The sequence below is a fragment of the Corythoichthys intestinalis genome, chromosome 1 (assembly GCF_030265065.1).
Source record: "Corythoichthys intestinalis isolate RoL2023-P3 chromosome 1, ASM3026506v1, whole genome shotgun sequence".
NCBI classification, from domain to species: Eukaryota; Metazoa; Chordata; class Actinopteri; order Syngnathiformes; family Syngnathidae; genus Corythoichthys; species Corythoichthys intestinalis.
Window position 1 is genome coordinate 84290669 of NC_080395.1, and position 72089 is coordinate 84362757.

The window sequence follows — 72089 nt, forward strand, 5'->3', positions numbered from 1 at the left end:
CCAAATGTCCTAGAACTAAATTTCCAAATGTAACTACTAGATTGTGATAAAATACACTATTGGGTGAAGTTTGGTTGACTTCTGCGCAGCGGTTTGGGAGTTAACATCAAAATTACATTTCTCGGCCATATCGCATAGATCTCACTGTGAAAAGGCTTAAATGACTTTTTTTAATTAAGTTTGAAGATTGCGCTCAAACCAAATGTCCTAGAACTAAATTTCCAAATGTAACTACTAGATTATGATAAAATACACTATTGGGTGAAGTTTGGTTGACTTCTGCGCAGCGGTTTGGGAGTTAAAATCAAAATTACATTTCTCGGCCATATCGCATAGATCTCACTGTGAAAAGGCTTAAATGGCTTTTTTGACCTAAGTTTGAGGATTTCGCTCAAATCAAATGTCCTAGACCCAAATTTCCACATGTAACTACTAGATTGTGATACAATACACTAATGGGTGAAGTTTGGTTGACTTCTCCGCAGCGGTTTGGGAGTGAACATCAAAATTACATTTCTCGGCCATATAGCATAGATCTCACTGTGAAAAGGCTTAAATGGCTTTTTTGACCTAAGTTTGAGGATTGCGCTCAAATCAAATGTCCTAGACCCAAATTTCCACATGTAACTACTAGATTGTGATACAATGCACTAATGGGTGAAGTTTGGTTGACTTCTCCGCAGCGGTTTGGGAGTGAACATCAAAATTACATTTCTCGGCCATATCGCATAGATCTCACTGTGAAAAGGCTTAAATGACTTTTTTTAATTAAGTTTGAAGAATGCGCTCAAACCAAATGTCCTAAAACTAAATTACCAAATGTAACTACTAGATTGTGATAAAATACACTATTGGGTGAAGTTTGGTTGACTTCTGCGCAGCGGTTTGGGAGTTAACATCAAAATTACATTTCTCGGCCATATCGCATAGATCTCACTGTGAAAAGGCTTAAATGGCTTTTTTGACCTAAGTTTGAGGATTGCGCTCAAATCAAATGTCCTAAAACCAAATTTCCACATGTAACTACTAGATTGTGATACAATACACTAATGGGTGAAGTTTGGTTGACTTCTGCGCAGCGGTTTGGGAGTGAACATCAAAATTACATTTCTCGGCCATATCGCATAGATCTCACTGTGAAAAGGCTTAAATGACTTTTTTTAATTAAGTTTGAAAATTGCGCTCAAACCAAATGTCCTAAAACTAAATTTCCAAATGTAACTACTAGATTGTGATAAAATACACTATTGGGTGAAGTTTGGTTGACTTCTGCGCAGCGGTTTGGGAGTTAACATCAAAATTACATTTCTCAGCCATATCGCATAGATCTCACTGTGAAAAGGCTTAAATGGCTTTTTTGACCTAAGTTTGAGAATTGCGCTCAAATCAAATGTCCTAGAACCAAATTTCCACATGTAACTACTAGATTGTGATACAATACACTATTGGGTGAAGTTTGGTTGACTTCTGCGCAGCGGTTTGGGAGTTAACATCAAAATTACATTTCTCGGCCATATCGCATAGATCTCACTGTGAAAAGGCTTAAATGACTTTTTTTAATTAAGTTTGATGATTGCGCTCAAACCAAATGTCCTAGAACTAAATTTCCAAATGTAACTACTAGATTGTGATAAAATACACTATTGGCTGAAGTTTGGTTGACTTCTGCGCAGCGGTTTGGGAGTTAACATCAAAATTACATTTCTCGGCCATATCGCATAGATCTCACTGTGAAAAGGCTTAAATGGCTTTTTTGACCTAAGTTTGATGATTGCGCTCAAACCAAATGTCCTAGAACTAAATTTCCAAATGTAACTACTAGATTGTGATAAAATACACTATTGGGTGAAGTTTGGTTGACTTCTGCGCAGCGGTTTGGGAGTTAACATCAAAATTACATTTCTCGGCCATATCGCATAGATCTCACTGTGAAAAGGCTTAAATGACTTTTTTTAATTAAGTTTGAAAATTGCGCTCAAACCAAATGTCCTAAAACTAAATTTCCAAATGTAACTACTAGATTGTGATAAAATACACTATTGGGTGAAGTTTGGTTGACTTCTGCGCAGCGGTTTGGGAGTTAACATCAAAATTACATTTCTCGGCCATATCGCATAGATCTCACTGTGAAAAGGCTTAAATGGCTTTTTCGACCTAAGTTTGAGAATTGCGCTCAAATCAAATGTCCTAGAACCAAATTTCCACATGTAACTACTAAATTGTGATACAATACACTATTGGGTGAAGTTTGGTTGACTTCTGCGCAGCGGTTTGGGAGTTAACATCAAAATTACATTTCTCGGCCATATCGCATAGATCTCACTGTGAAAAGGCTTAAATGGCTTTTTTGACCTAAGTTTGAGGATTTCGCTCAAATCAAATGTCCTAGACCCAAATTTCCACATGTAACTACTAGATTGTGATACAATACACTAATGGGTGAAGTTTGGTTGACTTCTCCGCAGCGGTTTGGGAGTGAACATCAAAATTACATTTCTCGGCCATATAGCATAGATCTCACTGTGAAAAGGCTTAAATGGCTTTTTTGACCTAAGTTTGAGGATTGCGCTCAAATCAAATGTCCTAGACCCAAATTTCCACATGTAACTACTAGATTGTGATACAATGCACTAATGGGTGAAGTTTGGTTGACTTCTCCGCAGCGGTTTGGGAGTGAACATCAAAATTACATTTCTCGGCCATATCGCATAGATCTCACTGTGAAAAGGCTTAAATGACTTTTTTTAATTAAGTTTGAAGAATGCGCTCAAACCAAATGTCCTAAAACTAAATTACCAAATGTAACTACTAGATTGTGATAAAATACACTATTGGGTGAAGTTTGGTTGACTTCTGCGCAGCGGTTTGGGAGTTAACATCAAAATTACATTTCTCGGCCATATCGCATAGATCTCACTGTGAAAAGGCTTAAATGGCTTTTTTGACCTAAGTTTGAGGATTGCGCTCAAATCAAATGTCCTAAAACCAAATTTCCACATGTAACTACTAGATTGTGATACAATACACTAATGGGTGAAGTTTGGTTGACTTCTGCGCAGCGGTTTGGGAGTGAACATCAAAATTACATTTCTCGGCCATATCGCATAGATCTCACTGTGAAAAGGCTTAAATGACTTTTTTTAATTAAGTTTGAAAATTGCGCTCAAACCAAATGTCCTAAAACTAAATTTCCAAATGTAACTACTAGATTGTGATAAAATACACTATTGGGTGAAGTTTGGTTGACTTCTGCGCAGCGGTTTGGGAGTTAACATCAAAATTACATTTCTCAGCCATATCGCATAGATCTCACTGTGAAAAGGCTTAAATGGCTTTTTTGACCTAAGTTTGAGAATTGCGCTCAAATCAAATGTCCTAGAACCAAATTTCCACATGTAACTACTAGATTGTGATACAATACACTATTGGGTGAAGTTTGGTTGACTTCTGCGCAGCGGTTTGGGAGTTAACATCAAAATTACATTTCTCGGCCATATCGCATAGATCTCACTGTGAAAAGGCTTAAATGACTTTTTTTAATTAAGTTTGATGATTGCGCTCAAACCAAATGTCCTAGAACTAAATTTCCAAATGTAACTACTAGATTGTGATAAAATACACTATTGGCTGAAGTTTGGTTGACTTCTGCGCAGCGGTTTGGGAGTTAACATCAAAATTACATTTCTCGGCCATATCGCATAGATCTCACTGTGAAAAGGCTTAAATGGCTTTTTTGACCTAAGTTTGATGATTGCGCTCAAACCAAATGTCCTAGAACTAAATTTCCAAATGTAACTACTAGATTGTGATAAAATACACTATTGGGTGAAGTTTGGTTGACTTCTGCGCAGCGGTTTGGGAGTTAACATCAAAATTACATTTCTCGGCCATATCGCATAGATCTCACTGTGAAAAGGCTTAAATGACTTTTTTTAATTAAGTTTGAAAATTGCGCTCAAACCAAATGTCCTAAAACTAAATTTCCAAATGTAACTACTAGATTGTGATAAAATACACTATTGGGTGAAGTTTGGTTGACTTCTGCGCAGCGGTTTGGGAGTTAACATCAAAATTACATTTCTCGGCCATATCGCATAGATCTCACTGTGAAAAGGCTTAAATGGCTTTTTCGACCTAAGTTTGAGAATTGCGCTCAAATCAAATGTCCTAGAACCAAATTTCCACATGTAACTACTAAATTGTGATACAATACACTATTGGGTGAAGTTTGGTTGACTTCTGCGCAGCGGTTTGGGAGTTAACATCAAAATTACATTTCTCGGCCATATCGCATAGATCTCACTGTGAAAAGGCTTAAATGGCTTTTTTGACCTAAGTTTGATGATTGCGCTCAAACCAAATGTCCTAGAACTAAATTTCCAAATGTAACTACTAGATTGTGATAAAATACACTATTGGGTGAAGTTTGGTTGACTTCTGCGCAGCGGTTTGGGAGTTAACATCAAAATTACATTTCTCGGCCATATCGCATAGATCTCACTGTGAAAAGGCTTAAATGGCTTTTTTGACCTAAGTTTGAGGATTGCGCTCAAATCAAATGTCCTAGAACCAAATTTCCACATGTAACTACTAGATTGTGATACAATACACTAATGGGTGAAGTTTGGTTGACTTCTGCGCAGCGGTTTGGGAGTGAACATCAAAATTACATTTCTCGGCCATATCGCATAGATCTCACTGTGAAAAGGCTTAAATGACTTTTTTTAATTAAGTTTGAAAATTGCGCTCAAACCAAATGTCCTAAAACTAAATTTCCAAATGTAACTACTAGATTGTGATAAAATACACTATTGGGTGAAGTTTGGTTGACTTCTGCGCAGCGGTTTGGGAGTTAACATCAAAATTACATTTCTAGGCCATATCGCATAGATCTCACTGTGAAAAGGCTTAAATTGCTTTTTTGACCTAAATTTGAGAATTGCGCTCAAATCAAATGTCCTAGAACCAAATTTTCACATGTAACTACTAGATTGTGATACAATACACTATTGGGTGAAGTTTGGTTGACTTCTGCGCAGCGGTTTGGGAGTTAACATCAAAATTACATTTCTCGGCCATATCGCATAGATCTCACTGTGAAAAGGCTTAAATGGCTTTTTTGACCTAAGTTTGATGATTGCGCTCAAACCAAATGTCCTAGAACTAAATTTCCAAATGTAACTACTAGATTGTGATAAAATACACTATTGGGTGAAGTTTGGTTGACTTCTGCGCAGCGGTTTGGGAGTTAACATCAAAATTACATTTCTCGGCCATATCGCATAGATCTCACTGTGAAAAGGCTTAAATGACTTTTTTTAATTAAGTTTGAAGATTGCGCTCAAACCAAATGTCCTAGAACTAAATTTCCAAATGTAACTACTAGATTATGATAAAATACACTATTGGGTGAAGTTTGGTTGACTTCTGCGCAGCGGTTTGGGAGTTAAAATCAAAATTACATTTCTCGGCCATATCGCATAGATCTCACTGTGAAAAGGCTTAAATGGCTTTTTTGACCTAAGTTTGAGGATTTCGCTCAAATCAAATGTCCTAGACCCAAATTTCCACATGTAACTACTAGATTGTGATACAATACACTAACGGGTGAAGTTTGGTTGACTTCTCCGCAGCGGTTTGGGAGTGAACATCAAAATTACATTTCTCGGCCATATCGAATAGATCTCACTGTGAAAAGGCTTAAATGACTTTTTTTAATTAAGTTTGAAGAATGCGCTCAAACCAAATGTCCTAAAACTAAATTTCCAAATGTAACTACTAGATTGTGATAAAATACACTATTGGGTGAAGTTTGGTTGACTTCTGCGCAGCGGTTTGGGAGTTAACATCAAAATTACATTTCTCGGCCATATCGCATAGATCTCACTGTGAAAAGGCTTAAATGGCTTTTTTGACCTAAGTTTGAGGATTGCGCTCAAATCAAATGTCCTAGAACCAAATTTCCACATGTAACTACTAGATTGTGATACAATACACTATTGGGTGAAGTTTGGTTGACTTCTGCGCAGCGGTTTGGGAGTGAACATCAAAATTACATTTCTCGGCCATATCGCATAGATCTCACTGTGAAAAGGCTTAAATGGCTTTTTTGACCTAAGTTTGATGATTGCGCTCAAACCAAATGTCCTAGAACTAAATTTCCAAATGTAACTACTAGATTGTGATAAAATACACTATTGGGTGAAGTTTGGTTGACTTCTGCGCAGCGGTTTGGGAGTTAACATCAAAATTACATTTCTCGGCCATATCGCATAGATCTCACTGTGAAAAGGCTTAAATGGCTTTTTTGACCTAAGTTTGAGGATTGCGCTCAAATCAAATGTCCTAGAACCAAATTTCCACATGTAACTACTAGATTGTGATACAATACACTAATGGGTGAAGTTTGGTTGACTTCTGCGCAGCGGTTTGGGAGTGAACATCAAAATTACATTTCTCGGCCATATCGCATAGATCTCACTGTGAAAAGGCTTAAATGACTTTTTTTAATTAAGTTTGAAAATTGCGCTCAAACCAAATGTCCTAAAACTAAATTTCCAAATGTAACTACTAGACTGTGATAAAATACACTATTGGGTGAAGTTTGGTTGACTTCTGCGCAGCGGTTTGGGAGTTAACATCAAAATTACATTTCTCGGCCATATCGCATAGATCTCACTGTGAAAAGGCTTAAATGGCTTTTTTGACCTAAATTTGAGAATTGCGCTCAAATCAAATGTCCTAGAACCAAATTTTCACATGTAACTACTAGATTGTGATACAATACACTATTGGGTGAAGTTTGGTTGACTTCTGCGCAGCGGTTTGGGAGTTAACATCAAAATTACATTTCTCGGCCATATCGCATAGATCTCACTGTGAAAAGGCTTAAATGGCTTTTTTGACCTAAGTTTGATGATTGCGCTCAAACCAAATGTCCTAGAACTAAATTTCCAAATGTAACTACTAGATTGTGATAAAATACACTATTGGGTGAAGTTTGGTTGACTTCTGCGCAGCGGTTTGGGAGTTAACATCAAAATTACATTTCTCGGCCATATCGCATAGATCTCACTGTGAAAAGGCTTAAATGACTTTTTTTAATTAAGTTTGAAGATTGCGCTCAAACCAAATGTCCTAGAACTAAATTTCCAAATGTAACTACTAGATTATGATAAAATACACTATTGGGTGAAGTTTGGTTGACTTCTGCGCAGCGGTTTGGGAGTTAACATCAAAATTACATTTCTCGGCCATATCGCATAGATCTCACTGTGAAAAGGCTTAAATGACTTTTTTTAATTAAGTTTGAAGATTGCGCTCAAACCAAATGTCCTAGAACTAAATTTCCAAATGTAACTACTAGATTATGATAAAATACACTATTGGGTGAAGTTTGGTTGACTTCTGCGCAGCGGTTTGGGAGTTAAAATCAAAATTACATTTCTCGGCCATATCGCATAGATCTCACTGTGAAAAGGCTTAAATGGCTTTTTTGACCTAAGTTTGAGGATTTCGCTCAAATCAAATGTCCTAGACCCAAATTTCCACATGTAACTACTAGATTGTGATACAATACACTAATGGGTGAAGTTTGGTTGACTTCTCCGCAGCGGTTTGGGAGTGAACATCAAAATTACATTTCTCGGCCATATCGCATAGATCTCACTGTGAAAAGGCTTAATTGACTTTTTTTAATTAAGTTTGAAGAATGCGCTCAAACCAAATGTCCTAAAACTAAATTTCCAAATGTAACTACTAGATTGTGATAAAATACACTATTCGGTGAAGTTTGGTTGACCTCTGCGCAGCGGTTTGGGAGTTAACATCAAAATTACATTTCTCGGCCATATCGCATAGATCTCACTGTGAAAAGGCTTAAATGGCTTTTTTGACCTAAGTTTGAGAATTGCGCTCAAATCAAATGTCCTAGAACCAAATTTCCACATGTAACTACTAGATTGTGATACAATACACTAATGGGTGAAGTTTGGTTGACTTCTGCGCAGCGGTTTGGGAGTTAACATCAAAATTACATTTCTCGGCCATATCGCATAGATCTCACTGTGAAAAGGCTTAAATGACTTTTTTTAATTAAGTTTGAAGATTGCGCTCAAACCAAATGTCCTAGAACTAAATTTCCAAATGTAACTACTAGATTATGATAAAATACACTATTGGGTGAAGTTTGGTTGACTTTTGCGCAGCGGTTTGGGAGTTAAAATCAAAATTACATTTCTCGGCCATATAGCATAGATCTCACTGTGAAAAGGCTTAAATGGCTTTTTTGACCTAAGTTTGAGGATTGCGCTCAAATCAAATGTCCTAGACCCAAATTTCCACATGTAACTACTAGATTGTGATACAATGCACTAATGGGTGAAGTTTGGTTGACTTCTCCGCAGCGGTTTGGGAGTGAACATCAAAATTACATTTCTCGGCCATATCGCATAGATCTCACTGTGAAAAGGCTTAAATGACTTTTTTTAATTAAGTTTGAAGAATGCGCTCAAACCAAATGTCCTAAAACTAAATTACCAAATGTAACTACTAGATTGTGATAAAATACACTATTGGGTGAAGTTTGGTTGACTTCTGCGCAGCGGTTTGGGAGTTAACATCAAAATTACATTTCTCGGCCATATCGCATAGATCTCACTGTGAAAAGGCTTAAATGGCTTTTTTGACCTAAGTTTGAGGATTGCGCTCAAATCAAATGTCCTAAAACCAAATTTCCACATGTAACTACTAGATTGTGATACAATACACTAATGGGTGAAGTTTGGTTGACTTCTGCGCAGCGGTTTGGGAGTGAACATCAAAATTACATTTCTCGGCCATATCGCATAGATCTCACTGTGAAAAGGCTTAAATGACTTTTTTTAATTAAGTTTGAAAATTGCGCTCAAACCAAATGTCCTAAAACTAAATTTCCAAATGTAACTACTAGATTGTGATAAAATACACTATTGGGTGAAGTTTGGTTGACTTCTGCGCAGCGGTTTGGGAGTTAACATCAAAATTACATTTCTCAGCCATATCGCATAGATCTCACTGTGAAAAGGCTTAAATGGCTTTTTTGACCTAAGTTTGAGAATTGCGCTCAAATCAAATGTCCTAGAACCAAATTTCCACATGTAACTACTAGATTGTGATACAATACACTATTGGGTGAAGTTTGGTTGACTTCTGCGCAGCGGTTTGGGAGTTAACATCAAAATTACATTTCTCGGCCATATCGCATAGATCTCACTGTGAAAAGGCTTAAATGACTTTTTTTAATTAAGTTTGATGATTGCGCTCAAACCAAATGTCCTAGAACTAAATTTCCAAATGTAACTACTAGATTGTGATAAAATACACTATTGGGTGAAGTTTGGTTGACTTCTGCGCAGCGGTTTGGGAGTTAACATCAAAATTACATTTCTCGGCCATATCGCATAGATCTCACTGTGAAAAGGCTTAAATGGCTTTTTTGACCTAAGTTTGATGATTGCGCTCAAACCAAATGTCCTAGAACTAAATTTCCAAATGTAACTACTAGATTGTGATAAAATACACTATTGGGTGAAGTTTGGTTGACTTCTGCGCAGCGGTTTGGGAGTTAACATCAAAATTACATTTCTCGGCCATATCGCATAGATCTCACTGTGAAAAGGCTTAAATGGCTTTTTTGACCTAAGTTTGAGGATTGCGCTCAAATCAAATGTCCTAGAACTAAATTTCCAAATGTAACTACTAGATAATGATAAAATACACTATTGGGTGAAGTTTGGTTGACTTCTGCGCAGCGGTTTGGGAGTTAAAATCAAAATTACATTTCTCGGCCATATCGCATAGATCTCACTGTGAAAAGGCTTAAATGGCTTTTTTGACCTAAGTTTGAGGATTTCGCTCAAATCAAATGTCCTAGACCCAAATTTCCACATGTAACTACTAGATTGTGATACAATACACTAACGGGTGAAGTTTGGTTGACTTCTCCGCAGCGGTTTGGGAGTGAACATCAAAATTACATTTCTCGGCCATATCGCATAGATCTCACTGTGAAAAGGCTTAAATGACTTTTTTTAATTAAGTTTGAAGAATGCGCTCAAACCAAATGTCCTAAAACTAAATTTCCAAATGTAACTACTAGATTGTGATAAAATACACTATTGGGTGAAGTTTGGTTGACTTCTGCGCAGCGGTTTGGGAGTTAACATCAAAATTACATTTCTCGGCCATATCGCATAGATCTCACTGTGAAAAGGCTTAAATGGCTTTTTTGACCTAAGTTTGAGGATTGCGCTCAAATCAAATGTCCTAGAACCAAATTTCCACATGTAACTACTAGATTGTGATACAATACACTATTGGGTGAAGTTTGGTTGACTTCTGCGCAGCGGTTTGGGAGTGAACATCAAAATTACATTTCTCGGCCATATCGCATAGATCTCACTGTGAAAAGGCTTAAATGGCTTTTTTGACCTAAGTTTGATGATTGCGCTCAAACCAAATGTCCTAGAACTAAATTTCCAAATGTAACTACTAGATTGTGATAAAATACACTATTGGGTGAAGTTTGGTTGACTTCTGCGCAGCGGTTTGGGAGTTAACATCAAAATTACATTTCTCGGCCATATCGCATAGATCTCACTGTGAAAAGGCTTAAATGGCTTTTTTGACCTAAGTTTGAGGATTGCGCTCAAATCAAATGTCCTAGAACCAAATTTCCACATGTAACTACTAGATTGTGATACAATACACTAATGGGTGAAGTTTGGTTGACTTCTGCGCAGCGGTTTGGGAGTGAACATCAAAATTACATTTCTCGGCCATATCGCATAGATCTCACTGTGAAAAGGCTTAAATGACTTTTTTTAATTAAGTTTGAAAATTGCGCTCAAACCAAATGTCCTAAAACTAAATTTCCAAATGTAACTACTAGATTGTGATAAAATACACTATTGGGTGAAGTTTGGTTGACTTCTGCGCAGCGGTTTGGGAGTTAACATCAAAATTACATTTCTCGGCCATATCGCATAGATCTCACTGTGAAAAGGCTTAAATGGCTTTTTTGACCTAAATTTGAGAATTGCGCTCAAATCAAATGTCCTAGAACCAAATTTTCACATGTAACTACTAGATTGTGATACAATACACTATTGGGTGAAGTTTGGTTGACTTCTGCGCAGCGGTTTGGGAGTTAACATCAAAATTACATTTCTCGGCCATATCGCATAGATCTCACTGTGAAAAGGCTTAAATGGCTTTTTTGACCTAAGTTTGATGATTGCGCTCAAACCAAATGTCCTAGAACTAAATTTCCAAATGTAACTACTAGATTGTGATAAAATACACTATTGGGTGAAGTTTGGTTGACTTCTGCGCAGCGGTTTGGGAGTTAACATCAAAATTACATTTCTCGGCCATATCGCATAGATCTCACTGTGAAAAGGCTTAAATGACTTTTTTTAATTAAGTTTGAAGATTGCGCTCAAACCAAATGTCCTAGAACTAAATTTCCAAATGTAACTACTAGATTATGATAAAATACACTATTGGGTGAAGTTTGGTTGACTTCTGCGCAGCGGTTTGGGAGTTAAAATCAAAATTACATTTCTCGGCCATATCGCATAGATCTCACTGTGAAAAGGCTTAAATGGCTTTTTTGACCTAAGTTTGAGGATTTCGCTCAAATCAAATGTCCTAGACCCAAATTTCCACATGTAACTACTAGATTGTGATACAATACACTAATGGGTGAAGTTTGGTTGACTTCTCCGCAGCGGTTTGGGAGTGAACATCAAAATTACATTTCTCGGCCATATCGCATAGATCTCACTGTGAAAAGGCTTAATTGACTTTTTTTAATTAAGTTTGAAGAATGCGCTCAAACCAAATGTCCTAAAACTAAATTTCCAAATGTAACTACTAGATTGTGATAAAATACACTATTGGGTGAAGTTTGGTTGACTTCTGCGCAGCGGTTTGGGAGTTAACATCAAAATTACATTTCTCGGCCATATCGCATAGATCTCACTGTGAAAAGGCTTAAATGGCTTTTTTGACCTAAGTTTGAGGATTGCGCTCAAATCAAATGTCCTAGAACCAAATTTCCACATGTAACTACTAGATTGTGATACAATACACTATTGGGTGAAGTTTGGTTGACTTCTGCGCAGCGGTTTGGGAGTTAACATCAAAATTACATTTCTCGGCCATATCGCATAGATCTCACTGTGAAAAGGCTTAAATGACTTTTTTTAATTAAGTTTGATGATTGCGCTCAAACCAAATGTCCTAGAACTAAATTTCCACATGTAACTACTAGATTGTGATAAAATACACTATTGGGTGAAGTTTGGTTGACTTCTGCGCAGCGGTTTGGGAGTTAACATCAAAATTACATTTCTCGGCCATATCGCATAGATCTCACTGTGAAAAGGCTTAAATGGCTTTTTTGACCTAAGTTTGATGATTGCGCTCAAACCAAATGTCCTAGAACTAAATTTCCAAATGTAACTACTAGATTGTGATAAAATACACTATTGGGTGAAGTTTGGTTGACTTCTGCGCAGCGGTTTGGGAGTTAAAATCAAAATTACATTTCTCGGCCATATCGCATAGATCTCACTGTGAAAAGGCTTAAATGGCTTTTTTGACCTAAGTTTGAGGATTTCGCTCAAATCAAATGTCCTAGACCCAAATTTCCACATGTAACTACTAGATTGTGATACAATACACTAACGGGTGAAGTTTGGTTGACTTCTCCGCAGCGGTTTGGGAGTGAACATCAAAATTACATTTCTCGGCCATATCGCATAGATCTCACTGTGAAAAGGCTTAAATGACTTTTTTTAATTAAGTTTGAAGAATGCGCTCAAACCAAATGTCCTAAAACTAAATTTCCAAATGTAACTACTAGATTGTGATAAAATACACTATTGGGTGAAGTTTGGTTGACTTCTGCGCAGCGGTTTGGGAGTTAACATCAAAATTACATTTCTCGGCCATATCGCATAGATCTCACTGTGAAAAGGCTTAAATGGCTTTTTTGACCTAAGTTTGAGGATTGCGCTCAAATCAAATGTCCTAGAACCAAATTTCCACATGTAACTACTAGATTGTGATACAATACACTATTGGGTGAAGTTTGGTTGACTTCTGCGCAGCGGTTTGGGAGTGAACATCAAAATTACATTTCTCGGCCATATCGCATAGATCTCACTGTGAAAAGGCTTAAATGGCTTTTTTGACCTAAGTTTGATGATTGCGCTCAAACCAAATGTCCTAGAACTAAATTTCCAAATGTAACTACTAGATTGTGATAAAATACACTATTGGGTGAAGTTTGGTTGACTTCTGCGCAGCGGTTTGGGAGTTAACATCAAAATTACATTTCTCGGCCATATCGCATAGATCTCACTGTGAAAAGGCTTAAATGGCTTTTTTGACCTAAGTTTGAGGATTGCGCTCAAATCAAATGTCCTAGAACCAAATTTCCACATGTAACTACTAGATTGTGATACAATACACTAATGGGTGAAGTTTGGTTGACTTCTGCGCAGCGGTTTGGGAGTGAACATCAAAATTACATTTCTCGGCCATATCGCATAGATCTCACTGTGAAAAGGCTTAAATGACTTTTTTTAATTAAGTTTGAAAATTGCGCTCAAACCAAATGTCCTAAAACTAAATTTCCAAATGTAACTACTAGATTGTGATAAAATACACTATTGGGTGAAGTTTGGTTGACTTCTGCGCAGCGGTTTGGGAGTTAACATCAAAATTACATTTCTCGGCCATATCGCATAGATCTCACTGTGAAAAGGCTTAAATGGCTTTTTTGACCTAAATTTGAGAATTGCGCTCAAATCAAATGTCCTAGAACCAAATTTTCACATGTAACTACTAGATTGTGATACAATACACTATTGGGTGAAGTTTGGTTGACTTCTGCGCAGCGGTTTGGGAGTTAACATCAAAATTACATTTCTCGGCCATATCGCATAGATCTCACTGTGAAAAGGCTTAAATGGCTTTTTTGACCTAAGTTTGATGATTGCGCTCAAACCAAATGTCCTAGAACTAAATTTCCAAATGTAACTACTAGATTGTGATAAAATACACTATTGGGTGAAGTTTGGTTGACTTCTGCGCAGCGGTTTGGGAGTTAACATCAAAATTACATTTCTCGGCCATATCGCATAGATCTCACTGTGAAAAGGCTTAAATGACTTTTTTTAATTAAGTTTGAAGATTGCGCTCAAACCAAATGTCCTAGAACTAAATTTCCAAATGTAACTACTAGATTATGATAAAATACACTATTGGGTGAAGTTTGGTTGACTTCTGCGCAGCGGTTTGGGAGTTAAAATCAAAATTACATTTCTCGGCCATATCGCATAGATCTCACTGTGAAAAGGCTTAAATGGCTTTTTTGACCTAAGTTTGAGGATTTCGCTCAAATCAAATGTCCTAGACCCAAATTTCCACATGTAACTACTAGATTGTGATACAATACACTAATGGGTGAAGTTTGGTTGACTTCTCCGCAGCGGTTTGGGAGTGAACATCAAAATTACATTTCTCGGCCATATCGCATAGATCTCACTGTGAAAAGGCTTAATTGACTTTTTTTAATTAAGTTTGAAGAATGCGCTCAAACCAAATGTCCTAAAACTAAATTTCCAAATGTAACTACTAGATTGTGATAAAATACACTATTGGGTGAAGTTTGGTTGACTTCTGCGCAGCGGTTTGGGAGTTAACATCAAAATTACATTTCTCGGCCATATCGCATAGATCTCACTGTGAAAAGGCTTAAATGGCTTTTTTGACCTAAGTTTGAGGATTGCGCTCAAATCAAATGTCCTAGAACCAAATTTCCACATGTAACTACTAGATTGTGATACAATACACTATTGGGTGAAGTTTGGTTGACTTCTGCGCAGCGGTTTGGGAGTTAACATCAAAATTACATTTCTCGGCCATATCGCATAGATCTCACTGTGAAAAGGCTTAAATGGCTTTTTTGACCTAAGTTTGAGGATTGCGCTCAAATCAAATGTCCTAGAACCAAATTTCCACATGTAACTACTAGATTGTGATACAATACACTATTGGATGAAGTTTGGTTTACTTCTGCGCAGCGGTTTGGGAGTTAACATCAAAATTACATTTCTCGGCCATATCGCATAGATCTCACTGTGAAAAGGCTTAAATGGCTTTTTTGACCTAAGTTTGATGATTGCGCTCAAACCAAATGTCCTAGAACTAAATTTCCAAATGTAACTACTAGATTGTGATAAAATACACTATTGGGTGAAGTTTGGTTGACTTCTGCGCAGCGGTTTGGGAGTTAACATCAAAATTACATTTCTCGGCCATATCGCATAGATCTCACTGTGAAAAGGCTTAAATGACTTTTTTTAATTAAGTTTGAAGATTGCGCTCAAACCAAATGTCCTAGAACTAAATTTCCAAATGTAACTACTAGATTATGATAAAATACACTATTGGGTGAAGTTTGGTTGACTTCTGCGCAGCGGTTTGGGAGTTAAAATCAAAATTACATTTCTCGGCCATATCGCATAGATCTCACTGTGAAAAGGCTTAAATGGCTTTTTTGACCTAAGTTTGAGGATTTCGCTCAAATCAAATGTCCTAGACCCAAATTTCCACATGTAACTACTAGATTGTGATACAATACACTAATGGGTGAAGTTTGGTTGACTTCTCCGCAGCGGTTTGGGAGTGAACATCAAAATTACATTTCTCGGCCATATCGCATAGATCTCACTGTGAAAAGGCTTAATTGACTTTTTTTAATTAAGTTTGAAGAATGCGCTCAAACCAAATGTCCTAAAACTAAATTTCCAAATGTAACTACTAGATTGTGATAAAATACACTATTGGGTGAAGTTTGGTTGACTTCTGCGCAGCGGTTTGGGAGTTAACATCAAAATTACATTTCTCGGCCATATCGCATAGATCTCACTGTGAAAAGGCTTAAATGGCTTTTTTGACCTAAGTTTGAGGATTGCGCTCAAATCAAATGTCCTAGAACTAAATTTCCACATGTAACTACTAGATTGTGATACAATACACTATTGGGTGAAGTTTGGTTGACTTCTGCGCAGCGGTTTGGGAGTTAACATCAAAATTACATTTCTCGGCCATATCGCATAGATCTCACTGTGAAAAGGCTTAAATGGCTTTTTTGACCTAAGTTTGAGGATTGCGCTCAAATCAAATGTCCTAGAACCAAATTTCCACATGTAACTACTAGATTGTGATACAATACACTATTGGATGAAGTTTGGTTTACTTCTGCGCAGCGGTTTGGGAGTTAACATCAAAATTACATTTCTCGGCCATATCGCATAGATCTCACTGTGAAAAGGCTTAAATGACTTTTTTTAATTAAGTTTGAAGAATGCGCTCAAACCAAATGTCCTAAAACTAAATTTCCAAATGTAACTACTAGATTGTGATAAAATACACTATTGGGTGAAGTTTGGTTGACTTCTGCGCAGCGGTTTGGGAGTTAACATCAAAATTACATTTCTCGGCCATATCGCATAGATCTCACTGTGAAAAGGCTTAAATGGCTTTTTTGACCTAAGTTTGAGGATTGCGCTCAAATCAAATGTCCTAGAACCAAATTTCCACATGTAACTACTAGATTGTGATACAATACACTATTGGGTGAAGTTTGGTTGACTTCTGCGCAGCGGTTTGGGAGTGAACATCAAAATTACATTTCTCGGCCATATCGCATAGATCTCACTGTGAAAAGGCTTAAATGGCTTTTTTGACCTAAGTTTGATGATTGCGCTCAAACCAAATGTCCTAGAACTAAATTTCCAAATGTAACTACTAGATTGTGATAAAATACACTATTGGGTGAAGTTTGGTTGACTTCTGCGCAGCGGTTTGGGAGTTAACATCAAAATTACATTTCTCGGCCATATCGCATAGATCTCACTGTGAAAAGGCTTAAATGGCTTTTTTGACCTAAGTTTGAGGATTGCGCTCAAATCAAATGTCCTAGAACCAAATTTCCACATGTAACTACTAGATTGTGATACAATACACTAATGGGTGAAGTTTGGTTGACTTCTGCGCAGCGGTTTGGGAGTGAACATCAAAATTACATTTCTCGGCCATATCGCATAGATCTCACTGTGAAAAGGCTTAAATGACTTTTTTTAATTAAGTTTGAAAATTGCGCTCAAACCAAATGTCCTAAAACTAAATTTCCAAATGTAACTACTAGATTGTGATAAAATACACTATTGGGTGAAGTTTGGTTGACTTCTGCGCAGCGGTTTGGGAGTTAACATCAAAATTACATTTCTCGGCCATATCGCATAGATCTCACTGTGAAAAGGCTTAAATGGCTTTTTTGACCTAAATTTGAGAATTGCGCTCAAATCAAATGTCCTAGAACCAAATTTTCACATGTAACTACTAGATTGTGATACAATACACTATTGGGTGAAGTTTGGTTGACTTCTGCGCAGCGGTTTGGGAGTTAACATCAAAATTACATTTCTCGGCCATATCGCATAGATCTCACTGTGAAAAGGCTTAAATGGCTTTTTTGACCTAAGTTTGATGATTGCGCTCAAACCAAATGTCCTAGAACTAAATTTCCAAATGTAACTACTAGATTGTGATAAAATACACTATTGGGTGAAGTTTGGTTGACTTCTGCGCAGCGGTTTGGGAGTTAACATCAAAATTACATTTCTCGGCCATATCGCATAGATCTCACTGTGAAAAGGCTTAAATGACTTTTTTTAATTAAGTTTGAAGATTGCGCTCAAACCAAATGTCCTAGAACTAAATTTCCAAATGTAACTACTAGATTATGATAAAATACACTATTGGGTGAAGTTTGGTTGACTTCTGCGCAGCGGTTTGGGAGTTAAAATCAAAATTACATTTCTCGGCCATATCGCATAGATCTCACTGTGAAAAGGCTTAAATGGCTTTTTTGACCTAAGTTTGAGGATTTCGCTCAAATCAAATGTCCTAGACCCAAATTTCCACATGTAACTACTAGATTGTGATACAATACACTAATGGGTGAAGTTTGGTTGACTTCTCCGCAGCGGTTTGGGAGTGAACATCAAAATTACATTTCTCGGCCATATCGCATAGATCTCACTGTGAAAAGGCTTAATTGACTTTTTTTAATTAAGTTTGAAGAATGCGCTCAAACCAAATGTCCTAAAACTAAATTTCCAAATGTAACTACTAGATTGTGATAAAATACACTATTGGGTGAAGTTTGGTTGACTTCTGCGCAGCGGTTTGGGAGTTAACATCAAAATTACATTTCTCGGCCATATCGCATAGATCTCACTGTGAAAAGGCTTAAATGGCTTTTTTGACCTAAGTTTGAGGATTGCGCTCAAATCAAATGTCCTAGAACCAAATTTCCACATGTAACTACTAGATTGTGATACAATACACTATTGGGTGAAGTTTGGTTGACTTCTGCGCAGCGGTTTGGGAGTTAACATCAAAATTACATTTCTCGGCCATATCGCATAGATCTCACTGTGAAAAGGCTTAAATGGCTTTTTTGACCTAAGTTTGAGGATTGCGCTCAAATCAAATGTCCTAGAACCAAATTTCCACATGTAACTACTAGATTATGATACAATACACTATTGGATGAAGTTTGGTTTACTTCTGCGCAGCGGTTTGGGAGTTAACATCAAAATTACATTTCTCGGCCATATCGCATAGATCTCACTGTGAAAAGGCTTAAATGGCTTTTTTGACCTAAGTTTGATGATTGCGCTCAAACCAAATGTCCTAGAACTAAATTTCCAAATGTAACTACTAGATTGTGATAAAATACACTATTCGGTGAAGTTTGGTTGACCTCTGCGCAGCGGTTTGGGAGTTAACATCAAAATTACATTTCTCGGCCATATCGCATAGATCTCACTGTGAAAAGGCTTAAATGGCTTTTTTGACCTAAGTTTGAGAATTGCGCTCAAATCAAATGTCCTAGAACCAAATTTCCACATGTAACTACTAGATTGTGATACAATACACTAATGGGTGAAGTTTGGTTGACTTCTGCGCAGCGGTTTGGGAGTTAACATCAAAATTACATTTCTCGGCCATATCGCATAGATCTCACTGTGAAAAGGCTTAAATGACTTTTTTTAATTAAGTTTGAAGATTGCGCTCAAACCAAATGTCCTAGAACTTAATTTCCAAATGTAACTACTAGATTATGATAAAATACACTATTGGGTGAAGTTTGGTTGACTTTTGCGCAGCGGTTTGGGAGTTAAAATCAAAATTACATTTCTCGGCCATATAGCATAGATCTCACTGTGAAAAGGCTTAAATGGCTTTTTTGACCTAAGTTTGAGGATTGCGCTCAAATCAAATGTCCTAGACCCAAATTTCCACATGTAACTACTAGATTGTGATACAATACACTAATGGGTGAAGTTTGGTTGACTTCTCCGCAGAGGTTTGGGAGTGAACATCAAAATTACATTTCTCGGCCATATCGCATAGATCTCACTGTGAAAAGGCTTAAATGACTTTTTTTAATTAAGTTTGAAGAATGCGCTCAAACCAAATGTCCTAAAACTAAATTACCAAATGTAACTACTAGATTGTGATAAAATACACTATTGGGTGAAGTTTGGTTGACTTCTGCGCAGCGGTTTGGGAGTTAACATCAAAATTACATTTCTCGGCCATATCGCATAGATCTCACTGTGAAAAGGCTTAAATGGCTTTTTTGACCTAAGTTTGAGGATTGCGCTCAAATCAAATGTCCTAAAACCAAATTTCCACATGTAACTACTAGATTGTGATACAATACACTAATGGGTGAAGTTTGGTTGACTTCTGCGCAGCGGTTTGGGAGTGAACATCAAAATTACATTTCTCGGCCATATCGCATAGATCTCACTGTGAAAAGGCTTAAATGACTTTTTTTAATTAAGTTTGAAAATTGCGCTCAAACCAAATGTCCTAAAACTAAATTTCCAAATGTAACTACTAGATTGTGATAAAATCCACTATTGGGTGAAGTTTGGTTGACTTCTGCGCAGCGGTTTGGGAGTTAACATCAAAATTACATTTCTCGGCCATATCGCATAGATCTCACTGTGAAAAGGCTTAAATGGCTTTTTTGACCTAAGTTTGAGAATTGCGCTCAAATCAAATGTCCTAGAACCAAATTTCCACATGTAACTACTAAATTGTGATACAATACACTATTGGGTGAAGTTTGGTTGACTTCTGCGCAGCGGTTTGGGAGTTAACATCAAAATTACATTTCTCGGCCATATCGCATAGATCTCACTGTGAAAAGGCTTAAATGGCTTTTTTGACCTAAGTTTGAGGATTGCGCTCAAATCAAATGTCCTAGAACCAAATTTCCACATGTAACTACTAGATTGTGATACAATACACTAATGGGTGAAGTTTGGTTGACTTCTGCGCAGCGGTTTGGGAGTGAACATCAAAATTACATTTCTCGGCCATATCGCATAGATCTCACTGTGAAAAGGCTTAAATGACTTTTTTTAATTAAGTTTGAAAATTGCGCTCAAACCAAATGTCCTAAAACTAAATTTCCAAATGTAACTACTAGATTGTGATAAAATACACTATTGGGTGAAGTTTGGTTGACTTCTGCGCAGCGGTTTGGGAGTTAACATCAAAATTACATTTCTCGGCCATATCGCATAGATCTCACTGTGAAAAGGCTTAAATTGCTTTTTTGACCTAAATTTGAGAATTGCGCTCAAATCAAATGTCCTAGAACCAAATTTTCACATGTAACTACTAGATTGTGATACAATACACTATTGGGTGAAGTTTGGTTGACTTCTGCGCAGCGGTTTGGGAGTTAACATCAAAATTACATTTCTCGGCCATATCGCATAGATCTCACTGTGAAAAGGCTTAAATGGCTTTTTTGACCTAAGTTTGATGATTGCGCTCAAACCAAATGTCCTAGAACTAAATTTCCAAATGTAACTACTAGATTGTGATAAAATACACTATTGGGTGAAGTTTGGTTGACTTCTGCGCAGCGGTTTGGGAGTTAACATCAAAATTACATTTCTCGGCCATATCGCATAGATCTCACTGTGAAAAGGCTTAAATGACTTTTTTTAATTAAGTTTGAAGATTGCGCTCAAACCAAATGTCCTAGAACTAAATTTCCAAATGTAACTACTAGATTATGATAAAATACACTATTGGGTGAAGTTTGGTTGACTTCTGCGCAGCGGTTTGGGAGTTAAAATCAAAATTACATTTCTCGGCCATATCGCATAGATCTCACTGTGAAAAGGCTTAAATGGCTTTTTTGACCTAAGTTTGAGGATTTCGCTCAAATCAAATGTCCTAGACCCAAATTTCCACATGTAACTACTAGATTGTGATACAATACACTAACGGGTGAAGTTTGGTTGACTTCTCCGCAGCGGTTTGGGAGTGAACATCAAAATTACATTTCTCGGCCATATCGCATAGATCTCACTGTGAAAAGGCTTAAATGACTTTTTTTAATTAAGTTTGAAGAATGCGCTCAAACCAAATGTCCTAAAACTAAATTTCCAAATGTAACTACTAGATTGTGATAAAATACACTATTGGGTGAAGTTTGGTTGACTTCTGCGCAGCGGTTTGGGAGTTAACATCAAAATTACATTTCTCGGCCATATCGCATAGATCTCACTGTGAAAAGGCTTAAATGGCTTTTTTTACCTAAGTTTGAGGATTGCGCTCAAATCAAATGTCCTAGAACCAAATTTCCACATGTAACTACTAGATTGTGATACAATACACTATTGGGTGAAGTTTGGTTGACTTCTGCGCAGCGGTTTGGGAGTTAACATCAAAATTACATTTCTCGGCCATATCGCATAGATCTCACTGTGAAAAGGCTTAAATGGCTTTTTTGACCTAAGTTTGAGGATTGCGCTCAAATCAAATGTCCTAGAACCAAATTTCCACATGTAACTACTAGATTGTGATACAATACACTATTGGGTGAAGTTTGGTTTACTTCTGCGCAGCGGTTTGGGAGTTAACATCAAAATTACATTTCTCGGCCATATCGCATAGATCTCACTGTGAAAAGGCTTAAATGGCTTTTTTGACCTAAGTTTGATGATTGCGCTCAAACCAAATGTCCTAGAACTAAATTTCCAAATGTAACTACTAGATTGTGATACAATACACTATTGGGTGAAGTTTGGTTTACTTCTGCGCAGCGGTTTGGGAGTTAACATCAAAATTACATTTCTCGGCCATATCGCATAGATCTCACTGTGAAAAGGCTTAAATGACTTTTTTTAATTAAGTTTGAAGATTGCGCTCAAACCAAATGTCCTAGAACTAAATTTCCAAATGTAACTACTAGATTATGATAAAATACACTATTGGGTGAAGTTTGGTTGACTTTTGCGCAGCGGTTTGGGAGTTAACATCAAAATTACATTTCTCGGCCATATCGCATAGATCTCACTGTGAAAAGGCTTAAATGGCTTTTTTGACCTAAGTTTGAGAATTGCGCTCAAATCAAATGTCCTAGAACCAAATTTCCACATGTAACTACTAAATTGTGATACAATACACTATTGGGTGAAGTTTGGTTGACTTCTGCGCAGCGGTTTGGGAGTTAACATCAAAATTACATTTCTCGGCCCTATCGCATAGATCTCACTGTGAAAAGGCTTAAATGGCTTTTTTTAATTAAGTTTGAAGAATGCGCTCAAACCAAATGTCCTAAAACTAAATTTCCAAATGTAACTACTAGATTGTGATAAAATACACTATTGGGTGAAGTTTGGTTGACTTCTGCGCAGCGGTTTGGGAGTTAACATCAAAATTACATTTCTCGGCCATATCGCATAGATCTCACTGTGAAAAGGCTTAAATGGCTTTTTTGACCTAAGTTTGAGGATTGCGCTCAAATCAAATGTCCTAGAACCAAATTTCCACATGTAACTACTAGATTGTGATACAATACACTATTGGGTGAAGTTTGGTTGACTTCTGCGCAGCGGTTTGGGAGTTAACATCAAAATTACATTTCTCGGCCATATCGCATAGATCTCACTGTGAAAAGGCTTAAATGGCTTTTTTGACCTAAGTTTGAGGATTGCGCTCAAATCAAATGTCCTAGAACCAAATTTCCACATGTAACTACTAGATTGTGATACAATACACTATTGGATGAAGTTTGGTTTACTTCTGCGCAGCGGTTTGGGAGTTAACATCAAAATTACATTTCTCGGCCATATCGCATAGATCTCACTGTGAAAAGGCTTAAATGACTTTTTTTAATTAAGTTTGAAGAATGCGCTCAAACCAAATGTCCTAAAACTAAATTTCCAAATGTAACTACTAGATTGTGATAAAATACACTATTGGGTGAAGTTTGGTTGACTTCTGCGCAGCGGTTTGGGAGTTAACATCAAAATTACATTTCTCGGCCATATCGCATAGATCTCACTGTGAAAAGGCTTAAATGGCTTTTTTGACCTAAGTTTGAGGATTGCGCTCAAATCAAATGTCCTAGAACCAAATTTCCACATGTAACTACTAGATTGTGATACAATACACTATTGGGTGAAGTTTGGTTGACTTCTGCGCAGCGGTTTGGGAGTGAACATCAAAATTACATTTCTCGGCCATATCGCATAGATCTCACTGTGAAAAGGCTTAAATGGCTTTTTTGACCTAAGTTTGATGATTGCGCTCAAACCAAATGTCCTAGAACTAAATTTCCAAATGTAACTACTAGATTGTGATAAAATACACTATTGGGTGAAGTTTGGTTGACTTCTGCGCAGCGGTTTGGGAGTTAACATCAAAATTACATTTCTCGGCCATATCGCATAGATCTCACTGTGAAAAGGCTTAAATGGCTTTTTTGACCTAAGTTTGAGGATTGCGCTCAAATCAAATGTCCTAGAACCAAATTTCCACATGTAACTACTAGATTGTGATACAATACACTAATGGGTGAAGTTTGGTTGACTTCTGCGCAGCGGTTTGGGAGTGAACATCAAAATTACATTTCTCGGCCATATCGCATAGATCTCACTGTGAAAAGGCTTAAATGACTTTTTTTAATTAAGTTTGAAAATTGCGCTCAAACCAAATGTCCTAAAACTAAATTTCCAAATGTAACTACTAGATTGTGATAAAATACACTATTGGGTGAAGTTTGGTTGACTTCTGCGCAGCGGTTTGGGAGTTAACATCAAAATTACATTTCTCGGCCATATCGCATAGATCTCACTGTGAAAAGGCTTAAATGGCTTTTTTGACCTAAATTTGAGAATTGCGCTCAAATCAAATGTCCTAGAACCAAATTTTCACATGTAACTACTAGATTGTGATACAATACACTATTGGGTGAAGTTTGGTTGACTTCTGCGCAGCGGTTTGGGAGTTAACATCAAAATTACATTTCTCGGCCATATCGCATAGATCTCACTGTGAAAAGGCTTAAATGGCTTTTTTGACCTAAGTTTGATGATTGCGCTCAAACCAAATGTCCTAGAACTAAATTTCCAAATGTAACTACTAGATTGTGATAAAATACACTATTGGGTGAAGTTTGGTTGACTTCTGCGCAGCGGTTTGGGAGTTAACATCAAAATTACATTTCTCGGCCATATCGCATAGATCTCACTGTGAAAAGGCTTAAATGACTTTTTTTAATTAAGTTTGAAGATTGCGCTCAAACCAAATGTCCTAGAACTAAATTTCCAAATGTAACTACTAGATTATGATAAAATACACTATTGGGTGAAGTTTGGTTGACTTCTGCGCAGCGGTTTGGGAGTTAAAATCAAAATTACATTTCTCGGCCATATCGCATAGATCTCACTGTGAAAAGGCTTAAATGGCTTTTTTGACCTAAGTTTGAGGATTTCGCTCAAATCAAATGTCCTAGACCCAAATTTCCACATGTAACTACTAGATTGTGATACAATACACTAATGGGTGAAGTTTGGTTGACTTCTCCGCAGCGGTTTGGGAGTGAACATCAAAATTACATTTCTCGGCCATATCGCATAGATCTCACTGTGAAAAGGCTTAATTGACTTTTTTTAATTAAGTTTGAAGAATGCGCTCAAACCAAATGTCCTAAAACTAAATTTCCAAATGTAACTACTAGATTGTGATAAAATACACTATTGGGTGAAGTTTGGTTGACTTCTGCGCAGCGGTTTGGGAGTTAACATCAAAATTACATTTCTCGGCCATATCGCATAGATCTCACTGTGAAAAGGCTTAAATGGCTTTTTTGACCTAAGTTTGAGGATTGCGCTCAAATCAAATGTCCTAGAACCAAATTTCCACATGTAACTACTAGATTGTGATACAATACACTATTGGGTGAAGTTTGGTTGACTTCTGCGCAGCGGTTTGGGAGTTAACATCAAAATTACATTTCTCGGCCATATCGCATAGATCTCACTGTGAAAAGGCTTAAATGGCTTTTTTGACCTAAGTTTGAGGATTGCGCTCAAATCAAATGTCCTAGAACCAAATTTCCACATGTAACTACTAGATTATGATAAAATACACTATTGGGTGAAGTTTGGTTGACTTTTGCGCAGCGGTTTGGGAGTTAACATCAAAATTACATTTCTCGGCCCTATCGCATAGATCTCACTGTGAAAAGGCTTAAATGGCTTTTTTTAATTAAGTTTGAAGAATGCGCTCAAACCAAATGTCCTAAAACTAAATTTCCAAATGTAACTACTAGATTGTGATAAAATACACTATTGGGTGAAGTTTGGTTGACTTCTGCGCAGCGGTTTGGGAGTTAACATCAAAATTACATTTCTCGGCCATATCGCATAGATCTCACTGTGAAAAGGCTTAAATGGCTTTTTTGACCTAAGTTTGAGGATTGCGCTCAAATCAAATGTCCTAGAACCAAATTTCCACATGTAACTACTAGATTGTGATACAATACACTATTGGGTGAAGTTTGGTTGACTTCTGCGCAGCGGTTTGGGAGTTAACATCAAAATTACATTTCTCGGCCATATCGCATAGATCTCACTGTGAAAAGGCTTAAATGGCTTTTTTGACCTAAGTTTGAGGATTGCGCTCAAATCAAATGTCCTAGAACCAAATTTCCACATGTAACTACTAGATTGTGATACAATACACTATTGGATGAAGTTTGGTTTACTTCTGCGCAGCGGTTTGGGAGTTAACATCAAAATTACATTTCTCGGCCATATCGCATAGATCTCACTGTGAAAAGGCTTAAATGACTTTTTTTAATTAAGTTTGAAGAATGCGCTCAAACCAAATGTCCTAAAACTAAATTTCCAAATGTAACTACTAGATTGTGATAAAATACACTATTGGGTGAAGTTTGGTTGACTTCTGCGCAGCGGTTTGGGAGTTAACATCAAAATTACATTTCTCGGCCATATCGCATAGATCTCACTGTGAAAAGGCTTAAATGGCTTTTTTGACCTAAGTTTGAGGATTGCGCTCAAATCAAATGTCCTAGAACCAAATTTCCACATGTAACTACTAGATTGTGATACAATACACTATTGGGTGAAGTTTGGTTGACTTCTGCGCAGCGGTTTGGGAGTGAACATCAAAATTACATTTCTCGGCCATATCGCATAGATCTCACTGTGAAAAGGCTTAAATGGCTTTTTTGACCTAAGTTTGATGATTGCGCTCAAACCAAATGTCCTAGAACTAAATTTCCAAATGTAACTACTAGATTGTGATAAAATACACTATTGGGTGAAGTTTGGTTGACTTCTGCGCAGCGGTTTGGGAGTTAACATCAAAATTACATTTCTCGGCCATATCGCATAGATCTCACTGTGAAAAGGCTTAAATGGCTTTTTTGACCTAAGTTTGAGGATTGCGCTCAAATCAAATGTCCTAGAACCAAATTTCCACATGTAACTACTAGATTGTGATACAATACACTAATGGGTGAAGTTTGGTTGACTTCTGCGCAGCGGTTTGGGAGTGAACATCAAAATTACATTTCTCGGCCATATCGCATAGATCTCACTGTGAAAAGGCTTAAATGACTTTTTTTAATTAAGTTTGAAAATTGCGCTCAAACCAAATGTCCTAAAACTAAATTTCCAAATGTAACTACTAGATTGTGATAAAATACACTATTGGGTGAAGTTTGGTTGACTTCTGCGCAGCGGTTTGGGAGTTAACATCAAAATTACATTTCTCGGCCATATCGCATAGATCTCACTGTGAAAAGGCTTAAATGGCTTTTTTGACCTAAATTTGAGAATTGCGCTCAAATCAAATGTCCTAGAACCAAATTTTCACATGTAACTACTAGATTGTGATACAATACACTATTGGGTGAAGTTTGGTTGACTTCTGCGCAGCGGTTTGGGAGTTAACATCAAAATTACATTTCTCGGCCATATCGCATAGATCTCACTGTGAAAAGGCTTAAATGGCTTTTTTGACCTAAGTTTGATGATTGCGCTCAAACCAAATGTCCTAGAACTAAATTTCCAAATGTAACTACTAGATTGTGATAAAATACACTATTGGGTGAAGTTTGGTTGACTTCTGCGCAGCGGTTTGGGAGTTAACATCAAAATTACATTTCTCGGCCATATCGCATAGATCTCACTGTGAAAAGGCTTAAATGACTTTTTTTAATTAAGTTTGAAGATTGCGCTCAAACCAAATGTCCTAGAACTAAATTTCCAAATGTAACTACTAGATTATGATAAAATACACTATTGGGTGAAGTTTGGTTGACTTCTGCGCAGCGGTTTGGGAGTTAAAATCAAAATTACATTTCTCGGCCATATCGCATAGATCTCACTGTGAAAAGGCTTAAATGGCTTTTTTGACCTAAGTTTGAGGATTTCGCTCAAATCAAATGTCCTAGACCCAAATTTCCACATGTAACTACTAGATTGTGATACAATACACTAATGGGTGAAGTTTGGTTGACTTCTCCGCAGCGGTTTGGGAGTGAACATCAAAATTACATTTCTCGGCCATATCGCATAGATCTCACTGTGAAAAGGCTTAATTGACTTTTTTTAATTAAGTTTGAAGAATGCGCTCAAACCAAATGTCCTAAAACTAAATTTCCAAATGTAACTACTAGATTGTGATAAAATACACTATTGGGTGAAGTTTGGTTGACTTCTGCGCAGCGGTTTGGGAGTTAACATCAAAATTACATTTCTCGGCCATATCGCATAGATCTCACTGTGAAAAGGCTTAAATGGCTTTTTTGACCTAAGTTTGAGGATTGCGCTCAAATCAAATGTCCTAGAACCAAATTTCCACATGTAACTACTAGATTGTGATACAATACACTATTGGGTGAAGTTTGGTTGACTTCTGCGCAGCGGTTTGGGAGTTAACATCAAAATTACATTTCTCGGCCATATCGCATAGATCTCACTGTGAAAAGGCTTAAATGGCTTTTTTGACCTAAGTTTGAGGATTGCGCTCAAATCAAATGTCCTAGAACCAAATTTCCACATGTAACTACTAGATTATGATACAATACACTATTGGATGAAGTTTGGTTTACTTCTGCGCAGCGGTTTGGGAGTTAACATCAAAATTACATTTCTCGGCCATATCGCATAGATCTCACTGTGAAAAGGCTTAAATGGCTTTTTTGACCTAAGTTTGATGATTGCGCTCAAACCAAATGTCCTAGAACTAAATTTCCAAATGTAACTACTAGATTGTGATAAAATACACTATTCGGTGAAGTTTGGTTGACCTCTGCGCAGCGGTTTGGGAGTTAACATCAAAATTACATTTCTCGGCCATATCGCATAGATCTCACTGTGAAAAGGCTTAAATGGCTTTTTTGACCTAAGTTTGAGAATTGCGCTCAAATCAAATGTCCTAGAACCAAATTTCCACATGTAACTACTAGATTGTGATACAATACACTAATGGGTGAAGTTTGGTTGACTTCTGCGCAGCGGTTTGGGAGTTAACATCAAAATTACATTTCTCGGCCATATCGCATAGATCTCACTGTGAAAAGGCTTAAATGACTTTTTTTAATTAAGTTTGAAGATTGCGCTCAAACCAAATGTCCTAGAACTTAATTTCCAAATGTAACTACTAGATTATGATAAAATACACTATTGGGTGAAGTTTGGTTGACTTTTGCGCAGCGGTTTGGGAGTTAAAATCAAAATTACATTTCTCGGCCATATAGCATAGATCTCACTGTGAAAAGGCTTAAATGGCTTTTTTGACCTAAGTTTGAGGATTGCGCTCAAATCAAATGTCCTAGACCCAAATTTCCACATGTAACTACTAGATTGTGATACAATACACTAATGGGTGAAGTTTGGTTGACTTCTCCGCAGAGGTTTGGGAGTGAACATCAAAATTACATTTCTCGGCCATATCGCATAGATCTCACTGTGAAAAGGCTTAAATGACTTTTTTTAATTAAGTTTGAAGAATGCGCTCAAACCAAATGTCCTAAAACTAAATTACCAAATGTAACTACTAGATTGTGATAAAATACACTATTGGGTGAAGTTTGGTTGACTTCTGCGCAGCGGTTTGGGAGTTAACATCAAAATTACATTTCTCGGCCATATCGCATAGATCTCACTGTGAAAAGGCTTAAATGGCTTTTTTGACCTAAGTTTGAGGATTGCGCTCAAATCAAATGTCCTAAAACCAAATTTCCACATGTAACTACTAGATTGTGATACAATACACTAATGGGTGAAGTTTGGTTGACTTCTGCGCAGCGGTTTGGGAGTGAACATCAAAATTACATTTCTCGGCCATATCGCATAGATCTCACTGTGAAAAGGCTTAAATGACTTTTTTTAATTAAGTTTGAAAATTGCGCTCAAACCAAATGTCCTAAAACTAAATTTCCAAATGTAACTACTAGATTGTGATAAAATCCACTATTGGGTGAAGTTTGGTTGACTTCTGCGCAGCGGTTTGGGAGTTAACATCAAAATTACATTTCTCGGCCATATCGCATAGATCTCACTGTGAAAAGGCTTAAATGGCTTTTTTGACCTAAGTTTGAGAATTGCGCTCAAATCAAATGTCCTAGAACCAAATTTCCACATGTAACTACTAAATTGTGATACAATACACTATTGGGTGAAGTTTGGTTGACTTCTGCGCAGCGGTTTGGGAGTTAACATCAAAATTACATTTCTCGGCCATATCGCATAGATCTCACTGTGAAAAGGCTTAAATGGCTTTTTTGACCTAAGTTTGAGGATTGCGCTCAAATCAAATGTCCTAGAACCAAATTTCCACATGTAACTACTAGATTGTGATACAATACACTAATGGGTGAAGTTTGGTTGACTTCTGCGCAGCGGTTTGGGAGTGAACATCAAAATTACATTTCTCGGCCATATCGCATAGATCTCACTGTGAAAAGGCTTAAATGACTTTTTTTAATTAAGTTTGAAAATTGCGCTCAAACCAAATGTCCTAAAACTAAATTTCCAAATGTAACTACTAGATTGTGATAAAATACACTATTGGGTGAAGTTTGGTTGACTTCTGCGCAGCGGTTTGGGAGTTAACATCAAAATTACATTTCTCGGCCCTATCGCATAGATCTCACTGTGAAAAGGCTTAAATGGCTTTTTTGACCTAAATTTGAGAATTGCGCTCAAATCAAATGTCCTAGACCCAAATTTCCACATGTAACTACTAGATTGTGATACAATACACTAATGGGTGAAGTTTGGTTGACTTCTCCGCAGCGGTTTGGGAGTGAACATCAAAATTACATTTCTCGGCCATATCGCATAGATCTCACTGTGAAAAGGCTTAAATGACTTTTTTTAATTAAGTTTGAAGAATGCGCTCAAACCAAATGTCCTAAAACTAAATTTCCAAATGTAACTACTAGATTGTGATAAAATACACTATTGGGTGAAGTTTGGTTGACTTCTGCGCAGCGGTTTGGGAGTTAACATCAAAATTACATTTCTCGGCCATATCGCATAGATCTCACTGTGAAAAGGCTTAAATGGCTTTTTTGACCTAAGTTTGAGGATTGCGCTCAAATCAAATGTCCTAGAACCAAATTTCCACATGTAACTACTAGATTGTGATACAATACACTATTGGGTGAAGTTTGGTTGACTTCTGCGCAGCGGTTTGGGAGTTAACATCAAAATTACATTTCTCGGCCATATCGCATAGATCTCACTGTGAAAAGGCTTAAATGGCTTTTTTGACCTAAGTTTGATGATTGCGCTCAAACCAAATGTCCTAGAACTAAATTTCCAAATGTAACTACTAGATTGTGATAAAATACACTATTGGGTGAAGTTTGGTTGACTTCTGCGCAGCGGTTTGGGAGTTAACATCAAAATTACATTTCTCGGCCATATCGCATAGATCTCACTGTGAAAAGGCTTAAATGACTTTTTTTAATTAAGTTTGAAGATTGCGCTCAAACCAAATGTCCTAGAACTAAATTTCCAAATGTAACTACTAGATTGTGATACAATACACTATTGGGTGAAGTTTGGTTTACTTCTGCGCAGCGGTTTGGGAGTTAACATCAAAATTACATTTCTCGGCCATATCGCATAGATCTCACTGTGAAAAGGCTTAAATGACTTTTTTTAATTAAGTTTGAAGATTGCGCTCAAACCAAATGTCCTAGAACTAAATTTCCAAATGTAACTACTAGATTATGATAAAATACACTATTGGGTGAAGTTTGGTTGACTTTTGCGCAGCGGTTTGGGAGTTAACATCAAAATTACATTTCTCGGCCATATCGCATAGATCTCACTGTGAAAAGGCTTAAATGGCTTTTTTGACCTAAGTTTGAGAATTGCGCTCAAATCAAATGTCCTAGAACCAAATTTCCACATGTAACTACTAAATTGTGATACAATACACTATTGGGTGAAGTTTGGTTGACTTCTGCGCAGCGGTTTGGGAGTTAACATCAAAATTACATTTCTCGGCCATATCGCATAGATCTCACTGTGAAAAGGCTTAAATGGCTTTTTTGACCTAAGTTTGATGATTGCGCTCAAACCAAATGTCCTAGAACTAAATTTCCAAATGTAACTACTAGATTGTGATAAAATACACTATTGGGTGAAGTTTGGTTGACTTCTGCGCAGCGGTTTGGGAGTTAACATCAAAATTACATTTCTCGGCCCTATCGCATAGATCTCACTGTGAAAAGGCTTAAATGGCTTTTTTGACCTAAATTTGAGAATTGCGCTCAAATCAAATGTCCTAGACCCAAATTTCCACATGTAACTACTAGATTGTGATACAATACACTAATGGGTGAAGTTTGGTTGACTTCTCCGCAGCGGTTTGGGAGTGAACATCAAAATTACATTTCTCGGCCATATCGCATAGATCTCACTGTGAAAAGGCTTAAATGACTTTTTTTAATTAAGTTTGAAGAATGCGCTCAAACCAAATGTCCTAAAACTAAATTTCCAAATGTAACTACTAGATTGTGATAAAATACACTATTGGGTGAAGTTTGGTTGACTTCTGCGCAGCGGTTTGGGAGTTAACATCAAAATTACATTTCTCGGCCATATCGCATAGATCTCACTGTGAAAAGGCTTAAATGGCTTTTTTGACCTAAGTTTGAGGATTGCGCTCAAATCAAATGTCCTAGAACCAAATTTCCACATGTAACTACTAGATTGTGATACAATACACTAATGGGTGAAGTTTGGTTGACTTCTGCGCAGCGGTTTGGGAGTGAACATCAAAATTACATTTCTCGGCCATATCGCATAGATCTCACTGTGAAAAGGCTTAAATGACTTTTTTTAATTAAGTTTGAAAATTGCGCTCAAACCAAATGTCCTAAAACTAAATTTCCAAATGTAACTACTAGATTGTGATAAAATACACTATTGGGTGAAGTTTGGTTGACTTCTGCGCAGCGGTTTGGGAGTTAACATCAAAATTACATTTCTCGGCCATATCGCATAGATCTCACTGTGAAAAGGCTTAAATGGCTTTTTTGACCTAAGTTTGAGGATTTCGCTCAAATCAAATGTCCTAGACCCAAATTTCCACATGTAACTACTAGATTGTGATACAATACACTAATGGGTGAAGTTTGGTTGACTTCTCCGCAGCGGTTTGGGAGTGAACATCAAAATTACATTTCTCGGCCATATCGCATAGATCTCACTGTGAAAAGGCTTAATTGACTTTTTTTAATTAAGTTTGAAGAATGCGCTCAAACCAAATGTCCTAAAACTAAATTTCCAAATGTAACTACTAGATTGTGATAAAATACACTATTGGGTGAAGTTTGGTTGACTTCTGCGCAGCGGTTTGGGAGTTAACATCAAAATTACATTTCTCGGCCATATCGCATAGATCTCACTGTGAAAAGGCTTAAATGGCTTTTTTGACCTAAGTTTGAGGATTGCGCTCAAATCAAATGTCCTAGAACCAAATTTCCACATGTAACTACTAGATTGTGATACAATACACTATTGGGTGAAGTTTGGTTGACTTCTGCGCAGCGGTTTGGGAGTTAACATCAAAATTACATTTCTCGGCCATATCGCATAGATCTCACTGTGAAAAGGCTTAAATGGCTTTTTTGACCTAAGTTTGAGGATTGCGCTCAAATCAAATGTCCTAGAACCAAATTTCCACATGTAACTACTAGATTGTGATACAATACACTATTGGATGAAGTTTGGTTTACTTCTGCGCAGCGGTTTGGGAGTTAACATCAAAATTACATTTCTCGGCCATATCGCATAGATCTCACTGTGAAAAGGCTTAAATGGCTTTTTTGACCTAAGTTTGATGATTGCGCTCAAACCATATGTCCTAGAACTAAATTTCCAAATGTAACTACTAGATTGTGATAAAATACACTATTCGGTGAAGTTTGGTTGACCTCTGCGCAGCGGTTTGGGAGTTAACATCAAAATTACATTTCTCGGCCATATCGCATAGATCTCACTGTGAAAAGGCTTAAATGGCTTTTTTGACCTAAGTTTGAGAATTGCGCTCAAATCAAATGTCCTAGAACCAAATTTCCACATGTAACTACTAGATTGTGATACAATACACTAATGGGTGAAGTTTGGTTGACTTCTGCGCAGCGGTTTGGGAGTTAACATCAAAATTACATTTCTCGGCCATATCGCATAGATCTCACTGTGAAAAGGCTTAAATGACTTTTTTTAATTAAGTTTGAAGATTGCGCTCAAACCAAATGTCCTAGAACTTAATTTCCAAATGTAACTACTAGATTATGATAAAATACACTATTGGGTGAAGTTTGGTTGACTTTTGCGCAGCGGTTTGGGAGTTAAAATCAAAATTACATTTCTCGGCCATATAGCATAGATCTCACTGTGAAAAGGCTTAAATGGCTTTTTTGACCTAAGTTTGAGGATTGCGCTCAAATCAAATGTCCTAGACCCAAATTTCCACATGTAACTACTAGATTGTGATACAATACACTAATGGGTGAAGTTTGGTTGACTTCTCCGCAGAGGTTTGGGAGTGAACATCAAAATTACATTTCTCGGCCATATCGCATAGATCTCACTGTGAAAAGGCTTAAATGACTTTTTTTAATTAAGTTTGAAGAATGCGCTCAAACCAAATGTCCTAAAACTAAATTACCAAATGTAACTACTAGATTGTGATAAAATACACTATTGGGTGAAGTTTGGTTGACTTCTGCGCAGCGGTTTGGGAGTTAACATCAAAATTACATTTCTCGGCCATATCGCATAGATCTCACTGTGAAAAGGCTTAAATGGCTTTTTTGACCTAAGTTTGATGATTGCGCTCAAACCAAATGTCCTAGAACTAAATTTCCAAATGTAACTACTAGATTGTGATAAAATACACTATTGGGTGAAGTTTGGTTGACTTCTGCGCAGCGGTTTGGGAGTTAACATCAAAATTACATTTCTCGGCCATATCGCATAGATCTCACTGTGAAAAGGCTTAAATGGCTTTTTTGACCTAAGTTTGAGGATTGCGCTCAAATCAAATGTCCTAGAACCAAATTTCCACATGTAACTACTAGATTGTGATACAATACACTAATGGGTGAAGTTTGGTTGACTTCTGCGCAGCGGTTTGGGAGTGAACATCAAAATTACATTTCTCGGCCATATCGCATAGATCTCACTGTGAAAAGGCTTAAATGACTTTTTTTAATTAAGTTTGAAAATTGCGCTCAAACCAAATGTCCTAAAACTAAATTTCCAAATGTAACTACTAGATTGTGATAAAATACACTATTGGGTGAAGTTTGGTTGACTTCTGCGCAGCGGTTTGGGAGTTAACATCAAAATTACATTTCTCGGCCATATCGCATAGATCTCACTGTGAAAAGGCTTAAATTGCTTTTTTGACCTAAATTTGAGAATTGCGCTCAAATCAAATGTCCTAGAACCAAATTTTCACATGTATCTACTAGATTGTGATACAATACACTATTGGGTGAAGTTTGGTTGACTTCTGCGCAGCGGTTTGGGAGTTAACATCAAAATTACATTTCTCGGCCATATCGCATAGATCTCACTGTGAAAAGGCTTAAATGGCTTTTTTGACCTAAGTTTGATGATTGCGCTCAAACCAAATGTCCTAGAACTAAATTTCCAAATGTAACTACTAGATTGTGATAAAATACACTATTGGGTGAAGTTTGGTTGACTTCTGCGCAGCGGTTTGGGAGTTAACATCAAAATTACATTTCTCGGCCATATCGCATAGATCTCACTGTGAAAAGGCTTAAATGACTTTTTTTAATTAAGTTTGAAGATTGCGCTCAAACCAAATGTCCTAGAACTAAATTTCCAAATGTAACTACTAGATTGTGATACAATACACTATTGGGTGAAGTTTGGTTTACTTCTGCGCAGCGGTTTGGGAGTTAACATCAAAATTACATTTCTCGGCCATATCGCATAGATCTCACTGTGAAAAGGCTTAAATGACTTTTTTTAATTAAGTTTGAAGATTGCGCTCAAACCAAATGTCCTAGAACTAAATTTCCAAATGTAACTACTAGATTATGATAAAATACACTATTGGGTGAAGTTTGGTTGACTTCTGCGCAGCGGTTTGGGAGTTAACATCAAAATTACATTTCTCGGCCATATCGCATAGATCTCACTGTGAAAAGGCTTAAATGGCTTTTTTGACCTAAGTTTGAGGATTGCGCTCAAATCAAATGTCCTAGAACCAAATTTCCACATGTAACTACTAGATTGTGATACAATACACTAATGGGTGAAGTTTGGTTGACTTCTGCGCAGCGGTTTGGGAGTGAACATCAAAATTACATTTCTCGGCCATATCGCATAGATCTCACTGTGAAAAGGCTTAAATGACTTTTTTTAATTAAGTTTGAAAATTGCGCTCAAACCAAATGTCCTAAAACTAAATTTCCAAATGTAACTACTAGATTGTGATAAAATACACTATTGGGTGAAGTTTGGTTGACTTCTGCGCAGCGGTTTGGGAGTTAACATCAAAATTACATTTCTCGGCCATATCGCATAGATCTCACTGTGAAAAGGCTTAAATGGCTTTTTTGACCTAAGTTTGAGGATTTCGCTCAAATCAAATGTCCTAGACCCAAATTTCCACATGTAACTACTAGATTGTGATACAATACACTAATGGGTGAAGTTTGGTTGACTTCTCCTCAGCGGTTTGGGAGTGAACATCAAAATTACATTTCTCGGCCATACGCATAGATCTCACTGTGAAAAGGCTTAATTGACTTTTTTTAATTAAGTTTGAAGAATGCGCTCAAACCAAATGTCCTAAAACTAAATTTCCAAATGTAACTACTAGATTGTGATAAAATACACTATTGGGTGAAGTTTGGTTGACTTCTGCGCAGCGGTTTGGGAGTTAACATCAAAATTACATTTCTCGGCCATATCGCATAGATCTCACTGTGAAAAGGCTTAAATGGCTTTTTTGACCTAAGTTTGAGGATTGCGCTCAAATCAAATGTCCTAGAACCAAATTTCCACATGTAACTACTAGATTGTGATACAATACACTATTGGGTGAAGTTTGGTTGACTTCTGCGCAGCGGTTTGGGAGTTAACATCAAAATTACATTTCTCGGCCATATCGCATAGATCTCACTGTGAAAAGGCTTAAATGGCTTTTTTGACCTAAGTTTGAGGATTGCGCTCAAATCAAATGTCCTAGAACCAAATTTCCACATGTAACTACTAGATTGTGATACAATACACTATTGGATGAAGTTTGGTTTACTTCTGCGCAGCGGTTTGGGAGTTAACATCAAAATTACATTTCTCGGCCATATCGCATAGATCTCACTGTGAAAAGGCTTAAATGGCTTTTTTGACCTAAGTTTGATGATTGCGCTCAAACCAAATGTCCTAGAACTAAATTTCCAAATGTAACTACTAGATTGTGATAAAATACACTATTCGGTGAAGTTTGGTTGACCTCTGCGCAGCGGTTTGGGAGTTAACATCAAAATTACATTTCTCGGCCATATCGCATAGATCTCACTGTGAAAAGGCTTAAATGGCTTTTTTGACCTAAGTTTGAGAATTGCGCTCAAATCAAATGTCCTAGAACCAAATTTCCACATGTAACTACTAGATTGTGATACAATACACTAATGGGTGAAGTTTGGTTGACTTCTGCGCAGCGGTTTGGGAGTTAACATCAAAATTACATTTCTCGGCCATATCGCATAGATCTCACTGTGAAAAGGCTTAAATGACTTTTTTTAATTAAGTTTGAAGATTGCGCTCAAACCAAATGTCCTAGAACTTAATTTCCAAATGTAACTACTAGATTATGATAAAATACACTATTGGGTGAAGTTTGGTTGACTTTTGCGCAGCGGTTTGGGAGTTAAAATCAAAATTACATTTCTCGGCCATATAGCATAGATCTCACTGTGAAAAGGCTTAAATGGCTTTTTTGACCTAAGTTTGAGGATTGCGCTCAAATCAAATGTCCTAGACCCAAATTTCCACATGTAACTACTAGATTGTGATACAATACACTAATGGGTGAAGTTTGGTTGACTTCTCCGCAGAGGTTTGGGAGTGAACATCAAAATTACATTTCTCGGCCATATCGCATAGATCTCACTGTGAAAAGGCTTAAATGACTTTTTTTAATTAAGTTTGAAGAATGCGCTCAAACCAAATGTCCTAAAACTAAATTACCAAATGTAACTACTAGATTGTGATAAAATACACTATTGGGTGAAGTTTGGTTGACTTCTGCGCAGCGGTTTGGGAGTTAACATCAAAATTACATTTCTCGGCCATATCGCATAGATCTCACTGTGAAAAGGCTTAAATGGCTTTTTTGACCTAAGTTTGAGAATTGCGCTCAAATCAAATGTCCTAGAACCAAATTTCCACATGTAACTACTAAATTGTGATACAATACACTATTGGGTGAAGTTTGGTTGACTTCTGCGCAGCGGTTTGGGAGTTAACATCAAAATTACATTTCTCGGCCATATCGCATAGATCTCACTGTGAAAAGGCTTAAATGGCTTTTTTGACCTAAGTTTGATGATTGCGCTCAAACCAAATGTCCTAGAACTAAATTTCCAAATGTAACTACTAGATTGTGATAAAATACACTATTGGGTGAAGTTTGGTTGACTTCTGCGCAGCGGTTTGGGAGTTAACATCAAAATTACATTTCTCGGCCCTATCGCATAGATCTCACTGTGAAAAGGCTTAAATGGCTTTTTTGACCTAAATTTGAGAATTGCGCTCAAATCAAATGTCCTAGACCCAAATTTCCACATGTAACTACTAGATTGTGATACAATACACTAATGGGTGAAGTTTGGTTGACTTCTCCGCAGCGGTTTGGGAGTGAACATCAAAATTACATTTCTCGGCCATATCGCATAGATCTCACTGTGAAAAGGCTTAAATGACTTTTTTTAATTAAGTTTGAAGAATGCGCTCAGACCAAATGTCCTAAAACTAAATTTCCAAATGTAACTACTAGATTGTGATAAAATACACTATTGGGTGAAGTTTGGTTGACTTCTGCGCAGCGGTTTGGGAGTTAACATCAAAATTACATTTCTCGGCCATATCGCATAGATCTCACTGTGAAAAGGCTTAAATGGCTTTTTTGACCTAAGTTTGAGGATTGCGCTCAAATCAAATGTCCTAGAACCAAATTTCCACATGTAACTACTAGATTGTGATACAATACACTAATGGGTGAAGTTTGGTTGACTTCTGCGCAGCGGTTTGGGAGTGAACATCAAAATTACATTTCTCGGCCATATCGCATAGATCTCACTGTGAAAAGGCTTAAATGACTTTTTTTAATTAAGTTTGAAAATTGCGCTCAAACCAAATGTCCTAAAACTAAATTTCCAAATGTAACTACTAGATTGTGATAAAATACACTATTGGGTGAAGTTTGGTTGACTTCTGCGCAGCGGTTTGGGAGTTAACATCAAAATTACATTTCTCGGCCATATCGCATAGATCTCACTGTGAAAAGGCTTAAATGGCTTTTTTGACCTAAGTTTGAGGATTTCGCTCAAATCAAATGTCCTAGACCCAAATTTCCACATGTAACTACTAGATTGTGATACAATACACTAATGGGTGAAGTTTGGTTGACTTCTCCGCAGCGGTTTGGGAGTGAACATCAAAATTACATTTCTCGGCCATATCGCATAGATCTCACTGTGAAAAGGCTTAATTGACTTTTTTTAATTAAGTTTGAAGAATGCGCTCAAACCAAATGTCCTAAAACTAAATTTCCAAATGTAACTACTAGATTGTGATAAAATACACTATTGGGTGAAGTTTGGTTGACTTCTGCGCAGCGGTTTGGGAGTTAACATCAAAATTACATTTCTCGGCCATATCGCATAGATCTCACTGTGAAAAGGCTTAAATGGCTTTTTTGACCTAAGTTTGAGGATTGCGCTCAAATCAAATGTCCTAGAACCAAATTTCCACATGTAACTACTAGATTGTGATACAATACACTATTGGGTGAAGTTTGGTTGACTTCTGCGCAGCGGTTTGGGAGTTAACATCAAAATTACATTTCTCGGCCATATCGCATAGATCTCACTGTGAAAAGGCTTAAATGGCTTTTTTGACCTAAGTTTGATGATTGCGCTCAAACCAAATGTCCTAGAACTAAATTTCCAAATGTAACTACTAGATTGTGATAAAATACACTATTCGGTGAAGTTTGGTTGACCTCTGCGCAGCGGTTTGGGAGTTAACATCAAAATTACATTTCTCGGCCATATCGCATAGATCTCACTGTGAAAAGGCTTAAATGGCTTTTTTGACCTAAGTTTGAGAATTGCGCTCAAATCAAATGTCCTAGAACCAAATTTCCACATGTAACTACTAGATTGTGATACAATACACTAATGGGTGAAGTTTGGTTGACTTCTGCGCAGCGGTTTGGGAGTTAACATCAAAATTACATTTCTCGGCCATATCGCATAGATCTCACTGTGAAAAGGCTTAAATGACTTTTTTTAATTAAGTTTGAAGATTGCGCTCAAACCAAATGTCCTAGAACTTAATTTCCAAATGTAACTACTAGATTATGATAAAATACACTATTGGGTGAAGTTTGGTTGACTTTTGCGCAGCGGTTTGGGAGTTAAAATCAAAATTACATTTCTCGGCCATATAGCATAGATCTCACTGTGAAAAGGCTTAAATGGCTTTTTTGACCTAAGTTTGAGGATTGCGCTCAAATCAAATGTCCTAGACCCAAATTTCCACATGTAACTACTAGATTGTGATACAATACACTAATGGGTGAAGTTTGGTTGACTTCTCCGCAGAGGTTTGGGAGTGAACATCAAAATTACATTTCTCGGCCATATCGCATAGATCTCACTGTGAAAAGGCTTAAATGACTTTTTTTAATTAAGTTTGAAGAATGCGCTCAAACCAAATGTCCTAAAACTAAATTACCAAATGTAACTACTAGATTGTGATAAAATACACTATTGGGTGAAGTTTGGTTGACTTCTGCGCAGCGGTTTGGGAGTTAACATCAAAATTACATTTCTCGGCCATATCGCATAGATCTCACTGTGAAAAGGCTTAAATGGCTTTTTTGACCTAAGTTTGAGGATTGCGCTCAAATCAAATGTCCTAAAACCAAATTTCCACATGTAACTACTAGATTGTGATACAATACACTAATGGGTGAAGTTTGGTTGACTTCTGCGCAGCGGTTTGGGAGTGAACATCAAAATTACATTTCTCGGCCATATCGCATAGATCTCACTGTGAAAAGGCTTAAATGACTTTTTTTAATTAAGTTTGAAGATTGCGCTCAAACCAAATGTCCTAGAACTTAATTTCCAAATGTAACTACTAGATTATGATAAAATACACTATTGGGTGAAGTTTGGTTGACTTTTGCGCAGCGGTTTGGGAGTTAAAATCAAAATTACATTTCTCGGCCATATAGCATAGATCTCACTGTGAAAAGGCTTAAATGGCTTTTTTGACCTAAGTTTGAGGATTGCGCTCAAATCAAATGTCCTAGACCCAAATTTCCACATGTAACTACTAGATTGTGATACAATACACTAATGGGTGAAGTTTGGTTGACTTCTCCGCAGAGGTTTGGGAGTGAACATCAAAATTACATTTCTCGGCCATATCGCATAGATCTCACTGTGAAAAGGCTTAAATGACTTTTTTTAATTAAGTTTGAAGAATGCGCTCAAACCAAATGTCCTAAAACTAAATTACCAAATGTAACTACTAGATTGTGATAAAATACACTATTGGGTGAAGTTTGGTTGACTTCTGCGCAGCGGTTTGGGAGTTAACATCAAAATTACATTTCTCGGCCATATCGCATAGATCTCACTGTGAAAAGGCTTAAATGGCTTTTTTGACCTAAGTTTGAGAATTGCGCTCAAATCAAATGTCCTAGAACCAAATTTCCACATGTAACTACTAAATTGTGATACAATACACTATTGGGTGAAGTTTGGTTGACTTCTGCGCAGCGGTTTGGGAGTTAACATCAAAATTACATTTCTCGGCCATATCGCATAGATCTCACTGTGAAAAGGCTTAAATGGCTTTTTTGACCTAAGTTTGATGATTGCGCTCAAACCAAATGTCCTAGAACTAAATTTCCAAATGTAACTACTAGATTGTGATAAAATACACTATTGGGTGAAGTTTGGTTGACTTCTGCGCAGCGGTTTGGGAGTTAACATCAAAATTACATTTCTCGGCCCTATCGCATAGATCTCACTGTGAAAAGGCTTAAATGGCTTTTTTGACCTAAATTTGAGAATTGCGCTCAAATCAAATGTCCTAGACCCAAATTTCCACATGTAACTACTAGATTGTGATACAATACACTAATGGGTGAAGTTTGGTTGACTTCTCCGCAGCGGTTTGGGAGTGAACATCAAAATTACATTTCTCGGCCATATCGCATAGATCTCACTGTGAAAAGGCTTAAATGACTTTTTTTAATTAAGTTTGAAGAATGCGCTCAGACCAAATGTCCTAAAACTAAATTTCCAAATGTAACTACTAGATTGTGATAAAATACACTATTGGGTGAAGTTTGGTTGACTTCTGCGCAGCGGTTTGGGAGTTAACATCAAAATTACATTTCTCGGCCATATCGCATAGATCTCACTGTGAAAAGGCTTAAATGGCTTTTTTGACCTAAGTTTGAGGATTGCGCTCAAATCAAATGTCCTAGAACCAAATTTCCACATGTAACTACTAGATTGTGATACAATACACTAATGGGTGAAGTTTGGTTGACTTCTGCGCAGCGGTTTGGGAGTGAACATCAAAATTACATTTCTCGGCCATATCGCATAGATCTCACTGTGAAAAGGCTTAAATGACTTTTTTTAATTAAGTTTGAAAATTGCGCTCAAACCAAATGTCCTAAAACTAAATTTCCAAATGTAACTACTAGATTGTGATAAAATACACTATTGGGTGAAGTTTGGTTGACTTCTGCGCAGCGGTTTGGGAGTTAACATCAAAATTACATTTCTCGGCCATATCGCATAGATCTCACTGTGAAAAGGCTTAAATGGCTTTTTTGACCTAAGTTTGAGGATTTCGCTCAAATCAAATGTCCTAGACCCAAATTTCCACATGTAACTACTAGATTGTGATACAATACACTAATGGGTGAAGTTTGGTTGACTTCTCCGCAGCGGTTTGGGAGTGAACATCAAAATTACATTTCTCGGCCATATCGCATAGATCTCACTGTGAAAAGGCTTAATTGACTTTTTTTAATTAAGTTTGAAGAATGCGCTCAAACCAAATGTCCTAAAACTAAATTTCCAAATGTAACTACTAGATTGTGATAAAATACACTATTGGGTGAAGTTTGGTTGACTTCTGCGCAGCGGTTTGGGAGTTAACATCAAAATTACATTTCTCGGCCATATCGCATAGATCTCACTGTGAAAAGGCTTAAATGGCTTTTTTGACCTAAGTTTGAGGATTGCGCTCAAATCAAATGTCCTAGAACCAAATTTCCACATGTAACTACTAGATTGTGATACAATACACTATTGGGTGAAGTTTGGTTGACTTCTGCGCAGCGGTTTGGGAGTTAACATCAAAATTACATTTCTCGGCCATATCGCATAGATCTCACTGTGAAAAGGCTTAAATGGCTTTTTTGACCTAAGTTTGATGATTGCGCTCAAACCAAATGTCCTAGAACTAAATTTCCAAATGTAACTACTAGATTGTGATAAAATACACTATTCGGTGAAGTTTGGTTGACCTCTGCGCAGCGGTTTGGGAGTTAACATCAAAATTACATTTCTCGGCCATATCGCATAGATCTCACTGTGAAAAGGCTTAAATGGCTTTTTTGACCTAAGTTTGAGAATTGCGCTCAAATCAAATGTCCTAGAACCAAATTTCCACATGTAACTACTAGATTGTGATACAATACACTAATGGGTGAAGTTTGGTTGACTTCTGCGCAGCGGTTTGGGAGTTAACATCAAAATTACATTTCTCGGCCATATCGCATAGATCTCACTGTGAAAAGGCTTAAATGACTTTTTTTAATTAAGTTTGAAGATTGCGCTCAAACCAAATGTCCTAGAACTTAATTTCCAAATGTAACTACTAGATTATGATAAAATACACTATTGGGTGAAGTTTGGTTGACTTTTGCGCAGCGGTTTGGGAGTTAAAATCAAAATTACATTTCTCGGCCATATAGCATAGATCTCACTGTGAAAAGGCTTAAATGGCTTTTTTGACCTAAGTTTGAGGATTGCGCTCAAATCAAATGTCCTAGACCCAAATTTCCACATGTAACTACTAGATTGTGATACAATACACTAATGGGTGAAGTTTGGTTGACTTCTCCGCAGAGGTTTGGGAGTGAACATCAAAATTACATTTCTCGGCCATATCGCATAGATCTCACTGTGAAAAGGCTTAAATGACTTTTTTTAATTAAGTTTGAAGAATGCGCTCAAACCAAATGTCCTAAAACTAAATTACCAAATGTAACTACTAGATTGTGATAAAATACACTATTGGGTGAAGTTTGGTTGACTTCTGCGCAGCGGTTTGGGAGTTAACATCAAAATTACATTTCTCGGCCATATCGCATAGATCTCACTGTGAAAAGGCTTAAATGGCTTTTTTGACCTAAGTTTGAGGATTGCGCTCAAATCAAATGTCCTAAAACCAAATTTCCACATGTAACTACTAGATTGTGATACAATACACTAATGGGTGAAGTTTGGTTGACTTCTGCGCAGCGGTTTGGGAGTGAACATCAAAATTACATTTCTCGGCCATATCGCATAGATCTCACTGTGAAAAGGCTTAAATGACTTTTTTTAATTAAGTTTGAAAATTGCGCTCAAACCAAATGTCCTAAAACTAAATTTCCAAATGTAACTACTAGATTGTGATAAAATACACTATTGGGTGAAGTTTGGTTGACTTCTGCGCAGCGGTTTGGGAGTTAACATCAAAATTACATTTCTCGGCCATATCGCATAGATCTCACTGTGAAAAGGCTTAAATGGCTTTTTTGACATAAGTTTGAGAATTGCGCTCAAATCAAATGTCCTAGAACCAAATTTCCACATGTAACTACTAAATTGTGATACAATACACTATTGGGTGAAGTTTGGTTGACTTCTGCGCAGCGGTTTGGGAGTTAACATCAAAATTACATTTCTCGGCCATATCGCATAGATCTCACTGTGAAAAGGCTTAAATGGCTTTTTTGACCTAAGTTTGATGATTGCGCTCAAACCAAATGTCCTAGAACTAAATTTCCAAATGTAACTACTAGATTGTGATAAAATACACTATTGGGTGAAGTTTGGTTGACTTCTGCGCAGCGGTTTGGGAGTTAACATCAAAATTACATTTCTCGGCCATATCGCATAGATCTCACTGTGAAAAGGCTTAAATGGCTTTTTTGACCTAAGTTTGAGGATTGCGCTCAAATCAAATGTCCTAGAACCAAATTTCCACATGTAACTACTAGATTGTGATACAATACACTAATGGGTGAAGTTTGGTTGACTTCTGCGCAGCGGTTTGGGAGTGAACATCAAAATTACATTTCTCGGCCATATCGCATAGATCTCACTGTGAAAAGGCTTAAATGACTTTTTTTAATTAAGTTTGAAAATTGCGCTCAAACCAAATGTCCTAAAACTAAATTTCCAAATGTAACTACTAGATTGTGATAAAATACACTATTGGGTGAAGTTTGGTTGACTTCTGCGCAGCGGTTTGGGAGTTAACATCAAAATTACATTTCTCGGCCATATCGCATAGATCTCACTGTGAAAAGGCTTAAATTGCTTTTTTGACCTAAATTTGAGAATTGCGCTCAAATCAAATGTCCTAGAACCAAATTTTCACATGTATCTACTAGATTGTGATACAATACACTATTGGGTGAAGTTTGGTTGACTTCTGCGCAGCGGTTTGGGAGTTAACATCAAAATTACATTTCTCGGCCATATCGCATAGATGTCACTGTGAAAAGGCTTAAATGGCTTTTTTGACCTAAGTTTGATGATTGCGCTCAAACCAAATGTCCTAGAACTAAATTTCCAAATGTAACTACTAGATTGTGATAAAATACACTATTGGGTGAAGTTTGGTTGACTTCTGCGCAGCGGTTTGGGAGTTAACATCAAAATTACATTTCTCGGCCATATCGCATAGATCTCACTGTGAAAAGGCTTAAATGACTTTTTTTAATTAAGTTTGAAGATTGCGCTCAAACCAAATGTCCTAGAACTAAATTTCCAAATGTAACTACTAGATTGTGATACAATACACTATTGGGTGAAGTTTGGTTTACTTCTGCGCAGCGGTTTGGGAGTTAACATCAAAATTACATTTCTCGGCCATATCGCATAGATCTCACTGTGAAAAGGCTTAAATGACTTTTTTTAATTAAGTTTGAAGATTGCGCTCAAACCAAATGTCCTAGAACTAAATTTCCAAATGTAACTACTAGATTATGATAAAATACACTATTGGGTGAAGTTTGGTTGACTTTTGCGCAGCGGTTTGGGAGTTAACATCAAAATTACATTTCTCGGCCATATCGCATAGATCTCACTGTGAAAAGGCTTAAATGGCTTTTTTGACCTAAGTTTGAGAATTGCGCTCAAATCAAATGTCCTAGAACCAAATTTCCACATGTAACTACTAAATTGTGATACAATACACTATTGGGTGAAGTTTGGTTGACTTCTGCGCAGCGGTTTGGGAGTTAACATCAAAATTACATTTCTCGGCCATATCGCATAGATCTCACTGTGAAAAGGCTTAAATGGCTTTTTTGACCTAAGTTTGATGATTGCGCTCAAACCAAATGTCCTAGAACTAAATTTCCAAATGTAACTACTAGATTGTGATAAAATACACTATTGGGTGAAGTTTGGTTGACTTCTGCGCAGCGGTTTGGGAGTTAACATCAAAATTACATTTCTCGGCCCTATCGCATAGATCTCACTGTGAAAAGGCTTAAATGGCTTTTTTGACCTAAATTTGAGAATTGCGCTCAAATCAAATGTCCTAGACCCAAATTTCCACATGTAACTACTAGATTGTGATACAATACACTAATGGGTGAAGTTTGGTTGACTTCTCCGCAGCGGTTTGGGAGTGAACATCAAAATTACATTTCTCGGCCATATCGCATAGATCTCACTGTGAAAAGGCTTAAATGACTTTTTTTAATTAAGTTTGAAGAATGCGCTCAAACCAAATGTCCTAAAACTAAATTTCCAAATGTAACTACTAGATTGTGATAAAATACACTATTGGGTGAAGTTTGGTTGACTTCTGCGCAGCGGTTTGGGAGTTAACATCAAAATTACATTTCTCGGCCATATCGCATAGATCTCACTGTGAAAAGGCTTAAATGGCTTTTTTGACCTAAGTTTGAGGATTGCGCTCAAATCAAATGTCCTAGAACCAAATTTCCACATGTAACTACTAGATTGTGATACAATACACTAATGGGTGAAGTTTGGTTGACTTCTGCGCAGCGGTTTGGGAGTGAACATCAAAATTACATTTCTCGGCCATATCGCATAGATCTCACTGTGAAAAGGCTTAAATGACTTTTTTTAATTAAGTTTGAAAATTGCGCTCAAACCAAATGTCCTAAAACTAAATTTCCAAATGTAACTACTAGATTGTGATAAAATACACTATTGGGTGAAGTTTGGTTGACTTCTGCGCAGCGGTTTGGGAGTTAACATCAAAATTACATTTCTCGGCCATATCGCATAGATCTCACTGTGAAAAGGCTTAAATGGCTTTTTTGACCTAAGTTTGAGGATTTCGCTCAAATCAAATGTCCTAGACCCAAATTTCCACATGTAACTACTAGATTGTGATACAATACACTAATGGGTGAAGTTTGGTTGACTTCTCCTCAGCGGTTTGGGAGTGAACATCAAAATTACATTTCTCGGCCATATCGCATAGATCTCACTGTGAAAAGGCTTAATTGACTTTTTTTAATTAAGTTTGAAGAATGCGCTCAAACCAAATGTCCTAAAACTAAATTTCCAAATGTAACTACTAGATTGTGATAAAATACACTATTGGGTGAAGTTTGGTTGACTTCTGCGCAGCGGTTTGGGAGTTAACATCAAAATTACATTTCTCGGCCATATCGCATAGATCTCACTGTGAAAAGGCTTAAATGGCTTTTTTGACCTAAGTTTGAGGATTGCGCTCAAATCAAATGTCCTAGAACCAAATTTCCACATGTAACTACTAGATTGTGATACAATACACTATTGGGTGAAGTTTGGTTGACTTCTGCGCAGCGGTTTGGGAGTTAACATCAAAATTACATTTCTCGGCCATATCGCATAGATCTCACTGTGAAAAGGCTTAAATGGCTTTTTTGACCTAAGTTTGAGGATTGCGCTCAAATCAAATGTCCTAGAACCAAATTTCCACATGTAACTACTAGATTGTGATACAATACACTATTGGATGAAGTTTGGTTTACTTCTGCGCAGCGGTTTGGGAGTTAACATCAAAATTACATTTCTCGGCCATATCGCATAGATCTCACTGTGAGAAGGCTTAAATGGCTTTTTTGACCTAAGTTTGATGATTGCGCTCAAACCAAATGTCCTAGAACTAAATTTCCAAATGTAACTACTAGATTGTGATAAAATACACTATTCGGTGAAGTTTGGTTGACCTCTGCGCAGCGGTTTGGGAGTTAACATCAAAATTACATTTCTCGGCCATATCGCATAGATCTCACTGTGAAAAGGCTTAAATGGCTTTTTTGACCTAAGTTTGAGAATTGCGCTCAAATCAAATGTCCTAGAACCAAATTTCCACATGTAACTACTAGATTGTGATACAATACACTAATGGGTGAAGTTTGGTTGACTTCTGCGCAGCGGTTTGGGAGTTAACATCAAAATTACATTTCTCGGCCATATCGCATAGATCTCACTGTGAAAAGGCTTAAATGACTTTTTTTAATTAAGTTTGAAGATTGCGCTCAAACCAAATGTCCTAGAACTTAATTTCCAAATGTAACTACTAGATTATGATAAAATACACTATTGGGTGAAGTTTGGTTGACTTTTGCGCAGCGGTTTGGGAGTTAACATCAAAATTACATTTCTCGGCCATATCGCATAGATCTCACTGTGAAAAGGCTTAAATGGCTTTTTTGACCTAAGTTTGAGAATTGCGCTCAAATCAAATGTCCTAGAACCAAATTTCCACATGTAACTACTAAATTGTGATACAATACACTATTGGGTGAAGTTTGGTTGACTTCTGCGCAGCGGTTTGGGAGTTAACATCAAAATTACATTTCTCGGCCATATCGCATAGATCTCACTGTGAAAAGGCTTAAATGGCTTTTTTGACCTAAGTTTGATGATTGCGCTCAAACCAAATGTCCTAGAACTAAATTTCCAAATGTAACTACTAGATTGTGATAAAATACACTATTGGGTGAAGTTTGGTTGACTTCTGCGCAGCGGTTTGGGAGTTAACATCAAAATTACATTTCTCGGCCCTATCGCATAGATCTCACTGTGAAAAGGCTTAAATGGCTTTTTTGACCTAAATTTGAGAATTGCGCTCAAATCAAATGTCCTAGACCCAAATTTCCACATGTAACTACTAGATTGTGATACAATACACTAATGGGTGAAGTGTGGTTGACTTCTCCGCAGCGGTTTGGGAGTGAACATCAAAATTACATTTCTCGGCCATATCGCATAGATCTCACTGTGAAAAGGCTTAAATGACTTTTTTTAATTAAGTTTGAAGAATGCGCTCAAACCAAATGTCCTAAAACTAAATTTCCAAATGTAACTACTAGATTGTGATAAAATACACTATTGGGTGAAGTTTGGTTGACTTCTGCGCAGCGGTTTGGGAGTTAACATCAAAATTACATTTCTCGGCCATATCGCATAGATCTCACTGTGAAAAGGCTTAAATGGCTTTTTTGACCTAAGTTTGAGGATTGCGCTCAAATCAAATGTCCTAGAACCAAATTTCCACATGTAACTACTAGATTGTGATACAATACACTAATGGGTGAAGTTTGGTTGACTTCTGCGCAGCGGTTTGGGAGTGAACATCAAAATTACATTTCTCGGCCATATCGCATAGATCTCACTGTGAAAAGGCTTAAATGACTTTTTTTAATTAAGTTTGAAAATTGCGCTCAAACCAAATGTCCTAAAACTAAATTTCCAAATGTAACTACTAGATTGTGATAAAATACACTATTGGGTGAAGTTTGGTTGACTTCTGCGCAGCGGTTTGGGAGTTAACATCAAAATTACATTTCTCGGCCATATCGCATAGATCTCACTGTGAAAAGGCTTAAATGGCTTTTTTGACCTAAGTTTGAGGATTTCGCTCAAATCAAATGTCCTAGACCCAAATTTCCACATGTAACTACTAGATTGTGATACAATACACTAATGGGTGAAGTTTGGTTGACTTCTCCTCAGCGGTTTGGGAGTGAACATCAAAATTACATTTCTCGGCCATATCGCATAGATCTCACTGTGAAAAGGCTTAATTGACTTTTTTTAATTAAGTTTGAAGAATGCGCTCAAACCAAATGTCCTAAAACTAAATTTCCAAATGTAACTACTAGATTGTGATAAAATACACTATTGGGTGAAGTTTGGTTGACTTCTGCGCAGCGGTTTGGGAGTTAACATCAAAATTACATTTCTCGGCCATATCGCATAGATCTCACTGTGAAAAGGCTTAAATGGCTTTTTTGACCTAAGTTTGAGGATTGCGCTCAAATCAAATGTCCTAGAACCAAATTTCCACATGTAACTACTAGATTGTGATACAATACACTATTGGGTGAAGTTTGGTTGACTTCTGCGCAGCGGTTTGGGAGTTAACATCAAAATTACATTTCTCGGCCATATCGCATAGATCTCACTGTGAAAAGGCTTAAATGGCTTTTTTGACCTAAGTTTGAGGATTGCGCTCAAATCAAATGTCCTAGAACCAAATTTCCACATGTAACTACTAGATTGTGATACAATACACTATTGGATGAAGTTTGGTTTACTTCTGCGCAGCGGTTTGGGAGTTAACATCAAAATTACATTTCTCGGCCATATCGCATAGATCTCACTGTGAGAAGGCTTAAATGGCTTTTTTGACCTAAGTTTGATGATTGCGCTCAAACCAAATGTCCTAGAACTAAATTTCCAAATGTAACTACTAGATTGTGATAAAATACACTATTCGGTGAAGTTTGGTTGACCTCTGCGCAGCGGTTTGGGAGTTAACATCAAAATTACATTTCTCGGCCATATCGCATAGATCTCACTGTGAAAAGGCTTAAATGGCTTTTTTGACCTAAGTTTGAGAATTGCGCTCAAATCAAATGTCCTAGAACCAAATTTCCACATGTAACTACTAGATTGTGATACAATACACTAATGGGTGAAGTTTGGTTGACTTCTGCGCAGCGGTTTGGGAGTTAACATCAAAATTACATTTCTCGGCCATATCGCATAGATCTCACTGTGAAAAGGCTTAAATGACTTTTTTTAATTAAGTTTGAAGATTGCGCTCAAACCAAATGTCCTAGAACTTAATTTCCAAATGTAACTACTAGATTATGATAAAATACACTATTGGGTGAAGTTTGGTTGACTTTTGCGCAGCGGTTTGGGAGTTAAAATCAAAATTACATTTCTCGGCCATATAGCATAGATCTCACTGTGAAAAGGCTTAAATGGCTTTTTTGACCTAAGTTTGAGGATTGCGCTCAAATCAAATGTCCTAGACCCAAATTTCCACATGTAACTACTAGATTGTGATACAATACACTAATGGGTGAAGTTTGGTTGACTTCTCCGCAGAGGTTTGGGAGTGAACATCAAAATTACATTTCTCGGCCATATCGCATAGATCTCACTGTGAAAAGGCTTAAATGACTTTTTTTAATTAAGTTTGAAGAATGCGCTCAAACCAAATGTCCTAAAACTAAATTACCAAATGTAACTACTAGATTGTGATAAAATACACTATTGGGTGAAGTTTGGTTGACTTCTGCGCAGCGGTTTGGGAGTTAACATCAAAATTACATTTCTCGGCCATATCGCATAGATCTCACTGTGAAAAGGCTTAAATGGCTTTTTTGACCTAAGTTTGAGGATTGCGCTCAAATCAAATGTCCTAAAACCAAATTTCCACATGTAACTACTAGATTGTGATACAATACACTAATGGGTGAAGTTTGGTTGACTTCTGCGCAGCGGTTTGGGAGTGAACATCAAAATTACATTTCTCGGCCATATCGCATAGATCTCACTGTGAAAAGGCTTAAATGACTTTTTTTAATTAAGTTTGAAAATTGCGCTCAAACCAAATGTCCTAAAACTAAATTTCCAAATGTAACTACTAGATTGTGATAAAATACACTATTGGGTGAAGTTTGGTTGACTTCTGCGCAGCGGTTTGGGAGTTAACATCAAAATTACATTTCTCGGCCATATCGCATAGATCTCACTGTGAAAAGGCTTAAATGGCTTTTTTGACCTAAGTTTGAGAATTGCGCTCAAATCAAATGTCCTAGAACCAAATTTCCACATGTGACTACTAAATTGTGATACAATACACTATTGGGTGAAGTTTGGTTGACTTCTGCGCAGCGGTTTGGGAGTTAACATCAAAATTACATTTCTCGGCCATATCGCATAGATCTCACTGTGAAAAGGCTTAAATGGCTTTTTTGACCTAAGTTTGATGATTGCGCTCAAACCAAATGTCCTAGAACTAAATTTCCAAATGTAACTACTAGATTGTGATAAAATACACTATTGGGTGAAGTTTGGTTGACTTCTGCGCAGCGGTTTGGGAGTTAACATCAAAATTACATTTCTCGGCCATATCGCATAGATCTCACTGTGAAAAGGCTTAAATGGCTTTTTTGACCTAAGTTTGAGGATTGCGCTCAAATCAAATGTCCTAGAACCAAATTTCCACATGTAACTACTAGATTGTGATACAATACACTAATGGGTGAAGTTTGGTTGACTTCTGCGCAGCGGTTTGGGAGTGAACATCAAAATTACATTTCTCGGCCATATCGCATAGATCTCACTGTGAAAAGGCTTAAATGACTTTTTTTAATTAAGTTTGAAAATTGCGCTCAAACCAAATGTCCTAAAACTAAATTTCCAAATGTAACTACTAGATTGTGATAAAATACACTATTGGGTGAAGTTTGGTTGACTTCTGCGCAGCGGTTTGGGAGTTAACATCAAAATTACATTTCTCGGCCATATCGCATAGATCTCACTGTGAAAAGGCTTAAATTGCTTTTTTGACCTAAATTTGAGAATTGCGCTCAAATCAAATGTCCTAGAACCAAATTTTCACATGTATCTACTAGATTGTGATACAATACACTATTGGGTGAAGTTTGGTTGACTTCTGCGCAGCGGTTTGGGAGTTAACATCAAAATTACATTTCTCGGCCATATCGCATAGATCTCACTGTGAAAAGGCTTAAATGGCTTTTTTGACCTAAGTTTGATGATTGCGCTCAAACCAAATGTCCTAGAACTAAATTTCCAAATGTAACTACTAGATTGTGATAAAATACACTATTGGGTGAAGTTTGGTTGACTTCTGCGCAGCGGTTTGGGAGTTAACATCAAAATTACATTTCTCGGCCATATCGCATAGATCTCACTGTGAAAAGGCTTAAATGACTTTTTTTAATTAAGTTTGAAGATTGCGCTCAAACCAAATGTCCTAGAACTAAATTTCCAAATGTAACTACTAGATTATGATAAAATACACTATTGGGTGAAGTTTGGTTGACTTCTGCGCAGCGGTTTGGGAGTTAAAATCAAAATTACATTTCTCGGCCATATCGCATAGATCTCACTGTGAAAAGGCTTAAATGGCTTTTTTGACCTAAGTTTGAGGATTTCGCTCAAATCAAATGTCCTAGACCCAAATTTCCACATGTAACTACTAGATTGTGATACAATACACTAACGGGTGAAGTTTGGTTGACTTCTCCGCAGCGGTTTGGGAGTGAACATCAAAATTACATTTCTCGGCCATATCGCATAGATCTCACTGTGAAAAGGCTTAAATGGCTTTTTTGACCTAAGTTTGAGAATTGCGCTCAAATCAAATGTCCTAGAACCAAATTTCCACATGTAACTACTAAATTGTGATACAATACACTATTGGGTGAAGTTTGGTTGACTTCTGCGCAGCGGTTTGGGAGTTAACATCAAAATTACATTTCTCGGCCATATCGCATAGATCTCACTGTGAAAAGGCTTAAATGGCTTTTTTGACCTAAGTTTGATGATTGCGCTCAAACCAAATGTCCTAGAACTAAATTTCCAAATGTAACTACTAGATTGTGATAAAATACACTATTGGGTGAAGTTTGGTTGACTTCTGCGCAGCGGTTTGGGAGTTAACATCAAAATTACATTTCTCGGCCATATCGCATAGATCTCACTGTGAAAAGGCTTAAATGGCTTTTTTGACCTAAGTTTGAGGATTGCGCTCAAATCAAATGTCCTAGAACCAAATTTCCACATGTAACTACTAGATTGTGATACAATACACTAATGGGTGAAGTTTGGTTGACTTCTGCGCAGCGGTTTGGGAGTGAACATCAAAATTACATTTCTCGGCCATATCGCATAGATCTCACTGTGAAAAGGCTTAAATGACTTTTTTTAATTAAGTTTGAAAATTGCGCTCAAACCAAATGTCCTAAAACTAAATTTCCAAATGTAACTACTAGATTGTGATAAAATACACTATTGGGTGAAGTTTGGTTGACTTCTGCGCAGCGGTTTGGGAGTTAACATCAAAATTACATTTCTCGGCCATATCGCATAGATCTCACTGTGAAAAGGCTTAAATTGCTTTTTTGACCTAAATTTGAGAATTGCGCTCAAATCAAATGTCCTAGAACCAAATTTTCACATGTATCTACTAGATTGTGATACAATACACTATTGGGTGAAGTTTGGTTGACTTCTGCGCAGCGGTTTGGGAGTTAACATCAAAATTACATTTCTCGGCCATATCGCATAGATCTCACTGTGAAAAGGCTTAAATGACTTTTTTTAATTAAGTTTGATGATTGCGCTCAAACCAAATGTCCTAGAACTAAATTTCCAAATGTAACTACTAGATTGTGATAAAATACACTACTGGGTGAAGTTTGGTTGACTTCTGCGCAGCGGTTTGGGAGTTAACATCAAAATTACATTTCTCGGCCATATCGCATAGATCTCACTGTGAAAAGGCTTAAATGGCTTTTTTGACCTAAGTTTGATGATTGCGCTCAAACCAAATGTCCTAGAACTAAATTTCCAAATGTAACTACTAGATTGTGATAAAATACACTATTGGGTGAAGTTTGGTTGACTTCTGCGCAGCGGTTTGGGAGTTAACATCAAAATTACATTTCTCGGCCATATCGCATAGATCTCACTGTGAAAAGGCTTAAATGACTTTTTTGACCTAAGTTTGAGAATTGCGCTCAAATCAAATGTCCTAGAACCAAATTTCCACATGTAACTACTAGATTGTGATACAATACACTACTGGGTGAAGTTTGGTTGACTTCTCCGCAGCGGTTTGGGAGTGAACATCAAAATTACATTTCTCGGCCATATCGCATAGATCTCACTGTGAAAAGGCTTAAATGACTTTTTTTAATTAAGTTTGAAAATTGCGCTCAAACCAAATGTCCTAAAACTAAATTTCCAAATGTAACTACTAGATTGTGATAAAATACACTATTGGGTGAAGTTTGGTTGACTTCTGCGCAGCGGTTTGGGAGTTAACATCAAAATTACATTTCTCGGCCATATCGCATAGATCTCACTGTGAAAAGGCTTAAATGGCTTTTTTGACCTAAGTTTGAGAATTGCGCTCAAATCAAATGTCCTAGAACCAAATTTCCACATGTAACTACTAAATTGTGATACAATACACTATTGGGTGAAGTTTGGTTGACTTCTGCGCAGCGGTTTGGGAGTTAACATCAAAATTACATTTCTCGGCCATATCGCATAGATCTCACTGTGAAAAGGCTTAAATGGCTTTTTTGACCTAAGTTTGATGATTGCGCTCAAACCAAATGTCCTAGAACTAAATTTCCAAATGTAACTACTAGATTGTGATAAAATACACTATTGGGTGAAGTTTGGTTGACTTCTGCGCAGCGGTTTGGGAGTTAACATCAAAATTACATTTCTCGGCCATATCGCATAGATCTCACTGTGAAAAGGCTTAAATGGCTTTTTTGACCTAAGTTTGAGGATTGCGCTCAAATCAAATGTCCTAGAACCAAATTTCCACATGTAACTACTAGATTGTGATACAATACACTAATGGGTGAAGTTTGGTTGACTTCTGCGCAGCGGTTTGGGAGTGAACATCAAAATTACATTTCTCGGCCATATCGCATAGATCTCACTGTGAAAAGGCTTAAATGACTTTTTTTAATTAAGTTTGAAAATTGCGCTCAAACCAAATGTCCTAAAACTAAATTTCCAAATGTAACTACTAGATTGTGATAAAATACACTATTGGGTGAAGTTTGGTTGACTTCTGCGCAGCGGTTTGGGAGTTAACATCAAAATTACATTTCTCGGCCATATCGCATAGATCTCACTGTGAAAAGGCTTAAATGGCTTTTTTGACCTAAATTTGAGAATTGCGCTCAAATCAAATGTCCTAGAACCAAATTTTCACATGTAACTACTAGATTGTGATACAATACACTATTGGGTGAAGTTTGGTTGACTTCTGCGCAGCGGTTTGGGAGTTAACATCAAAATTACATTTCTCGGCCATATCGCATAGATCTCACTGTGAAAAGGCTTAAATGGCTTTTTTGACCTAAGTTTGATGATTGCGCTCAAACCAAATGTCCTAGAACTAAATTTCCAAATGTAACTACTAGATTGTGATAAAATACACTATTGAGTGAAGTTTGGTTGACTTCTGCGCAGCGGTTTGGGAGTTAACATCAAAATTACATTTCTCGGCCATATCGCATAGATCTCACTGTGAAAAGGCTTAAATGACTTTTTTTAATTAAGTTTGAAGATTGCGCTCAAACCAAATGTCCTAGAACTAAATTTCCAAATGTAACTACTAGATTATGATAAAATACACTATTGGGTGAAGTTTGGTTGACTTCTGCGCAGCGGTTTGGGAATTAAAATCAAAATTACATTTCTCGGCCATATCGCATAGATCTCACTGTGAAAAGGCTTAAATGGCTTTTTTGACCTAAGTTTGAGGATTTCGCTCAAATCAAATGTCCTAGACCCAAATTTCCACATGTAACTACTAGATTGTGATACAATACACTAATGGGTGAAGTTTGGTTGACTTCTCCGCAGCGGTTTGGGAGTGAACATCAAAATTACATTTCTCGGCCATATCGCATAGATCTCACTGTGAAAAGGCTTAAATGACTTTTTTTAATTAAGTTTGAAGAATGCGCTCAAACCAAATGTCCTAAAACTAAATTTCCAAATGTAACTACTAGATTGTGATAAAATACACTATTGGGTGAAGTTTGGTTGACTTCTGCGCAGCGGTTTGGGAGTTAACATCAAAATTACATTTCTCGGCCATATCGCATAGATCTCACTGTGAAAAGGCTTAAATGACTTTTTTTAATTAAGTTTGAAGATTGCGCTCAAACCAAATGTCCTAGAACTAAATTTCCAAATGTAACTACTAGATTATGATAAAATACACTATTGGGTGAAGTTTGGTTGACTTCTGCGCAGCGGTTTGGGAGTTAAAATCAAAATTACATTTCTCGGCCATATCGCATAGATCTCACTGTGAAAAGGCTTAAATGGCTTTTTTGACCTAAGTTTGAGGATTTCGCTCAAATCAAATGTCCTAGACCCAAATTTCCACATGTAACTACTAGATTGTGATACAATACACTAATGGGTGAAGTTTGGTTGACTTCTCCGCAGCGGTTTGGGAGTGAACATCAAAATTACATTTCTCGGCCATATCGCATAGATCTCACTGTGAAAAGGCTTAAATGACTTTTTTTAATTAAGTTTGAAGAATGCGCTCAAACCAAATGTCCTAAAACTACATTTCCAAATGTAACTACTAGATTGTGATAAAATACACTATTGGGTGAAGTTTGGTTGACTTCTGCGCAGCGGTTTGGGAGTTAACATAAAAATTACATTTCTCGGCCATATCGCATAGATCTCACTGTGAAAAGGCTTAAATGGCTTTTTTGACCTAAGTTTGAGGATTGCGCTCAAATCAAATGTCCTAGAACCAAATTTCCACATGTAACTACTAGATTGTGATACAATACACTAATGGGTGAAGTTTGGTTGACTTCTGCGCAGCGGTTTGGGAGTGAACATCAAAATTACATTTCTCGGCCATATCGCATAGATCTCACTGTGAAAAGGCTTAAATGACTTTTTTTAATTAAGTTTGAAAATTGCGCTCAAACCAAATGTCCTAAAACTAAATTTCCATATGTAACTACTAGATTGTGATAAAATACACTATTGGGTGAAGTTTGGTTGACTTCTGCGCAGCGGTTTGGGAGTTAAAATCAAAATTACATTTCTCGGCCATATCGCATAGATCTCACTGTGAAAAGGCTTAAATGGCTTTTTTGACCTAAGTTTGAGGATTGCGCTCAAATCAAATGTCCTAGAACCAAATTTCCACATGTAACTACTAGATTGTGATACAATACACTATTGGGTGAAGTTTGGTTGACTTCTGCGCAGCGGTTTGGGAGTGAACATCAAAATTACATTTCTCGGCCATATCGCATAGATCTCACTGTGAAAAGGCTTAAATGGCTTTTTTGACCTAAGTTTGATGATTGCGCTCAAACCAAATGTCCTAGAACTAAATTTCCAAATGTAACTACTAGATTGTGACAAATACACTATTGGGTGAAGTTTGGTTGACTTCTGCGCAGCGGTTTGGGAGTTAACATCAAAATTACATTTCTCGGCCATATCGCATAGATCTCACTGTGAAAAGGCTTAAATGACTTTTTTTAATTAAGTTTGAAGATTGCGCTCAAACCAAATGTCCTAGAACTAAATTTCCAAATGTAACTACTAGATTATGATAAAATACACTATTGGGTGAAGTTTGGTTGACTTCTGCGCAGCGGTTTGGGAGTTAAAATCAAAATTACATTTCTCGGCCATATCGCATAGATCTCACTGTGAAAAGGCTTAAATGGCTTTTTTGACCTAAGTTTGAGGATTTCGCTCAAATCAAATGTCCTAGACCCAAATTTCCACATGTAACTACTAGATTGTGATACAATACACTAATGGGTGAAGTTTGGTTGACTTCTCCGCAGCGGTTTGGGAGTGAACATCAAAATTACATTTCTCGGCCATATCGCATAGATCTCACTGTGAAAAGGCTTAAATGACTTTTTTTAATTAAGTTTGAAGAATGCGCTCAAACCAAATGTCCTAAAACTAAATTTCCAAATGTAACTACTAGATTGTGATAAAATACACTATTGGGTGAAGTTTGGTTGACTTCTGCGCAGCGGTTTGGGAGTTAACATCAAAATTACATTTCCCGGCCATATCGCATAGATCTCACTGTGAAAAGGCTTAAATGGCTTTTTTGACCTAAGTTTGAGGATTGCGCTCAAATCAAATGTCCTAGAACCAAATTTCTACATGTAACTACTAGATTGTGATACAATACACTAATGGGTGAAGTTTGGTTGACTTCTGCGCAGCGGTTTGGGAGTGAACATCAAAATTACATTTCTCGGCCATATCGCATAGATCTCACTGTGAAAAGGCTTAAATGACTTTTTTTAATTAAGTTTGAAAATTGCGCTCAAACCAAATGTCCTAAAACTAAATTTCCAAATGTAACTACTAGATTGTGATAAAATACACTATTGGGTGAAGTTTGGTTGACTTCTGCGCAGCGGTTTGGGAGTTAACATCAAAATTACATTTCTCGGCCATATCGCATAGATCTCACTGTGAAAAGGCTTAAATGGCTTTTTTGACCTAAATTTGAGAATTGCGCTCAAATCAAATGTCCTAGAACCAAATTTTCACATGTAACTACTAGATTGTGATACAATACACTATTGGGTGAAGTTTGGTTGACTTCTGCGCAGCGGTTTGGGAGTTAACATCAAAATTACATTTCTCGGCCATATCGCATAGATCTCACTGTGAAAAGGCTTAAATGGCTTTTTTGACCTAAGTTTGATGATTGCGCTCAAACCAAATGTCCTAGAACTAAATTTCCAAATGTAACTACTAGATTGTGATAAAATACACTATTGGGTGAAGTTTGGTTGACTTCTGCGCAGCGGTTTGGGAGTTAACATCAAAATTACATTTCTCGGCCATATCGCATAGATCTCACTGTGAAAAGGCTTAAATGACTTTTTTTAATTAAGTTTGAAGATTGCGCTCAAACCAAATGTCCTAGAACTAAATTTCCAAATGTAACTACTAGATTATGATAAAATACACTATTGGGTGAAGTTTGGTTGACTTCTGCGCAGCGGTTTGGGAGTTAAAATCAAAATTACATTTCTCGGCCATATCGCATAGATCTCACTGTGAAAAGGCTTAAATGGCTTTTTTGACCTAAGTTTGAGGATTTCGCTCAAATCAAATGTCCTAGACCCAAATTTCCACATGTAACTACTAGATTGTGATACAATACACTAATGGGTGAAGTTTGGTTGACTTCTCCGCAGCGGTTTGGGAGTGAACATCAAAATTACATTTCTCGGCCATATCGCATAGATCTCACTGTGAAAAGGCTTAAATGACTTTTTTTAATTAAGTTTGAAGAATGCGCTCAAACCAAATGTCCTAAAACTACATTTCCAAATGTAACTACTAGATTGTGATAAAATACACTATTGGGTGAAGTTTGGTTGACTTCTGCGCAGCGGTTTGGGAGTTAACATAAAAATTACATTTCTCGGCCATATCGCATAGATCTCACTGTGAAAAGGCTTAAATGGCTTTTTTGACCTAAGTTTGAGGATTGCGCTCAAATCAAATGTCCTAGAACCAAATTTCCACATGTAACTACTAGATTGTGATACAATACACTAATGGGTGAAGTTTGGTTGACTTCTGCGCAGCGGTTTGGGAGTGAACATCAAAATTACATTTCTCGGCCATATCGCATAGATCTCACTGTGAAAAGGCTTAAATGACTTTTTTTAATTAAGTTTGAAAATTGCGCTCAAACCAAATGTCCTAAAACTAAATTTCCATATGTAACTACTAGATTGTGATAAAATACACTATTGGGTGAAGTTTGGTTGACTTCTGCGCAGCGGTTTGGGAGTTAACATCAAAATTACATTTCTCGGCCATATCGCATAGATCTCACTGTGAAAAGGCTTAAATGGCTTTTTTGACCTAAGTTTGAGAATTGCGCTCAAATCAAATGTCCTAGAACCAAATTTCCACATGTAACTACTAAATTGTGATACAATACACTATTGGGTGAAGTTTGGTTGACTTCTGCGCAGCGGTTTGGGAGTTAAAATCAAAATTACATTTCTCGGCCATATCGCATAGATCTCACTGTGAAAAGGCTTAAATGGCTTTTTTGACCTAAGTTTGAGAATTGCGCTCAAATCAAATGTCCTAGAACCAAATTTCCACATGTAAATACTAGATTGTGATACAATACACTATTGGTTGAAGTTTGGTTGACTTCTGCGCAGCGGTTTGGGAGTTAACATCAAAATTACATTTCTCGGCCATATCGCATAGATCTCACTGTGAAAAGGCTTAAATGACTTTTTTTAATTAAGTTTGAAGAATGCGCTCAAACCAAATGTCCTAAAACTAAATTTCCAAATGTAACTACTAGATTGTGATAAAATACACTATTGGGTAAAGTTTGGTTGACTTCTGCGCAGCGGTTTGGGAGTTAACATAAAAATTACATTTCTCGGCCATATCGCCTAGATCTCACTGTGAAAAGGCTTAAATGGCTTTTTTGACTTAAGTTTGAGGATTGAGCTCAAATCAAATGTCCTAGAACCAAATTTCCACATGTAACTACTAGATTGTGATACAATACACTAATGGGTGAAGTTTGGTTGACTTCTGCGCAGCGGTTTGGGAGTGAACATCAAAATTACATTTCTCGGCCATATCGCATAGATCTCACTGTGAAAAGGCTTAAATGACTTTTTTTAATTAAGTTTGAAAATTGCGCTCAAACCAAATGTCCTAAAACTAAATTTCCAAATGTAACTACTAGATTGTGATAAAATACACTATTGGGTGAAGTTTGGTTGACTTCTGCGCAGCGGTTTGGGAGTTAACATCAAAATTACATTTCTCGGCCATATCGCATAGATCTCACTGTGAAAAGGCTTAAATGGCTTTTTTGACCTAAGTTTGATGATTGCGCTCAAACCAAATGTCCTAGAACTAAATTTCCAAATGTAACTACTAGATTGTGATAAAATACACTATTGGGTGAAGTTTGGTTGACTTCTGCGCAGCGGTTTGGGAGTTAACATCAAAATTACATTTCTCGGCCATATCGCATAGATCTCACTGTGAAAAGGCTTAAATGACTTTTTTTAATTAAGTTTGAAGATTGCGCTCAAACCAAATGTCCTAGAACTAAATTTCCAAATGTAACTACTAGATTATGATAAAATACACTATTGGGTGAAGTTTGGTTGACTTCTGCGCAGCGGTTTGGGAGTTAAAATCAAAATTACATTTCTCGGCCATATCGCATAGATCTCACTGTGAAAAGGCTTAAATGGCTTTTTTGACCTAAGTTTGAGGATTTCGCTCAAATCAAATGTCCTAGACCCAAATTTCCACATGTAACTACTAGATTGTGATACAATACACTAATGGGTGAAGTTTGGTTGACTTCTCCGCAGCGGTTTGGGAGTGAACATCAAAATTACATTTCTCGGCCATATCGCATAGATCTCACTGTGAAAAGGCTTAAATGACTTTTTTTAATTAAGTTTGAAGAATGCGCTCAAACCAAATGTCCTAAAACTACATTTCCAAATGTAACTACTAGATTGTGATAAAATACACTATTGGGTGAAGTTTGGTTGACTTCTGCGCAGCGGTTTGGGAGTTAACATAAAAATTACATTTCTCGGCCATATCGCATAGATCTCACTGTGAAAAGGCTTAAATGGCTTTTTTGACCTAAGTTGAGGATTGCGCTCAAATCAAATGTCCTAGAACCAAATTTCCACATGTAACTACTAGATTGTGATACAATACACTACTGGGTGAAGTTTGGTTGACTTCTGCGCAGCGGTTTGGGAGTTAACATCAAAATTACATTTCTCGGCCATATCGCATAGATCTCACTGTGAAAAGGCTTAAATGGCTTTTTTGACCTAAGTTTGATGATTGCGCTCAAACCAAATGTCCTAGAACTAAATTTCCAAATGTAACTACTAGATTGTGATAAAATACACTATTGGGTGAAGTTTGGTTGACTTCTGCGCAGCGGTTTGGGAGTTAACATCAAAATTACATTTCTCGGCCATATCGCATAGATCTCACTGTGAAAAGGCTTAAATGGCTTTTTTGACCTAAGTTTGAGAATTGCGCTCAAATCAAATGTCCTAGAACCAAATTTCCACATGTAACTACTAGATTGTGATACAATACACTACTGGGTGAAGTTTGGTTGACTTCTGCGCAGCGGTTTGGGAGTTAACATCAAAATTACATTTCTCGACCATATCGCATAGATCTCACTGTGAAAAGGCTTAAATGACTTTTTTTAATTAAGTTTGAAGATTGCGCTCAAACCAAATGTCCTAGAACTAAATTTCCAAATGTAACTACTAGATTATGATAAAATACACTATTGGGTGAAGTTTGGTTGACTTCTGCGCAGGGGTTTGGGAGTTAACATCAAAATTACATTTCTCGGCCATATCGCATAGATCTCACTGTGAAAAGGCTTAAATGACTTTTTTGACCTAAGTTTGAGAATTGCGCTCAAATCAAATGTCCTAGAACCAAATTTCCACATGTAACTACTAGATTGTGATACAATACACTATTGGGTGAAGTTTGGTTGACTTCTGCGCAGCGGTTTGGGAGTTAACATCAAAATTACATTTCTCGGCCATATCGCATAGATCTCACTGTGAAAAGGCTTAAATGACTTTTTTTAATTAAGTTTGAAGATTGCGCTCAAACCAAATGTCCTAGAACTAAATTTCCAAATGTAACTACTAGAATTGTGATAAAATACACTATTGGGTGAAGTTTGGTTGACTTCTGCGCAGCGGTTTGGGAGTTAACATCAAAATTACATTTCTCGGCCATATCGCATAGATCTCACTGTGAAAAGGCTTAAATGACTTTTTTAAATTAAGTTTGAAGATTGCGCTCAAACCAAATGTCCTAGAACTAAATTTCCAAATGTAACTACTAGATTATGATAAAATACACTATTGGGTGAAGTTTGGTTGACTTCTGCGCAGCGGTTTGGGAGTTAAAATCAAAATTACATTTCTCGGCCATATCGCATAGATCTCACTGTGAAAAGGCTTAAATGGCTTTTTTGACCTAAGTTTGAGGATTTCGCTCAAATCAAATGTCCTAGACCCAAATTTCCACATGTAACTACTAGATTGTGATACAATACACTAATGGGTGAAGTTTGGTTGACTTCTCCGCAGCGGTTTGGGAGTGAACATCAAAATTACATTTCTCGGCCATATCGCATAGATCTCACTGTGAAAAGGCTTAAATGACTTTTTTTAATTAAGTTTGAAGAATGCGCTCAAACCAAATGTCCTAAAACTACATTTCCAAATGTAACTACTAGATTGTGATAAAATACACTATTGGGTGAAGTTTGGTTGACTTCTGCGCAGCGGTTTGGGAGTTAACATAAAAATTACATTTCTCGGCCATATCGCATAGATCTCACTGTGAAAAGGCTTAAATGGCTTTTTTGACCTAAGTTGAGGATTGCGCTCAAATCAAATGTCCTAGAACCAAATTTCCACATGTAACTACTAGATTGTGATACAATACACTAATGGGTGAAGTTTGGTTGACTTCTCCGCAGCGGTTTGGGAGTGAACATCAAAATTACATTTCTCGGCCATATCGCATAGATCTCACTGTGAAAAGGCTTAAATGACTTTTTTTAATTAAGTTTGAAGATTGCGCTCAAACCAAATGTCCTAGAACTAAATTTCCAAATGTAACTACTAGATTATGATAAAATACACTATTGGGTGAAGTTTGGTTGACTTCTGCGCAGCGGTTTGGGAGTTAAAATCAAAATTACATTTCTCGGCCATATCGCATAGATCTCACTGTGAAAAGGCTTAAATGGCTTTTTTGACCTAAGTTTGAGGATTTCGCTCAAATCAAATGTCCTAGACCCAAATTTCCACATGTAACTACTAGATTGTGATACAATACACTAATGGGTGAAGTTTGGTTGACTTCTGCGCAGCGGTTTGGGAGTTAACATCAAAACTAGATTTCTCGGCCATATCGCATAGATCTCACTGTGAAAAGGCTTAAATGACTTTTTTTAATTAAGTTTGAAAATTGCGCTCAAACCAAATGTCCTAAAACTAAATTTCCATATGTAACTACTAGATTGTGATAAAATACACTATTGGGTGAAGTTTGGTTGACTTCTGCGCAGCGGTTTGGGAGTTAACATCAAAATTACATTTCTCGGCCATATCGCATAGATCTCACTGTGAAAAGACTTAAATGGCTTTTTTGACCTAAGTTTGAGAATTGCGCTCAAATCAAATGTCCTAGAACCAAATTTCCACATGTAACTACTAAATTGTGATACAATACACTATTGGGTGAAGTTTGGTTGACTTCTGCGCAGCGGTTTGGGAGTTAACATCAAAATTACATTTCTCGGCCATATCGCATAGATCTCACTGTGAAAAGGCTTAAATGGCTTTTTTGACCTAAGTTTGATGATTGCGCTCAAACCAAATGTCCTAGAACTAAATTTCCAAATGTAACTACTAGATTGTGATAAAATACACTATTGGGTGAAGTTTGGTTGACTTCTGCGCAGCGGTTTGGGAGTTAACATCAAAATTACATTTCTCGGCCATATCGCATAGATCTCACTGTGAAAAGGCTTAAATGGCTTTTTTGACCTAAGTTTGAGAATTGCGCTCAAATCAAATGTCCTAGAACCAAATTTCCACATGTAACTACTAGATTGTGATACAATACACTACTGGGTGAAGTTTGGTTGACTTCTCCGCAGCGGTTTGGGAGTTAACATCAAAATTACATTTCTCGGCCATATCGCATAGATCTCACTGTGAAAAGGCTTAAATGACTTTTTTTAATTAAGTTTGAAGATTGCGCTCAAACCAAATGTCCTAGAACTAAATTTCCAAATGTAACTACTAGATTGTGATAAAATACACTATTGGGTGAAGTTTGGTTGACTTCTGCGCAGCGGTTTGGGAGTTAACATAAAAATTACATTTCTCGGCCATATCGCATAGATCTCACTGTGAAAAGGCTTAAATGGCTTTTTTGACCTAAGTTGAGGATTGCGCTCAAATCAAATGTCCTAGAACCAAATTTCCACATGTAACTACTAGATTGTGATACAATACACTAATGGGTGAAGTTTATTTGACTTCTCCGCAGCGGTTTGGGAGTAAACATCAAAATTACATTTCTCGGCCATATCGCATAGATCTCACTGTGAAAAGGCTTAAATGACTTTTTTTAATTAAGTTTGAAGATTGCGCTCAAACCAAATGTCCTAGAACTAAATTTCCAAATGTAACTACTAGATTATGATAAAATACACTATTGGGTGAAGTTTGGTTGACTTCTGCGCAGCGGTTTGGGAGTTAAAATCAAAATTACATTTCTCGGCCATATCGCATAGATCTCACTGTGAAAAGGCTTAAATGGCTTTTTTGACCTAAGTTTGAGGATTTCGCTCAAATCAAATGTCCTAGACCCAAATTTCCACATGTAACTACTAGATTGTGATACAATACACTAATGGGTGAAGTTTGGTTGACTTCTGCGCAGCGGTTTGGGAGTTAACATCAAAACTAGATTTCTCGGCCATATCGCATAGATCTCACTGTGAAAAGGCTTAAATGACTTTTTTTAATTAAGTTTGAAAATTGCGCTCAAACCAAATGTCCTAAAACTAAATTTCCATATGTAACTACTAGATTGTGATAAAATACACTATTGGGTGAAGTTTGGTTGACTTCTGCGCAGCGGTTTGGGAGTTAACATCAAAATTACATTTCTCGGCCATATCGCATAGATCTCACTGTGAAAAGACTTAAATGGCTTTTTTGACCTAAGTTTGAGAATTGCGCTCAAATCAAATGTCCTAGAACCAAATTTCCACATGTAACTACTAAATTGTGATACAATACACTATTGGGTGAAGTTTGGTTGACTTCTGCGCAGCGGTTTGGGAGTTAACATCAAAATTACATTTCTCGGCCATATCGCATAGATCTCACTGTGAAAAGGCTTAAATGGCTTTTTTGACCTAAGTTTGATGATTGCGCTCAAACCAAATGTCCTAGAACTAAATTTCCAAATGTAACTACTAGATTGTGATAAAATACACTATTGGGTGAAGTTTGGTTGACTTCTGCGCAGCGGTTTGGGAGTTAACATCAAAATTACATTTCTCGGCCATATCGCATAGATCTCACTGTGAAAAGGCTTAAATGGCTTTTTTGACCTAAGTTTGAGAATTGCGCTCAAATCAAATGTCCTAGAACCAAATTTCCACATGTAACTACTAGATTGTGATACAATACACTACTGGGTGAAGTTTGGTTGACTTCTGCGCAGCGGTTTGGGAGTTAACATCAAAATTACATTTCTCGGCCATATCGCATAGATCTCACTGTGAAAAGGCTTAAATGACTTTTTTTAATTAAGTTTGAAGATTGCGCTCAAACCAAATGTCCTAGAACTAAATTTCCAAATGTAACTACTAGATTATGATAAAATACACTATTGGGTGAAGTTTGGTTGACTTCTGCGCAGGGGTTTGGGAGTTAACATCAAAATTACATTTCTCGGCCATATCGCATAGATCTCACTGTGAAAAGGCTTAAATGACTTTTTTGACCTAAGTTTGAGAATTGCGCTCAAATCAAATGTCCTAGAACCAAATTTCCACATGTAACTACTAGATTGTGATACAATACACTATTGGGTGAAGTTTGGTTGACTTCTGCGCAGCGGTTTGGGAGTTAACATCAAAATTACATTTCTCGGCCATATCGCATAGATCTCACTGTGAAAAGGCTTAAATGACTTTTTTTAATTAAGTTTGAAGATTGCGCTCAAACCAAATGTCCTAGAACTAAATTTCCAAATGTAACTACTAGATTATGATAAAATACACTATTGGGTGAAGTTTGGTTGACTTTTGCGCAGTGGTTTGGGAGTTAAAATCAAAATTACATTTCTCGGCCATATCGCATAGATCTCACTGTGAAAAGGCTTAAATGGCTTTTTTGACCTAAGTTTGAGGATTGCGCTCAAATCAAATGTCCTAGACCCAAATTTCCACATGTAACTACTAGATTGTGATACAATACACTAATGGGTGAAGTTTGGTTGACTTCTCCGCAGCGGTTTGGGAGTGAACATCAAAATTACATTTCTCGGCCATATCGCATAGATCTCACTGTGAAAAGGCTTAAATGACTTTTTTTAATTAAGTTTGAAGAATGCGCTCAAACCAAATGTCCTAAAACTACATTTCCAAATGTAACTACTAGATTGTGATAAAATACACTATTGGGTGAAGTTTGGTTGACTTCTGCGCAGCGGTTTGGGAGTTAACATAAAAATTACATTTCTCGGCCATATCGCATAGATCTCACTGTGAAAAGGCTTAAATGGCTTTTTTGACCTAAGTTGAGGATTGCGCTCAAATCAAATGTCCTAGAACCAAATTTCCACATGTAACTACTAGATTGTGATACAATACACTAATGGGTGAAGTTTGGTTGACTTCTCCGCAGCGGTTTGGGAGTGAACATCAAAATTACATTTCTCGGCCATATCGCATAGATCTCACTGTGAAAAGGCTTAAATGACTTTTTTTAATTAAGTTTGAAGATTGCGCTCAAACCAAATGTCCTAGAACTAAATTTCCAAATGTAACTACTAGATTATGATAAAATACACTATTGGGTGAAGTTTGGTTGACTTCTGCGCAGCGGTTTGGGAGTTAAAATCAAAATTACATTTCTCGGCCATATCGCATAGATCTCACTGTGAAAAGGCTTAAATGGCTTTTTTGACCTAAGTTTGAGGATTTCGCTCAAATCAAATGTCCTAGACCCAAATTTCCACATGTAACTACTAGATTGTGATACAATACACTAATGGGTGAAGTTTGGTTGACTTCTGCGCAGCGGTTTGGGAGTTAACATCAAAACTAGATTTCTCGGCCATATCGCATAGATCTCACTGTGAAAAGGCTTAAATGACTTTTTTTAATTAAGTTTGAAAATTGCGCTCAAACCAAATGTCCTAAAACTAAATTTCCATATGTAACTACTAGATTGTGATAAAATACACTATTGGGTGAAGTTTGGTTGACTTCTGCGCAGCGGTTTGGGAGTTAACATCAAAATTACATTTCTCGGCCATATCGCATAGATCTCACTGTGAAAAGACTTAAATGGCTTTTTTGACCTAAGTTTGAGAATTGCGCTCAAATCAAATGTCCTAGAACCAAATTTCCACATGTAACTACTAAATTGTGATACAATACACTATTGGGTGAAGTTTGGTTGACTTCTGCGCAGCGGTTTGGGAGTTAAAATCAAAATTACATTTCTCGGCCATATCGCATAGATCTCACTGTGAAAAGGCTTAAATGGCTTTTTTGACCTAAGTTTGAGGATTTCGCTCAAATCAAATGTCCTAGACCCAAATTTCCACATGTAACTACTAGATTGTGATACAATACACTAATGGGTGAAGTTTGGTTGACTTCTGCGCAGCGGTTTGGGAGTTAACATCAAAACTAGATTTCTCGGCCATATCGCATAGATCTCACTGTGAAAAGGCTTAAATGACTTTTTTTAATTAAGTTTGAAAATTGCGCTCAAACCAAATGTCCTAAAACTAAATTTCCATATGTAACTACTAGATTGTGATAAAATACACTATTGGGTGAAGTTTGGTTGACTTCTGCGCAGCGGTTTGGGAGTTAACATCAAAATTACATTTCTCGGCCATATCGCATAGATCTCACTGTGAAAAGACTTAAATGGCTTTTTTGACCTAAGTTTGAGAATTGCGCTCAAATCAAATGTCCTAGAACCAAATTTCCACATGTAACTACTAAATTGTGATACAATACACTATTGGGTGAAGTTTGGTTGACTTCTGCGCAGCGGTTTGGGAGTTAACATCAAAATTACATTTCTCGGCCATATCGCATAGATCTCACTGTGAAAAGGCTTAAATGACTTTTTTTAATTAAGTTTGAAGATTGCGCTCAAACCAAATGTCCTAGAACTAAATTTCCAAATGTAACTACTAGATTGTGATAAAATACACTATTGGGTGAAGTTTGGTTGACTTTTGCGCAGTGGTTTGGGAGTTAAAATCAAAATTACATTTCTCGGCCATATCGCATAGATCTCACTGTGAAAAGGCTTAAATGGCTTTTTTGACCTAAGTTTGAGGATTGCGCTCAAATCAAATGTCCTAGACCCAAATTTCCACATGTAACTACTAGATTGTGATACAATACACTAATGGGTGAAGTTTGGTTGACTTCTCCGCAGCGGTTTGGGAGTGAACATCAAAATTACATTTCTCGGCCATATCGCATAGATCTCACTGTGAAAAGGCTTAAATGACTTTTTTTAATTAAGTTTGAAGAATGCGCTCAAACCAAATGTCCTAAAACTACATTTCCAAATGTAACTACTAGATTGTGATAAAATACACTATTGGGTGAAGTTTGGTTGACTTCTGCGCAGCGGTTTGGGAGTTAACATAAAAATTACATTTCTCGGCCATATCGCATAGATCTCACTGTGAAAAGGCTTAAATGGCTTTTTTGACCTAAGTTGAGGATTGCGCTCAAATCAAATGTCCTAGAACCAAATTTCCACATGTAACTACTAGATTGTGATACAATACACTAATGGGTGAAGTTTGGTTGACTTCTCCGCAGCGGTTTGGGAGTGAACATCAAAATTACATTTCTCGGCCATATCGCATAGATCTCACTGTGAAAAGGCTTAAATGACTTTTTTTAATTAAGTTTGAAGATTGCGCTCAAACCAAATGTCCTAGAACTAAATTTCCAAATGTAACTACTAGATTATGATAAAATACACTATTGGGTGAAGTTTGGTTGACTTCTGCGCAGCGGTTTGGGAGTTAAAATCAAAATTACATTTCTCGGCCATATCGCATAGATCTCACTGTGAAAAGGCTTAAATGGCTTTTTTGACCTAAGTTTGAGGATTTCGCTCAAATCAAATGTCCTAGACCCAAATTTCCACATGTAACTACTAGATTGTGATACAATACACTAATGGGTGAAGTTTGGTTGACTTCTGCGCAGCGGTTTGGGAGTTAACATCAAAACTAGATTTCTCGGCCATATCGCATAGATCTCACTGTGAAAAGGCTTAAATGACTTTTTTTAATTAAGTTTGAAAATTGCGCTCAAACCAAATGTCCTAAAACTAAATTTCCATATGTAACTACTAGATTGTGATAAAATACACTATTGGGTGAAGTTTGGTTGACTTCTGCGCAGCGGTTTGGGAGTTAACATCAAAATTACATTTCTCGGCCATATCGCATAGATCTCACTGTGAAAAGACTTAAATGGCTTTTTTGACCTAAGTTTGAGAATTGCGCTCAAATCAAATGTCCTAGAACCAAATTT